Source organism: Balaenoptera acutorostrata, chromosome 15 (assembly GCF_949987535.1).
Source record: "Balaenoptera acutorostrata chromosome 15, mBalAcu1.1, whole genome shotgun sequence".
NCBI lineage: Eukaryota > Metazoa > Chordata > Mammalia > Artiodactyla > Balaenopteridae > Balaenoptera > Balaenoptera acutorostrata.
This window is the reverse complement of record NC_080078.1, coordinates 61,206,794-61,264,296: the sequence shown is the minus strand read 5'-3', so window position 1 is coordinate 61,264,296 and position 57,503 is coordinate 61,206,794. Positions and strand designations below refer to the sequence as shown.

At 47.8% G+C, this 57,503-nt stretch overlaps 1 protein-coding gene across 8 annotated transcripts; it reads left to right on the top strand.

Annotated features, from left to right (window-relative positions):
- Positions 1-15,284: 15,284 nt before the first annotated feature.
- Positions 15,285-56,845, top strand: SNPH (syntaphilin). Of its 8 annotated transcripts, none has more exons than XM_057529431.1 (6): positions 15,285-15,414; positions 15,660-15,766; positions 43,834-44,092; positions 44,779-44,886; positions 49,226-49,375; positions 52,521-56,845. In XM_057529431.1, the coding sequence occupies exons 3-6, from the start codon at positions 43,911-43,913 to the stop codon at positions 53,704-53,706; spliced, it is 1,626 nt and encodes a 541-aa protein (XP_057385414.1). In that variant the 5' UTR covers positions 15,285-15,414; positions 15,660-15,766; positions 43,834-43,910; the 3' UTR covers positions 53,707-56,845. The 8 variants fall into 8 exon arrangements, with proteins under 8 accessions (XP_057385414.1, XP_057385420.1, XP_007193413.2 ...); XM_007193351.2 differs by having other exon boundaries at positions 15,291-15,414; positions 43,996-44,092; XM_057529432.1 differs by having other exon boundaries at positions 15,291-15,414; positions 43,996-44,092; positions 44,680-44,886.
- Positions 56,846-57,503: the final 658 nt, after the last annotated feature.

The window sequence follows — 57,503 nt, the reverse complement described above, 5'->3', positions numbered from 1 at the left end:
TAATGATTATTATGACCATTATTTATGTATCAGCAAAACTGCTTCTTAACATTAAAAAAATTAACGGATACTTATTCAGCATGTTGTCTGCAGCTACAATTCAAGTAAAGGTCACTAAAATAAATGTTCTTTATGTGGTGTTTACTGAGCATTTTTGACATTAAAACCATTCTTTTTCTTTTTTCTTAGTTGAAGTTTAAGTTAAGAAATTTTCATGTAATGGTCTGTGAGCTCCGTAGTGTGCTGTAAAATGAAGCCTGTGGGACTGTCTAAAATACTATTGTATCTGGAATTATGCTACAGACTAAATTCTAAATGGCCCCTTTGAATGTATTAACTATAAGTTTTAAATGTCAAAATTGCCTTTTTAAAAATTTCCCTTAATTTTTAATCAGCACACAGAAAAAATTGACTTTCTAATTTTGGTGCACAGTTCTATGAATTTTACATGTATAGATTCCTGTAACCACCACCAGAACTAGGATACCAAAAAACTACGTTGCACTATCCCTTAGTAGTCACACCCTTCCCCCATTCTAACTCCTGGCAAGTACTCTTCTACATGACTGTAGTTTTATCTTTTTAAGAATGTCATACAAATGGAATTACATAGTATGTAACCTTTTTGAGACTGGCTTCTTTCACTGGGTGTGTCTTTGAGCTTAGTACAAATTGTAGCAAGCGTCAGTGGTTCAATCCTATGTATTGCTGAGTAGTGTTCTGTTGTCTGGATATACCACCGTTTATTTATCCATTTACCCCCTGAAGGACATTTAAGTTGTTTCCAGCTTTTGACAATTATAAATAGAGATGCTACATGTACCTGTGTATAGTTTTTGTGTGAATATAAGTTCCTAATTCTCTAAGGTAAATATCTAGGCCTGGGTCATATGGTAAGTGCATGTTTTTTGTTTTTTGTTTTTATAATAGGAGTAGAGTTGCTTTACAATATTGTGTTAGTTTATACTGTACAGCAAAGTGAATTAGCTATACGTATACATATGTCCCCTCTTTTTTGGATTTCCTTCTCATTTAGGTCACCACAGAGCACTGAGTAGAGTTCTCTGTGCTATACAGTAGGTTCTCATTAGCTACCTATTTTACACATAGTATCAGTAGTGTATATATGTCAATCCCAATCTCCCAATTCATCCCACCTCCTCCTTCCCCCTTGGTATCCATACGTTTGTTCTCTACATCCATGTCTCTATTTCTGCTTTGTAAATAAGGTCTATACCATTTTTTTCAGATTCCACATATATGTGTTAATATATGATACTTGTTTTTCTCTTTCTGACTTTCTTCACTCTGTATGACAATCTCTAGATACATCCATGTCTCTACAAATGACCCAATTTCGTTCCTTTTTATGGCTGAGTAATATTCCATCTTCTTTATCCATTCCTCTGTTGATGGACATTTAGGTTGCTTCCATGTCCTGCCTATTGTAAATAGTGCTGCAATGAACATTGGGGCACATGTGTCTTTGAATTATGGTTTTCTCTGGGTATATGCCCAGTAGAGGGATTGCTGGGTCATATGGTATTTCTATTTTTACTTTTTTAAGGAACCTCCATACTGTTCTCCATAGTGGCTGTATCAATTTACATTTCCACCAACAGTGCATGTGGGTTCCCTTTTCTTCACACCCTCTCCAGCATTTATTGTTTGTAGATTTTTTTGTTTGTTTGTTTGTTTGTTTTTTTAACATCTTTATTGGAATATAATTGCTTTACAATGGTGTGTTAGTTTCTGCTTTATAACAAAGTGAATCAGCTATACATATACATATATACCCATATACCCTCCCTCTTGCATCTCCCTTCCACCCTCCCTATCCCACCCCTCTAGGTGGTCACAAAGCACCGAGCTGATCTCCCTGTGCTATACTGCTGCTTCCCACTAGCTATCTATTTTACATTTGGTAGTATATATAAGTCCATGCCACTCTCTCACTTCGTCCCAGCTTACCCTTCCCCCTCCGCATGTCCTCAAGTCCATTCTCTACGTCTGCATCTTTATTCCTGTCCTGCCACTAGGATCTTCATAAACAATTTTTTTTTTTAGATTCCATATATATGTGTTAGCAAACAGTATTTGTTTTTCTCTTTCTGACTTACTTCACTCTATATGACAGACTCTAGGTCCATCCACCTCACTACAAATAACTCAATTTCGTTTCTTTTTATGGCTAAGTAGTATTCCATTGCATATATATTCCCCAACTTCTTTATCCATTCATCTGTCGATGGACACTTAGGTTGCTTCCATGTCCTGGCTATTGTAAATAGAGCTGCAGTGAACATTGTGGTACATGACTCTTTTTGAATTGTGGTTTTCTCAGGGTATATGCCCAGTAGTGGGATTGCTGGGTCGTATGGTAGTTCTATTTTTAGTTTTTTAAGGAACCTCCATACTGTTCTCCATAGTGGCTGTATCAATTTACATTCCCACCAACAGTGCAAGAAGGTTCCCTTTTCTCCACACCCTCTCCAGCATTTATTGTTTGTAGATTTTTTGATGGTGGCCATTCTGACTGGTGTGAGGTGATACCTCATTGTAGTTTTTTTTTTTTAATTTTGGAATTTTATGAATTTTTTTATACAGCAAGTTCTTATTAGTTACCCATTTTACACATATTACTGTATACATGTCAATCCCAATCTCCCAATTCATCACACCACCACTACCCTCCCGCCCCACCACTTTCCCCCCTTGGTGTCCATACATTTGTTCTCTATATCTGTGTCTCTCTTTCTGCCCTGCAAACTGGTTCATCTGTACCATTTTTCTAGGTTCCACATATATGCGTTAATATACGATATTTGTTTTTCTCTTTCTGCCTTACTTCACTCTGTATGACAGTCTCTAGGTCCATCCACGTTTCCACAAAGGCCCAATTACGTTCCTTTTTATGGCTGAGTAATATTCCATTGTATACATGTACCACTTCTTTTTATCCATTCGTCTGTCGATGTGCATTTAGGTTGCTTCCATGACCTGGTTTTGTAAATAGTGCTGCAATGAACATTGGGGTGCATGTGTCTTTTGAAATTATGGTTTTCTCTGGGTATATGCCCAGTATTGGGATTACTGGGTCATATGGTAATTCTACTTTTAGTTTTTTAAGGAACCTCCATATTATTCTCCATAGTGGCTGTTTCAATTTACATTCCCACCAACAGTGCAAGAAGGTTCCCTTTTCTCCACACCCTCTCCAGCATTTGTTTTTTGTAGATTTTCTGATGATGCCCATTCTAACTGGGGTGAGGTAATACCTCATTGTAGTTTTGATTTGCAGTTCTCTGATAATTAGTGATGTTGAGCAGCTTTTCGTGTTCTTCTTGACCATCTGTATGTCTTCTTTGGAGAAATGTCCATTTAGGTCTTCTGCCCATTTTTGGATTGGGTTTTTTTTTTAAAATATTCAGCTGCACGAACTGTTTATATATGTTGGAAATTAATCCTTTGTCCATTGATTCGTTTGCAAATATTTTCTCCCATTCTGAGAGTTGTCTTTTCATCTTCTTTGTAGTTTCCTTTGCTTTGCAAAAGCTTTGAAGTTTCATTAGGTCCCATTTGTTTATTTTTCTTTTTATTTCCATTACTATAGGAGGTGGATCAAAAAGATCTAAAGATCTTGCTGTGATTTATGTCAAAAGAGTGTTCTTCCTATGTTTTCCTCTAAGAGTTATAGTGTCTGGTCTTACATTTAGGTCTTTAATCCATTTTAAGTTTATTTTTGTGTATGGTGTTAGGAAGTGTTCTAATTTCATTCTTTTACATTTAGCTGTCCAGTTTTCCCAGCACCACTTATTGAAGAGACTGTATTTTCTCCATTGTATATTCCTGCCTCCTTTGTCATAGATTAGTTGACCATAGGTGCATGGGTTTATCTCTGGGCTTTCTATCCTGTTCCATTGATCTATATTTCTGTTTTGGTACCAGTACCATATTGAGTTGATTACTGTAGCTTTGTAGTATAGTCTGAAGTCAGGGAGTCTGATTCCTCCAGCTCCATTTTTTTCCCTCAAGATTGCTTTGGCTATTCGGGGTCTTTTGTGTCTCCATACAAATTTTAAGATTTTTTGTTCCAGTTCTGTAAAAAATGCCATTGGTAATTTGGTAGGGATTGCATTGAATCTGTAGATTGCTTTGGGTAGTATAGTCATTTTCACAATATTGATTCTTCCAATCCAAGAACATGGTATATCCCTCCATCTGTTTGTATCATCTTTAATTCCTATCATCAGTGTCTTATAGTTTTCTGCATACAGGTCTTTTGTTTCCTTAGGTAAGTTTATTCCTAGCTAGTTTATTCTTTTTCTTGCAGTGGTAAATGGGAGTGTTTCCTTAATTTCTCTGTCAGATTTCTCATCATTAGTGTATAGGAATGCAAGAGATTTCTGTGCATTAATTTTGTATCCTGCACCTTTATCAAATTCATTCATTAGCTCTAGTAGTTTTCTGGTGGCATCTTTAGGATTCTCTTTGTATAGTATCATGTCATCCGTAAACAGTGACAGTTTTACTTCTTCGTTTCCAATTTGTATTCCTTTTATTTCTTTTTCTTCTCTGATTGCTGTGGCTAGGACTTCCAAAACTATGTTGAATAATAGTGCCAAGAGAGGACATCCTTGTTTTGTTCCTGATCTTAGAGGAAATGCTTTCAGTTTTTCACCATTGAGAATGATGTTTGCTGTGGGTTTGTCATATATGGCCTTTATTATGTTGAGGTAGGTTCCCTCTATGCCCACTTTCTGGAGAGTTTTTATCATAAATGGGTGTTGAATTTTGTCAAAAGCTTTTTCTGCATCTATTGAGATGATCATATGGTTTTTATTCTTCAATTTGTTAATATGGTGTATCACATTGATTGATTTGCGTGTATTGAAGAATCCTTGCATCTCTGGGATAAATCCCACTTGATCATGGTGTATGATCCTCTTAATGTGTTGTTGGATTCAGTGTGCTAGTATTTTGCTGAGGATTTTTGCATCTATATTCATCAGTGATATTGGTCTGTAATTTTCTTTTTTTGTAGTATCTTTTTCTGGTTTTGGTATCAGGTGATGTTGGCCTCATAGAATGAGTTTGGGAGTGTTCCTTCCTCTGCAATTTTTTGGAAGAGTTTGAGAAGGATGGGTGTTAGCTCCTCTCTAAATGTTTGATAGATTTCACCTGTGAAGCCATTTGGTGATGGACTTCTGTTTGTTGGAAGATTTTTAATCACAGTTTCAACTTCATTACTTGTTATTGGCCTGTTCACATTTTCTATTTCTTCCTGGTTCAGTCTTGGAAGGTTATAACTTTCTAAGAATTTGTCTGTTTCTTCCAAGTTGTCCAATTTATTGGCATAGAGTTGCTTGTAGTAGTCTCTTAGGATGCTTTGTATTTCTGTGGTGTCTGTTGTAACTTCTCCTTTTTCATTTCTAATTTTATTGATTTGAGTCCTCTCCCTCTTTTTCTTGATGAGTCTGGCTAATGGTTGATCAATTTTGTTTAGCTTCTCAAAGAACCAGCTTTGAGTTTTATTGATCTTTGCTATTGTTTTCTTTGTTTCTATTTCATTTATTTCTGCTCTGATCTTTATGATTTCTTTCCATCTACTAATTTTGGGTTTTGTTTGTTCTTCTTTCTCTTGTTCCTTTAGGCGTAAGGTTAGATTGTTTATTTGAGATGTTTCCTGTTTCTTCAGGTAGGCTTGTATTGCTATAAACTTCCCTCTTAGAACTGCTTTTGCTGCATCCTATAGGTTTTGGATCATTGTGTTTTTGTTGTAATTTGTCTCTAGGTATTTTGTGATTTCTTCAGTGATCTCTTGGTTATTTAGTAACGTATTGTTTAGCCTCCATGTGTTTGTGGTTTTTACAGTTTTTTCCCTGTAATTGATTTCTAGTCTCAGAGTGCTGTGGTCAGAAATGATGCTTGATATGATTTCAATTTTCTTAAATTTACAGAGGCTTGATTTGTGACCCAAGGCATGATCTATCCTGGAGAATGTTCCGTGTACACTTGAGAAGAAAGTGTAATCTGCTGTTTTTGGATGGAATGTCCTATAAGTATCAATTAAATCTATCTGGTCTATTGTGTCCTTTAAAGTTTGTGTTTCCTTATATGTTTTCTGTTTGGATGATCTGTCCATTGATGTAAGTGAGGTGTTAAAGTCCCCCACTATTATTGTGTTACTGTTGATTTCCTCTTTTATAGCTGTTAGCAGTTGCCTTATGTATTGAGGTGCTCCTATGTTGGGTGCATATATATTTATAATTGTTATATCTTCTTCTTGGATTGATCCCTTGATCAATATGTAGTGTCCTTCCTTGTCTCTTGTAACGTTCTTTATTTTAAAGTCTATTTTGTCTGATATGAGTATTGTTACTCCAGCTTCCTTTTGATTTCCATTTGCATGGAATATCTTTTTCCATCCCCTCACTTTCAGTGTGTTTGTTTCCCTAGGTCTGAAGTGGGTCTCTTGTAGACAGCATATATATGGGTCTTGTTTTTGTATCCATTCAGGGAGCCTGTGTCTTTTGTTTGGAGCATTTAATTTATTCACATTTAAGGTAATTATCGATATGTATGTTCCTATTACCATTTTCTTAATTGTTATGGGTTTGTTTTTGTGGGTCCTTTTCTTCTCTTGTGTTTCCCACTTAGAGAAGTTCCTTTAGCATTTTTTGTAGAGCTGGTTTGGTGGTGCTGAATTCTCTTAGGTTTGCTTGTCTGTAAAGCTTTTGATTTCTCCATAGAATCTGAATGAGATCCTTGCCGGCTAGAGTAATCTCGGTTGTACGTTCTTCTCTTTCATCACTTTAAGTATATCATGCCACTCCCTTCTGGCTTGTAGAGTTTCTGCTGAGAAATCAGCTGTTAACCTTATGGGAGTTCCCTTGTATGTTATTTGTCATTTTTCCCTTGCTGCTTTCAATAAGTTTTCTTTGCCTTTAAGTTTTGTCAATTTGATTACTATATGTCTCAGCGTGTTTCTCCTTGGGTTTATCCTGCCTGGGACTCTCTGAGCTTCCTGGACTTGGGTGGCTATTTCTTTTCCCATGTTAGGGAAATTTTCGACTATAATCTCTTCAAATATTTTCTCAGGTCCTTTCTCTCTCTCTTCTCCTTCTGGGACCCCTATAAGGCGAATGTTGTTGTGTTTAATGTTGTCTCAGAGGTCCCTTAGGCTGTCTTCATTTCTTTTCATTCTTTTTTCTTTATTCTGTTCCGCAGCAGTGAATTCCACCATTCTGCCTTCCAGGTTACTTATCCGTTCTTCTGCCTCAGTTATTCTGCTGTTGCTTACTTCTAGTCTGTTTTTCATTACAGTTATTGTAGCGTTCATCTCTGTCTGTTTGTTCTTCAGTTCTACTAAGTGTTTGTTCTTTAGTTCTTCTAGGTCTTTGTTAAACATTTCTTGCATCGTCTCGATCTTTGCCTCCATTGTTTTTCCGAATTCCTGGATCATCTTCACTATCATTATTCTGAATTATTTTTCTGGAGGGTTGCCTATCTCCACTTCATTTAGTTGTTTTTCTGGGGTTTTATCTTGTTCCTTCATCTGGTACATAGCCCTCTGCCTTTTCATCTTGTCTATCTTTCTGTGAATGTGGTTTTTGTTCCACAGGCTGCAGGATTGTAGTTCTTCTTGCTTCTGCTGTCTGCCCTCTGGTGGATGAGGCTATCTAAGAGGCTTGTGCAAGTTTCCTGATGGGATGGACTGGTTGTGGGTAGAGCTGGGTGTTGCCCTGGTGGGCGGAGCTCAGTAAAACTTTAATCCGATTGAGTGCTGATGGGTGGGGCTGGGTTCCCTCCCTGTTGGTTGTTTGGCCTGAGGCGACCCAACACTGAAGCCTACCTGGGCTCTTTGGTGGGGCTAATGGCGGACTCTGGGAGGGCTCACACCAAGGAGTACTTCCCAGAAGTTCTGCTGCCAGTGTCCTTGTCCTAATGGTGAACCACAGCCACCCCCTGCCTCTGCAGGAGACCTTCCAACACTAGCAGGTAGGTCTGGTTCGGTCTCCTATGAGGTTACTGCTCCTTGCCCTGGGTCCCAGTGCACACACTGCTTTGTGTGTGTCTCCCAAGAGTGGAGTCTCTGTTTCCCCCAGTCCTGTCAAAGTCTTGCAAGCAAATCCCACTAGCCTTCACAATCTGATCCCCTAGGAATTCTTCCTCCCGTTGCTGGACGCCCAGGTTGGGAAGCCTGACGTGGGGCTCAGAACTTTCACTCCAGTGGGTGGACTTCTGTGGTATACAGTTTTTGAGTCACCCACCCAGCAGTTTTGGGAATTGATTTTATGGTGATTGCGCCCCTCCTACCATCTCACTGTGGCTCCTCCTTTGTCTTTGGATGCGGGGATCTTTTTTGGTGATTTCCAGTGTCTTCCTGTCAATGATTGTTCAGCAGTTAGTTGTGATTCCAGTGCTCTCACAAGAGGGAGTCTGGTTTTCTATTTTTTTTAAATGAGTGGATGTTGAAATTTGTTAAATGCTTTTTCTGAATTGATTAGATCCTGAGGTTTTTCTCTATACTATTAAATATTACACCAAACAAGTTTTTTTTTTTTTTTTTTTTTTTGGCTGTGTTTGCTCTTCGTTGTTGTGCGTGGGCTTTCTCTAGTTGTGGCAAGTGGGGGCTACTCTTCATTGCAGTGCACAGACTTCTCATTGTCGTGGCTTCTCGTGTTGCAGAGCCCAGGCTCTAGGCCCACGGGCTTCAGTAGTTGTGGCATGCAGGCTCAGTAGTTGTGGCTCGTGGGCCCTAGAGCGCAGGCTGTGTAGTTGTGGTGCATGGGCTTTGTTGCTCCACAGCATGTGGGATCTTCCTGGGCCAGCACTCGAACCAATGACCCCTGCATTGGCAGGCAGATTCTTAACCACTGCACCACCAGGGAAGCCCACCAACCAAGTTTTGAATTTTTAACCAGCTTTACATTTCCAGAATAAACTCTACTTGGTCATGGTATATTATTTCTTCTATTTATCATTGGATTCAATTTGCTAATATAGTTTAACAGCTTTATTGAGATATAATTCACATACAATAAAAGTTTTAAAGTGTTAAAAAACCCTTTTTATAAAGCGTTAAATTCATGGTTTTTCATATATTCACAGTATTATGCAACCAATACCATTATCTCATTTTAGAACATTTTAATCATTCAAAAAGCAACCCCATACTCATAAGCAATGACTCTTCACTCCCTCCTTCCCCACAACTCCTGGCAACAAGTAATCCACTTTCTGTCACTCGTATAATATATGGCTTTTTGTTTCTGGCTTTTTTTCACTTAGCATAATGTTTATTTATGTTGTAAAATGTATCTGTACCTCATTCCTTTTAATGGCCACATTAATATTCCATTATATGGATATGCATTTTGTTTATCCATTCATCTGTTGGTAGACATATGAGCTGTTTCCATTTTTTTGACTATAATGAATAATGTTGCTGTGAACAATAGTTTATAATTTTTTGTGTATACATGTTTTCATCTTTCCTGGATATATATGTAGGGGTGGAATTGCTAGGTCATATGATAATTCTATGTTTAACTTTTTAAGGAATTGTCAAGCTGTTTTCCAAAGTACCTGTGCCAGTTTAAATTTCCACCAACAATATATGAGAGTTCCAATTTCTCTATATCTTTACCAACACTTGCTATTGCCCCTTTTTTTATTATAGCTATCCTAGTGAGTATAAAGTAATATCTCGTGGTTTTGATTTGCATTTTCCTAATAACTAATGATGTTGATCATCTTTTCAGATAGATTTGCTAGTATTTTGTTTAGGATTTTTGCATCTGTGTTCATGAGGGATATCGGTCCGTATTTGTCTTTTCTTGTACTGCCTTTTTCTGATCTTGGTATCAGGGAAGTACTGACCTCATAAAAATAACTTGGAAAGTGTTTCCTCCTATTTTATTTTTCTGTGAAAAGACTGTGTAGAGCTGGTACTATTTCTTCTTTAAGTGTTTGGTAGAATTCACCCATGAAACCATCTGATCTGGAGATTTATATTTTGGAATGTTTTAAACTATGAATTCAACTTTTAAAATAGTTGTAAGGCTATGCAGTTATCTATTTCATTTTGGGTGAGTTTTAGTAGTTTGTGGTTTTCAAGGAATTGTTCCATCTCATCTAAGTTGGTGATTATGTGTGTAGAGTTGTTTAGAGTGTTCCCTAATTATCCTTTTAATGTCTGCAGGGTCCATAGTAATAACCCCTCTTTCATTCCATGTATTGTTAACTTGTATCTTCTCTCTTTTTTTCTTTTAAATCATATTAGAGGCTTATTAATTGTATTGGTCTTTTCAAAGAATCAGCTTTTGGTTTCATTGATTTTCTCCTTTGCTTTTCTTTTTCAATTCCATTGATTTCTGGTGTGATATTTATTATTTCCTTCCTGCAGCTTGCTTTGAGTTTATTTTGCTCTTATTTTTTAGTTTTATTAAGGTGGAAGCTTAATTGAGTTGAGACCTTCTTTAAACAGTTAATGCTATATATTTCCCTCCAAGCACCGCTTTAGCTGCATTGCACAAATTTTGACATGTTGTATTTTCATTTTTGTTCAGTTCAAAATATTTTCCAATTTCCCTTGAGACTTCCACTTTGACCTGTGGATTATTTAGAAGTATGTTGTTTAATTTTCAAGGGAGAGTTTCCTGTTACCTTTCTGCAATTATTTCTACTCTAATTCATTATGGTCAGAGAACATACTTTAAATGATTTTGATTCTTTTAAATTTATTAAGGTTTGTTTTATGACCTAGTGTAGGGTCTGTCTTGATGGATGGCACTTGAATATATTCTGCAGTTGTTAGGTGGAATGTTCTATAAATGTCAATTGAACCTAGTTGGTTGTTAGTGCTATTCAGTTCTTCTATATCATGGCTTATTTTCTGTCTACTAGTTCTATTGATTACAGAGAAAGGAGTGTTCAAGTCTGCAACTATAATTGTGAATCTATTTCTTCCTTCAGTTCTGACAAGTTTTGCTTCATGTATTTTGAAGCTCTTCTACAATTATTTACAATTATTATGTCTTCCTTGTGAAGTGACCCTTTTATTTTTATATAATGATTCTCTTTATCTCTGGTAACTTTCTTTGCTTTGAAGTCTACTTTTTCTCATATTAAGCCATTCCAGCTCTCCTTTAATTCGTATTATGGTATATCTTTCCCTATCTTTTACTTTTAGCTTACCTATATCATTATATTTAAAGTGAGTTTCTTGTAGAAAGCATCTAATTAAGTCATTTTTTTATCCATCCTGAAAATCTCTGTTTAATTGATGTGTTTATACATTTAATGTAAATATTGACATGTTTGGATTTAGATCTACCATTTTATTGTTTGTTTCCTCTATTTTTCATTCCTCTGTTTCCTCCTTTCTTGCATTCTTTTGGAATATTTGAACTTTTTTTTAGAATTCCATTTTAATTTATCTGTTTTTTTTACTATACCTTTTGTTATAGATATTTTTAAATGGTTTCTTTAAGGATTACAAAATAAATACTTAACTTTTCACAGTCTACTTAGAATCAGTATTTTACCACTTCAAGTGGAGTGTAGAAACCTTGTACCATATAACTTCCTTTATACTTCCTGCTTTATATTGTAATCAAAATTGTCTTATATATTACATCTACCTACATTGAAACCCCATCAGACAGTGTTATGATTTTTGCTTTCAACTGTCAAACACATTTTAAAGAATTCAAGAGGAGGACAGTCTATTAAATTTACCCAAATATTTACCATTTTTATTGTCCTTCTTTCCTTCCTGATGTTCTAAGTTTCCTTGTAATATAATTTCCCTTCTGTCTGAAGAATTTTCTTTAACAGTTCTTTCAGAGCAGGTCTGCTGACAATGAATTTTCTTAACTTACCTTTATCTGAGAATGTCTTTATTTTACTTTTATTCCTGATGGATATTTTTGCTGGGTATAGAATCCTGGTTGACTGCTCTTTTCTGTCAGCAATTTAAAATTCTTGTTCCATTTTTCTCCTGCCCTTCATGGTTTCAGTTGAGAAATTCACAGTTATTCAAATCTTTATTCCTATGTAATTAACACATCATTTTTCTCTGATTGCTTGCAAGATTTTTTTCTTTATTTTTAGTCTTCAATAGTAACTGGAATCATTATTTTTCTATTATTATCATTATTATGATTTGGTTTATCCTCTTTGGGGTTCACCAGAAAGCTGGAGCTTGTAGCTTTATTTACTCTGCTCTGTTTTGCTGCCTTCTCCCCACAATTGCACCTGCATCTGGAGCCAAATGGTGGGAGGACAGAGAGAGACAAAAGAAAATAAATAAATAAAAATAAAAATAGGGACTTCCCTGGTGGTGCAGTGGTTAAGAATCTGCCCGCCAATGCAGGGAACACGGGTTCGAGCCCTGGTCCGGGAAGATCCCACATGCCGCGGAGCAACTAAGCCCGTGAGCCACAACTAATGAAGCCCGCGTGCCTGGAGCCCATGCACCACAACAAGAGAAACCACTGCAATGAGAGGCCCAAGCACCACAACGAAGAGTAGCCCCGCTCACCGCAACTAGAGAAAGCCCGCGCCCAGCAACAAAGACCCAATGCAGCCAAAAATAAATAAATAAATTTATTTAAAAAAATAAATAAATAAAAAATAAAAATAAAAACAAAAAACCAGCAGAGGCTCACACTCTCTTAGAACCACAGATACTTGATTGGAGAAGTTTTTCCTCCCTCAGAGTTTTAGGGGTCTGTGGGTCCCTGATGTCACAGCCACCACTGCAGGATTCCCTGGGAGCTGGGGCATGAGATAATGGAGAAAAGATTAAAAAATAAAAGAAAAATTATTTCCCCCTCTCACCCTGAGCATTAGGGGTCTCCTTTCCTAACCCTAAAGTCAGAACTAGGGAGATTCATGGGCATTCTCTCTGTGTTGATTCCCCAAGTCCAGGTTTGGGGCTGCCTTCAGACCAGGCTGGGGGATACCAGAGGACGAAAAACTGGTAAATTCACTAGTCAGTGGTATGTCAGATTCTACCCTTCTTCCCCAATTTCCTGCTAGTATTTTCGGAGTCCTCAAGTAGCTGCTACATACATTTTGTTCAGGTTTATTGCGGCATTCAGTGGGAGGAATGTGCTTACCCAGAATTGGAACCAAAATTGCTTTTGAAACTAAACAAATTTAAGTATTTCCCAATGTGTGCAAAACAAAAACTACTAATTTCTTTAGAATAATTTGTTTTATGCTTAAAATCCTCACTTGTTACAATTTATGTTGTAATTAAACATTGGTTCTCTTCTTCTCAATCACATGCTTTATGTTGCTGAGGAGAGATTCTTTACTAGCTAACACCATCCCAGATGGGAGTAATGTGGGTAGAGGTCCTCTCTCTTTTTGTGGGGTAAAGTTCCTTGTGGATATTTCTGGGAAATGTAGTCTTCTAAGTACCAAGGGAAAAAACCTGAGGAGAAACAAAAAATATTTTTAAAATAAGGATCTTAGAAATTATCTCCTGATAAACAAACAAAAATTACATGGCTTCCTTTGGTTTTGCTTTAAGTGTAAATAAGTCACATATAATTTAGGTGGGCCTTAGGGCAGATAAAACATTTCATCAATTAACTTACTAATTTAGCATTAGTTTTTTGTTTGTTTGTTTGTTTTTAGACAGAAGGCCTTATTTCACATGGCTTTTTCAACTACAATTTCCTATTTCTGCCACAATTGCTGTCATGTTTTTCCACAAAGCATAATGTAATGATGGCCATCTGATAGGAGAATTCAGTTTAATTGAATGAGGGAAAAATATTACCAATGCAAAAAAAACTTATAGGCATTTGTTGCAAAATTATATGTATTGTTATAGAGTGATGGATTAATCACAAATCAGATCTACAAAAAAGATTTAACTTTGAAAAGTAACAGTTAATTTAAAATAATAATTTTTTTCATGTACATAGTAAATATTAACTATTTCTCACCAGGGCAGTATTGCAGAGTCATGATATGAAGTCGGTGAAGTCACTTTACAAATACTTCTCTTGGAAAATACAGTTTAGGGTGGAGGGTACCAAGTACAGCCTTGCCAAAAGTAGACAGAGACTTTAGGACTTAAAAGTCTTAAGAGACTAGGATAGCATCTGGCCTTGTGTTCTTATAGAAGACTAGGGCCTGGCACAATGCATGCTTGCTCTCTCATTCACTTAGTCAATATTTATTGAGCACCTGATATGTGTCAGGCACCATTGTAAGCACTGGGGATATGGCAGGAGACAAAACAAAGTCCCTTCCTTCATGGAGTGTACATTCTAGTGGGGGTAATAATGAAAGACTACAAATAGTAAAAATACAATCTGGTGGTGAAATACAGCAAAACTAGGGCAGAGGAAGTGAGGGAGGAGGGAATCACTATTTTATTTTGGGTGGTCAAGGAAGGCCTCCCTGGGACAGTGACATTTGAGCAGAGATCTGGAAGAAGTGACAGATGGTTTGAGCAGAGGAATGACAGATCAGATAGTTAGGTCTGGTTCAGAAGGAGGGAGCCCCTTCCCATTAAGCCCCACTTCCCACACATGGAGCAGATAAGAAACCAGGTCCAGAGAGTGAGTTAACTTATCTGAAGTTGCAGGGCTAGAAGTGGAAACGCTAGGCAGAGAGTCCAGTTTTCTTCACTTTTCCCACTTGTTTTTCCTCTTCTTCCCCTGTGATAGTGGGTGGAAGACAGACACAGAGGGGAAAGGTGTATAATAAACACTTACTTTAGGTTGTGAGTGCATATCTTTCCATCTTTCCAATGATTCACCATCTTAATACCTCAAGGAAAAACATTTTTGTTTTCACATATTTAAGATTCTTGCTATCATTTTTCTAAGTAGTGTGAGCGCTGTTTGCATTAAATACTCAGAGGTACTTGATTTGAGGAGTGAAAAATGTTCTCAGAGGAATTCGGATCAAATTACTATTTAAGCCAAGCGTGTGACAGGGAGTAAGACTGCTATCATCATCCGATGTTACAGATGAGAAAGATGAGGCCCATAGAGGTGAAGGGGCTTGCCCAGGGTCACACGACCCGTCAGTGGGCCAACGTGCTCTCCGCCAGGCCCCGCCGCCCAGCTCTAAGTGCAGGCCGGTGTGGAGGTGGGAGAGGCCCCTACTCCATGCGTGCTGGCGTCTCCTCCCGCGCCCTCTGGAGCAAGACACTAACTATCTCTTTAAGAAGGAAAGTGAAGCGGGCCGCTTACGCAGCTGCCGGCAAGCCGCCGACTGGCTGGTCCCCTCCATCCACCTCACCCTCCCTTCCCCTCCCTCCCTCCCTCCCGGCAGCCCCAGCCCCGGCGAGCACCCAGCTAGCCGCCTCCAGCAGGGGCTCCGGAGAGCAGTTCGGCGGCCTGGGCAGGGCAGCCGAAGCCATGGAAGCCTCCGCAGGTGATGACAGGAACCTCCCGGCCCACCGCCCAGCAGTGCCGCCGCAGCCCGGAGTGCCAAGTGCGGGGTGGGGGGAGGGGAGGCGCGGGCCCCGCAGGGGAGCGGCCGGAGCGCCAGGCGGACAGCCAGCCCTCCAGGCTTTCCGGCCGCGGCGGCCCAGCTGTCAGCGGCCGGGGACTCGGCGGCCCGCTGTCCCCGCCCGCGCTCACCCGCCCCTGTCTTGTCTGTTTTCCCCACCGCCGCAGGTTGCTGATCTGGGCCAGGCAGCTGCAGCAGCGACTGCAGAGGCGCTGCGCCAAGCCGGGCCGGAGTGGTGAGAGCCGGCGGGGCTGCGGAGGGCGAGTGGACTCAGGTGAGGAGGCCTCGGCGGAGCAGGGATGGGGGCCTGTGCTGCACCGCGGCGGCCGGCGGGCGGGGGCTGCTCTCTGCGGCAGAATCCCTCAGAGGGCACCAGCCGAGGAAGGGTTAACTGTGACTCATTCTTACCATCCCTTCATTCCCCTACATCCTTCGAAGCGCCCCACCACCACCACCTAGAAATTCACTAATTAGAGGATGCTGGTGGCAGCAGAGAAGATGCCCAAAGTGGGCTATTTGGAGGATTTTAGGGATCACCCCTTTCCTATTTGTTTTCCTCTTACGGCATTTGGCAAACGTTTAAGCCTCTTTCTTTCTTGAAGGAGGAGCAAGAGTACCTGGGGGTGGGGGAAGCATGGAACCCCACACCCAGCCCAAGGTCAAGTGCCAATGACTGCTTCCTTCCCATATTCTCCCCTGAGAAGAACCAGGGCCCTGCAGTAGATCTGGAAAAAAATGTCCATGACCCCTAGAGTAGGAGATCTAAGCCTCAGTCTCCATGGATTCTCCACGGGATGTGATGGTTTCTTCTGCTCCTCACCAGGGAGCTGGGCTGTTGGGAACACCTACTAGCCTGGGAAGCGCCCATATTCCCTTACTCAGCCCTGCAGATTGAGGAGAGGCCTGGAGACACACTGCCTGTTTCCTCTGCCTTCTCTGCCCATCTGGAGGTGGGATGGGCTGGAGTTGCTTCCCAGAAAAAGGTGATCTCTGCAGGCAGGGTCGGGTAGGGAAAGTGCCAGAGACTGGGGTTCTAGTCCTTTTGCTTGCTCGTAGGCCACAAGTAGCCATCTTAAAATTCTGTAGGTGTGGGTGTCTGTCTGTTAATCTGTTAAATTCAGGAGTTGGATTAGATGGTCTGTACAATTTTAATATGCCATTCAAGCAGCTCTTACATGTCAGGGGGACATCCCTATTAAAGCAACCCAGAATTTAAACTTGGGTCTATGAAATAAACTGAGGGGTTTCCTCAGTTGATCTTTTTCAACTCGAGACTTCTCAAGTGAAACATTGACTGTGTGGGCTTCGTGGAACTGGAGGTATCAGACAGTCCTATATTGTCATCTCTGCGCCATCACTGGGATGACCTTTGTCAAGTTACCTCCCTTCCCCAAGCTTCAGTTTCCTCATCTGTAAATCTGGGAAGAAGGGTACGTATCTCAGAGGGTTGATATAAGGATTGAATGAGACATATATGAAAGCACTTAAAATAGTGCCTGTGCCTGGCACATAATAGGTTCTCGGGGACACAGGAGTTGGGAGATAGACTGGAGGAAGAGAGGAGGGGTGGCTGCTCGTAGTCAGGTTCTCTCCCACCTCCCCCACCCCACCGGTCTCTTTTACATCCCTGCGGATGGTTCCCTGCCAGGGGATAATGAATGCTGGAGTGTGTTGGGCTGCCAGGCTGAGGGGCCTAGGAAGCAATCAGGAGGTACAAACATTTCCACTGCAAGGGCGCTGACATCATTCCAGCAATGATGGTCCCAAGGAGGCATATATAGCCCAGCACTGGGTTTGGAAAATCTTGGCATCCGAGGGCAGAGTCCCTAAGGGAACAGAAACATCAGAATCTTGTGTGCTGGCAGGGAGGCAGGGACCGTGGCTTTCTGGTTTCACATGAATCCCACTGCTGCTCCCTTGCCCTCCCAGGAATCTCTCATTAGAATCTCCATGAGACAAGGAGGTCAAGTTTTTGGTGTCTGTATTTTCTATTCTCTATCTTCCCTCCTGCTGTCCTGTTCAGCCTTTCATTCATCTTTTCTTGCTCCAGCTTATTTCAAAGATACATTCTGCCGCTTGACAGCATGATAAAGAAGCCTCCCCACAGGGTGGGGCAGGGCATTTTACTGCTGCACCATTTGGGCCAAAAGGAGTTGTTATGTCCCCACCCGCCCTAAATCCCCATTAGATTGTGAGCTTCTCCTGGCAGAGGCATGGACTTTTTCCTCTCTGTGTCTCCAATCTCAAGGCCATGGCTAGGCATAAAGTGGGTCCTCAGGAAGTGCTGAATCAAATAAGTTGGAGGAAATTATGTCCCTAAGCCAACCAGGTTAGGGAGAAACTGTGAGAATGTGTTGACAGTGTAGGGAAAAGCATTTTAAAGTATAGGGTACTGTGCCAGTTGTTGATTGTCATTATTTATTGCTCGTACTGTTATTATTGCTATTGCCAGGGGCCAACAGTTGTTTTACCTTCTCCTCAAGTCAGGCTTGAAGGGATTAGATGTGCCTGGGGGGTGTGATTCTGTTGACAAACAGATGGTTCTGGCTGGTGAAAGATAAGCATGAAGGGAAGAGGATGGGAAAAGAGTGATTCCAGCCACTTCCTGTGTTTCGGGGAGGGGGCAGATAAGGAGAATCAAACGGGCCAAAATGGACATGTAGCAAAAAATCAGGAGACCCAGGTCCCAGGTCTTGTTCCACCACCACCTCAATGTGTGACCTTGGGCCAATCACACCTCCACTCAAGACCTCTGGGTCTCCAGCTATAAAACGAGAAGACTGGACCGCATAATCCCTAAGGCCCCTTCTGGTTCTGACATTTTGTCAAGTGGATTTTGTTAAATAAAAATGAGACAACTATTATTACTCTCAGTATCATTTATGGAATAGCAGACCATTACATATTTCAGGTGATCCTCATAACAGATTATACCACTTTGAAAGATGAGGAGACTGAGGCTTAGAGAGAGTGACTTGCCTAAGACTGCACAGCTCGAAGTGGCAGACTTGTTATCTGACACCCGGTCTATCTGACTTGAAAGGGTGAGCTCTTGCAAAGGTTTCACAGCCTCCCCTTGTCATCACTGTGAATTGTATGTACACTTGCACACGTGCATAGGGCTTTGGAGGAGGGAAAGCTGTGAAGGATTCGTGACAAAAGATCAGGCATTTCCCCAAAGGGATTGTTGCAGGGGACTTGCTGGGTTGAAGAGTATGTAAGTCAGTGCTGGAAAGTCTTCCTTGCACTGTGAGCTCTGCCTTGCTGATGGGTGGTGGGTGCCCCTTTACCAAGGAGAACAGCCAGGAGTGAATGACAATCATGACAGGCACACTTTTTGAGCTCCTCCTATGTCCTGTGCTCTGTTTTACACAGGTTCACGTACTCCTCAGACAATCCTATAATGTAAGCACTACAATTTTACCCATTTTACAAGTGAGGAAGCCAGGGCAGTGAGGCAAAGGATCTCGCCCAGAGTTACACAGCTAATGTGTGGTAGAACTCGAGACAGTTTAGCTGGAAATGCACTGTACTGAGAGTTGAAAAGGCTGCTTTTAGTCTGAGCCCTCTTACTGACCGAGTGATTTTGGATTGGCCAGTTTCCTTCTGCATGTCACAAATGGGCTGGATGCATCTCTGGCTCTAAAGGGCCTAAATGCTGCCTTATCCCAGAACAGGAGTGGAGGGGACTCCTTGTCTAGCTAAACATGTATCAGCCTTTGTTTATTATTTATTTATCAGGCCCTAGACCAAGTGCACAGGATAAAGGAAGGAGTAAGAGGCGATCCCTAGTTTCAAGAAGCTCACGGCTAACAGAGGGAGACAAATATCTAAATGTGTAGGTATGATGAACCATCTAGGAGCTGTGATAATACTGATGTGGGTGTAATGGGACAGGGAGGGGGGATGGCCTTTCCTACTCAGTGGGTCAGGAAGGTGAGGGTGATGCCATTTTCTGTGTTGAATTTGTGTGTAATAATAATAATAAATGTTCTACCCAACTTAGGACATTTCCAAACAGTTCTTGGCTCTTGACCCCAGCAACCCAAAAAGTGGCCACAGAGTCTGAGGGACCATCCAAACTCACTCTGTGGCACAGTTCCAAAGGAACCATCCATTTGTCTCAGGTGGGCCTGAACCTTCCCTGTCATCAGAGGCCTCTAGAGGCAGGACTCTGAGGCTCCTCTTGGAAAGCCTGTCTAGTGCCTATAACAATCCAATAGGCTTGGGAACTTCTTCCTCATGTCATTCTTTCACCTGTCTGGAGCACCTGACCCCTGGAGAGCTGAAGGCATTTACCCAAGATTACTCAGCAAGGCTGGGATCAGAACTCTGGCCTAGTGGAATTGCATTTCTGAGCCATATGTGGATCTTTCTACATCTGGGTCAACAGGGACCTAACGGGCTGTTTCTTCATTTGATGGGCAGCTTGCACTGAGTGGGAGGTTTGATGCAGGTGATATGAAGCTTGAGCTGAAGGCCCTTGTAGAGGATGAGGCCTGTGCTCCCAGGCTGCTTTTTACTGCTTAGTGGAGAGATATTTATGAAGTGTTTGTCACATGCTAGCACCTCCGAATTGAGGTGCTGAGCCAACCAAAAGGGAGCATCTGGGAAGCAGCCTGGTGCAGTGGAAAGAGCCAGCACCGAGGGGCTGGGAGACTCTTCTCAGCTCTGCCAGGACTCCCTGGGTGGCCTGGGACGAGACTCTTTGCTTTTCCACACTGCAAAATGATAGTCAGAGGTGGTGAGCTCTAAGGGCTCTTCAAGTGCTGACTGGCTAATAATTCAGTAACTCTTCCCTCTGTTCCAGAACCACTTTAGGGGGTACAAGAGTGGATAGGATACAGATAACTGTAACTTGAGGAAGAATGAGATAAATATAACAAGAGGAATGAGCAAATGCTCTGTGAGTTTGCTGGAGGGAGAGGGCTTGGGAAAAGCTCAGTTCAAAAGCCACCTCTTCAAAGATAGGATGAGACATAGATAGAGGTGGGGGTTTTTTGAACCAGGAGGAGTAGCAGAAACATGCTGTCATTCTGCAACAAGAAGGCCGTATAGCAGAGCAATGGTCCTCAGACTTAGATTTCAAAGATCAGTACATTTGGGAATGTATCCTAGGTTGGCCAACTTTTTATTCTGCCAGGTAAAGACACATGACACTAGTTCTGTTTACTATTACTATCATATAGTCAGAGAAAGAACATTTTAATACCTTTAGCCCCAAAGTAAGAAGGCTATATAAAATCAGAAAAAAGTATTCCTTCAAACTGAATGCATTTTGCTTTATTAAAAACTCACTGCATTGTCCATACTTTTGCTGCAGACCAGTGTCCTTGTGTTTGGCTCTGAAGTCAGGCTGCTTGGGTTCGAATCCTGGCCAAGTTACTTTTTCTCTCAGAGCCTCTGCTTCCTCATCTGTAAAATGGGGACATGATGTTATCTACCTCATAAGGTCATTAGGAGGTCTGCATGCCATGATAAAACATGAAAAGCAAGGGACCTCAAACCCTGTTGTCTATGTTGGGCTCTTTGGGGGTGATAGTAAATTAGAGAGTGTTGCTTGAAAGAGGTGGCCGCTAGCCCGCTCTCGCCACTGCTGCCGTGCAAGAATGTGGGCCTCATGTTGTCACATCTTCTCATTTGTAAGAAATCTGGATGTTTGTGACACCTCTTGATTTTTTTAATGTGGCCAACTAGGAAACACTTTAAAACGCACCCATTAACGTGTGTCTGTGTCAGGCCATCAGTCTCTGTCCCCTGATGTACAGTGTTAGATGCCAGGTGCGTAGTGCTCATAGTTGTCCCCTGAGGATGAGGGCGGAGAAGGGAAACGAGGCTGGAAGTGCAGGCCTGGGCCAGGGATGCCCTGTCTGCAAGGCAAGGGAACATATTACTTTGGCCACTTGTGATCTTCTGCTTCTGGGCCCCCAGCTTCAAAGGCCCAATTAGTGCCCCTTCCCTTCTGGCAACACTGTCAGAATGGAGTCTCTAGAGACTGAGGCCTCCAGGCACCTCTGAGCCCCCTTGAAGCTGTCACTGGTCGGCCTCCCTACCACAGGGTCTCTGGAAGCTTGGTGGGCAGCCTCAGAAGAGCGAACTTGGCTGATGGCGTGTGAAGCCGGCCCAGAAGCCACCCTCGAGAGGGAGGCGGGAGGAGAGGCTCTGGCAGCTCCTCAGCGGGAGAGGTGCTTCCTGTTCTCTGGAAGCCATGCTGGTTCTGCCACCTCTGCCTGGGTTGTGGTGAGGTCTGGACAGCAAGTGGTCTCTCTGTAGAGAGCTCTGCCACACAGCCCCCACCGAGGAAAAGCTGGGATCTGAGTGTGGAGGAAGCCGGGAGCCTTCTCAGAGAAGGACCTCAGAGGAGTTCCTAATTAGCAGGAGGAGCCCCGCCGACATGCTTTCAGGACATTCTGGGATTCAGACTAAAGCCACTGAGGACAGTTTACATTTTTGTGGCTCTAGTTAATCAAATATTCATCAAGCACCTACTGTGGTCAGGCTTTATCCGGGCCGCTGTGGGAGAATGCAAAGAAGTATTTCCATCCATTCATTCAGCCAGTGTGTACAGAGTGTCTGCTCTGTAAGCAGGCCCCAAGATGTGGTCCCTCCCCTTAGGGAGCTTTTCAGGCTGATAAATATATATGGATGGTACATGGAGCCTGGCTCATAGGAATATTAATAACAGCTGCTGTTTAATTGTGTGCCTTCTGAGTAAAAGATACCAGCCATATAGTACCTGCTTTAAAGAGTGGGTACTGGGATTGAATGGAATCCTCATCTGAAGCACTCAGCACTGTGCCCGCCACACACTGGTCCTCAATAAAAGGGTAGCTGCATTATAGTTAACTTGGAAAATTGGGCAGATCCAGAAGAAAGACCAAGACACAGATGGGTCAGAGAAAACAGGACGCAAAACAATTCAGGCCCACTTAGCATATGTTATCCTCATTTTATAGATGAAGACACTGAGGCTCAGGGAGAGGAAGCAGTTTGTTCAGAGTTACACAGCTGCTGTGTAGCAGAGCCTGCACTTAAATGCTGGTCAGTTTGGCATCGAAGCTATGTTCCTTCTTCTAAGCCATATTGCCTCTAAAGCAGTGGGTAATGAACAAAGCAATAAAACTACCACATTCGACAGGTGAGGCAGTGCCACCTGGTGAGGTTAGGCGTTTTTATAATTGAGGAAGCTGGGACTAGTGGAAAGAAGGAACTGGCCAGAGTTATATAACCAGGAAGTGGTAGGGTTGGGACCCCAATCTAGGCATACTGGACATGTCTTCCCACACTGCTGGGGCAGAATAGTAGCCATTGAGGGTAAAGATAGTTGTCTCCAGATACTCAAAGTTCAGTCACAGGAAAGAGCCCAGGCTTCCATATGCCCTGAGGGACAGAGCCCAGACCAGCACTTACAAGTGCCAGCCAGGGAGGAAAATTTTGGCTCAGTTCTAGGAAGAACATTCTAAATTGAAAAACCATCTAGCAATGAAACAATATGTTTTGAGAGCGAGCTCCTCATCTCGGGGCAGCTCACATAGGTCTGGATGTTCTAGAAGGAATTCTTGCAATGTAATGGGGTTTGGAATGCCTGTGCTTGACAGTCTTACAGTCTAGAGGATCTGGAATTCTAGTATAGGACTGGTCACAGGTGATGCAAGCGGTGGGTACCACTGGCGACCCCAGAAGAAAGGGTAACTGTAGGCTGGAGCTGTCTGAGAAAGCTTCCTGAGGGAGGAACTAGAGCGGGATCTAAAGGGCTGCGAAAAGGGAGAGGAGTAGGACAGGGTAAGGTGAGCAAGTGCTAGGGCGGTGAGCCCGCCAGTCTAGCTGGGCTGTAGGGTTAGTGCTTCTCAGCAAAGGGCATTCCCCTGTTCTCTGGGGCGTTTTAAATGGTGGAAATGGCACAGTGAGTCCTGGGTCTTTCCTCATTAGGAGGCTGGTTTGGCACCACACCCCCCTCTTACCTCCCAGCCATCCCTCCCTCCTCTCTTCATTGTACCACTCACCTCCTCCCACCCTCCCTTTCAGAGGTGGCAGACTTTGGACATTGAGCTCCCTGGGAGAAAGGTGTGCCAAACGTGGCCTCTGCAGTGAGGCGAAGCCCGCAGCGTCTGACAAAGGCCACCTTCCTCGCATTTGGGCCACAGAGCTGAAGCCGACCTGGGCCTCCTAGCGGCTGCTTGCTGCTCAGGGTGAGCCCTGGCTTCAGAGTCAGGACTGGCTCATCTCCAGTTCTGCTACTTGTTAGCCTGGGACCTCAGACAAATTGTCTTACCCCCGGACCATGTTCTCATCTACCAAAGAGGGATCGATCATTCCTGCCTGAAAGGAGAGCGATGATCTGCTGAAAGGGCCTGGCATACAGCAGATGTCCCCACAAATGCCCCTCTTGTGCACGGCCTCAGTCGCTTCTCTGCCCACTGGGTCCCAGCCCTTGTCCAGGTGAATGATAAGAGGGGCACCACCTACCAGGTGCAGGGATGTGTGACTTAGTGCATCCTCCTACCGCTCTGGGAGGAAGGTATTATTATAGAAGAGGAAATTGAGTCACAGAGAATTTAAGCAACTTGTCTGTTATATGCGGCCTAGCTACCAAATATCTGATTCCAGAGCCCACCTTCTCTCCACCCCTTTTTCTCCCTTTGCTTTTTCATCCTCTTTCTCTCTCTATTTCTGTTCTCTTAGGCCTGTGAGTATCCATTTGTCCCTCCTCAGCCTTTAGCTGGGCTCTTACAAGTAAGATTACCAGCCCTGGGCCTGATTGGAGTGAGCCGGCCTAAGAGCTAGAGAAAGGCATTTTGTTACTTCAGAAATGTCCCTAAGGGACCCTTGGTCACATTCTATCCCAGGTCAGCAGTATTCCCTCCATGGGCCTTTCCTTTCTACCTAAATTACTTTTACTCACCCCAGTTCCCTCTGCCTGAAATTTTCTTCCCACCACTACTGCTATCTCTCCATGTTCCCATTTGTCTCAAGGCCCAGCTCACATGCCATCTTTCAGGGGTCCCTCTTCATCAGCTCCTTCCCAGAGCCCAGGCTCCTAGTCACCAGACCAAGGTCTGTGCTCTCAGAGGACGGAGAGCACCTGACCCTGCATGCCCTCCCATTCCCTGCCCTGCAGAGAGCAGCCCATGCTGGGCAGTACCCAGGGCCCAGCCTGGAGCTGTAGGACACCTTGAGCCAACTCTCTGTTTTGTGGCTTCCTTCTGGAAGGAAGGAGGGTGGGGTCCATGCCTGGGAGAGGATGGGCTTCAGAGTTTGTTAGGACTGGCAGGAGATCGCCATTGTAAGGAATCCCAGAGGTTAGCCTTAAGATGAGGGAGACCAGGATCCAAGCCTAGACAGCGTCAGACCCCTCGCCCTACTCTCTGAGTGGTCGAGAGCAGAGAGCATGGACTTTGCAGTTGGACATGCTTGGACTGCCATTTTGGTCTCGACCATGGACTTACTTTGTGACCATGGGCAAGTCACTTGATTTCTCTGACCTTTTGTTTCCTCAGTAGTAAAAATGGCATCATAATCATAATCCCAGCCTCATAGGAGCAAAGCTGGGTAGAGAATTAAACTAGATTAGAAATCCCATATGTGTAAAGCCCCCAGCACAGGGTTTAGCACACAGTAGGTGCTTAATAAATGCCAGTACCCTTCCATCCACAGTTAGAAGGAAAGAACTTTATAACTTCTCTAGTTCTCCAAAGATCCGATACATCTTCAGTTGGTAGTGAGCTCCCCTCTCACTGGAGGTATTCAAACTGGGTCTGGGTGACTGCAGAACAGGAATGTTATTCAGAGAAGTGGAGCTTCAATCAGATGGATATTGGGCTTTGAAACCTTCAGATTCTTTCCTGCCCTGAATTTCTGCAATTCTGTGAAGACTTTGACTCAGATCTCATTAGTCAGTTATTAGAAATCAGTTGGGGTTCAGCTTGGATGTCTGCTTAGCACAGATACAAGACAGAATCCTGATGGAGTTACGAGCTTTCTCCCAAGAGGTGGCAAGGCTAGAAACAAAATTGGGTCCAAGAAGAAGAGTTCTCATAGATCCTGTGAAGGGAACCTGGCTGGTATATTTGGGGCATGAAGCTAAATGTTTAGGCTGAATTTTGGGAAGGCTACGCCATGACCAATAGCATGAACTGCCCAGGGCAAGGCCTGTGTTTGATTTATCTCTGAATCCCCAGTGCCCAGCGCAAGCCAGGCACACAGGAAGTACTCTGGACGAATAATGAGCAAATGGCAAGTAGCCTTGGTGTTTCTCACAGATGGAATCCTGAGTTGAGAGACTCTTAGGACTCCCCTGGAGGCCAAGTGGCAGTTTCATACTCAGTGCATGTACGTCTGTGTGTCTGTGTCCAGGTCCGTGCATGTGCCAGGCTTCCCAGAAAGACTCCTCCTGCTTGCTGCTGCCCTGCCTTCTTCTCTTTCCCCTGCCCCTTCCCCTCCTTCCAGCTTTATTGACGTATAGACAACATACATCAAGCTGCACATACTTAAAGTGTACAGTTTGGTAAGTTTTGACATAGTATGTAACCCATGAAACCATCACCACAATTAAGATAATGAACACATCCATCAACCCCCAAAGTTTCCTCTTGCACCTTTGTAATTCCTTTCTCTCATGCCTCCCTCTCCCCTCCCTTGTCCAGGCAACCACTAATCTGCTTTCTGTCACTATCAATTACTTTGCATTTTCTAGAATTTGGTATAAATAGAATCATACAGAATATACTTTTTGGAAGGTGGTGGGGGTCTGGCTTCTTTCACCCGGCATGATTATTTAGAGATTCAAGTTGTTGTGTACATCAGTAGTTTTTTCCTTTTTATTTCTGAGTACACATAGTACACCATTGTATGTAAGGGTAAACCATGATTTGTTTTGCCCTTCATCTGTTGATGGACATTTGGTTTTTTTCTAGTTTTTTGTTATTACAAATAAAGCTGCTGTGAACAATTGTGTATAAGTCTTTGTATGGATATACCTTCCTGTTCTCTAGGGTAAATACCTAGGAGTTAAGTGGAGTGGCTAGATCATTTGGTAAATGTGTATTTAACTTTTTAAAAAATTGCCCAAGTGTTTCCAGAGTGGTTGTACCATTTTACATTCCCAGCAGCAGCGTATGAGAGTTCTGGTATCTCCACATCCTCAACAGCACTTGGTATGATCAGTCTATTTAATTTTAATCATTCTAATAGGTGTATAGTGGTATCTCCTCATGGCTTTAATTTGCATTTTCCTAATGACTAACGATGTTGAGCATCTTTTTGTGTGCTTATTTGCCATCCATATATCTTTGGTGAATTATTTGTTCAAGTATTTTGCCAACTTTTAAATATTTAACTATTTGGCTGTTGGTCTTAATATTATTGAGTTGTAAGAGTTATTTATACATATTCGATACAAGTTCCTTGTCAAATATATATTTTGCAGCTATTTTCTCCCAATCTGTGTCTTGCCCCAGAGAGCCCTGTGGGAGTTTCAGACTCAGTGTGCATGTGTACGTGTGTGTGTGTGTGTGTGTGAGAGAGAGAGAGAGAGACTCAGAAAGAGACTGGCTTCCTGAGAGATTGCAGCCTCTGAATTCAGTCCTTCTCTACTATCATGTAGAATCACAGGACAGCACCTAGAGGTACTTAAAATTCACACATCTCCACAGCTTTCTTTTGCAGACAGGGGGCCTGAGTCCCTGAGACCATGGGGTGTAGCGTCAGAGCCCACACAGACCTCTGATCTCTAGAGGAAGAGGGCCCATGCTGGGTGCTTTGATGCCTTTGATTCCGGTGACACTTGGTGAGGCAGGTCACCTTTCTCCCTCACCTTGTCTGTACAGTGGGCACGGCACTGCCTTTCTGTGGGTGAGAGGCAGGTGCAGAGCTCTGTAGCTGATCATCTCAACTCCAAGGACAAGGAGCGTGTCAGCACCATCTATTGTCACAAAAGGCACTTGGGAGACAGAGGAGGAGGAGCCATATATTCATTAAGGAGTGTTTGTTGAGCTCCACGCTGGGCCAGGCTTGAGATGCACTGTCTGGAAGAGTGCAGGGTAACCTTCTCTGCTCTGCTCTGGGTGTGTGGAGCCTGGCTGAGGGCATCATTACCTCTTCTGCCAGTGCCCTCTCACAGCTCGCCAGCAGTGCACATCGCTGCTTAAGCCAAACGCCCCTGTGTCTATGTGTCTGTGTGTATGTGTATGTAGACTTAGAAACCCTCAAAAAATGGAAGATAGTGATCCACAGCAGATGTGTGTAAACAGCCTGTGTCCTCCTGGTATAACAAAAGAGCACGTGCAATGGGGCCACCATGGCGAGAGCTGTGAACTCTGTCTCCTGTGGAGCCCCACGTGGGCATCCATGCTTGAACTGAGCTTGGAAGATAAGCAGGTAGAAGAAGCTTGGAAGGGCTTTCTAGGCAGAGGGCACTGCATAGGCGAAAGCATGGTGAATCCGTGAGGTGAATCAGTGAGGATATTTGGGAAGATGTGATGGCAGAGGCCAGGTGGTCACACAGCTCCATGAGGTGGGGGCATTATCTCCATTTACAGATGGGGACACTGAGGTACCAACTCAAAAGAAGGGTGCCCTCAGGCCTGTGAGTCAGTGGCAGAGCTGAGCGTACGGGCTCCCAGTTCTGTGCTCTCTCTCCTGTGCTGGGCTGTGTCCCAGGGGAGATGGACGGTGGCCTCGAGGCCATTCTCCTGGTACTAGGTTGACTGTGCATGGGGTTCTCAGGTCCCAGATCACCTGGTTGGCTGCCTGACTTCCTTCAGCTCGTGTTTGCTAGCCCTTGACTCTGAACCTGGCCCTGCTCCTGGCGCGTGGGAGACTGAGCCACTGAAGGCGTGATGCCCACTTCTCTTTTGGCCCTCGCAGGCTAAATGACAACTAGCCGGACTCTCAAGCCCGGGTGCTGCTGTCACAGTGCACAGGCCAGAACTGCCACCGCCACTCTGGATACTTGTATGTTTTAAGCTGGGTATATTGCCAACCCTGAACAAAAATAGGGTTCTGTTATTAAGGGAGAAGGGGAGATGAACACTGGGTGGGCTTCACCCCCACGTACCCAGAGGCCTGGGCATCATCACGGTTCTTCCCTCTCCCTGGTTTCCCACGGCCCATCTCTTTCGGTCCCTGTCTACTCCCTAAATTTCTCTCGAAGCCATCTTTACTTCTCTCACTTTCTTTCCTCTTCTCCCGCCTTGGCTTTCCTGGTGCCCCTCCTCATCTCTTCCAGCCCATTCCCAGCAGAGCTGGTACAGGGTTATCTTCTATAGTCTAAACCTGACCTCGTCCTTCCTCTGCTCAGAACTCTTCCTGTAGGCTCAAAAGGGGCTCCCCCAGTGCCTGGTCTCCCCTCTGCTCCCCCTTTGTCCCTACGCTGTCTGGTCTCGTGTACCCAGCCCCTTGTATCTCCCCTTCTCCTGCATGTTTCTGTAATGTTGACCCCCACTCCCTGCACTGAATCTGGAATGCTCCTCCGCAGACAGCTGTGCATCCATCCGCAGAAGCCTGCTCCTGAGTTCTGCAGAGAGACTCCCTCCGTCCTCTGCCCAGCCCCTCCCTGACACACGCTTTGATTACGATTGGGGAGAACCCAGCGCACATAGACACCTGGTAAACATTGATTGAAATGTCCCTGCCACAGCTGCCACACAGATAAGAAGTACTCTGATTAGGAGAGAGGAGGAACTTGAGGGGACCTGCTTCCAATCTTGGAGCTAGGCCACTTTTGAGCTACGTCTCTCCAGGAGGCCTCAGTTTCCCTCTTTGCCATGTGAGGTGAAGACACTTGTCACAAGGCCACAGAGACACAGAAAGACCATCTTTGGTAATTCCTGTTTTGAGCTCGAACTCCTTGCCTTTCAGGAGGCAAGGCTAAGTGCCTGTGGTTTTGTCAAGGGGAAACACAGCTGCTGTGCATATGTTATGGGGGGAGAATCAGCTAGCAACTCAGCCCTTTAGAAAAGCAGTTTGACAGCATATTCATACTTTTTGACCCTATACATCTACTACTGGGGATCTTTCCTAAGGAAATAATTCTAAATACAGAAAAATAATTATGCATGAAGATGTCTGTTGTAGCATTCTTTTTGACAGTAAAAATGTCTATATGTTCAACAGAGGGGGATGTTAAGGTAACAGTGATGGACCCATGAAATGGACTATTATACAGCCCATAAAATACTTTTTATAAAGAATATGCCATATCGTGGGCAATTCATAAACCATGTTAAATTTTTTTAAAAGATATAAAGGTGCCTCTCTACCATGTTTATAACTATGTAAAAATAACAAAACCCGCCTCCAAAATAGTTTTTCTTCTATGCTTAGAAAAAAACTAGGAGGAGCAGCAGTCAAATTAATCAGTGGTTTATCTCTGAGTAGCAAAAATGGAGGCTTTTTAAAAAAAAAAAATGTGTGCTACTTTTATAGCTATAATAACAACATTCATAAATAGAACTATATTTAACATTTAAAAATTACCCAGTTGGAGCTAATTCCGTGACCTTCTTGGGGTGAATTATTCACTTGTCTCTGGGCCTTGGTTTATAAAATAAGGGAAAGAAATTACTGCTCATTGGGCAGTGTGTGCCAGGGCTCTTCACAAGCATTATCTGATTAAATCTTCGCAGTTGAAACCCTATGTTGCAGATGAGGAAGCTAAAGCCCATGGTCAGTCCTCTGCTGAGACCTAGGTTTTCCAGCTGGATTCTGCTCTAGGAAAAGCCCCTGCTCTGCACACCTTCCCCGGGGGCCCCTGCGATTATGAAGATCTTTGCCTGCTCAGGGGAAAAGGCAGGGCAGAGGGACACCTGAGAGCCCTGTGTCAACAGAGCCGGGCAGCAGTTTATCTTACAGGGTGGGGGAGGCCGGTGTTTGCCCGCAGGTGGGAAGGAGAGCTTTTTGCTGACTGCAGCCAGAGCGGCTGGTCTCTGCTTTACCTTTTGGCACCAGCAGCCTTTTCCTGAACAGGATTTGCCCCTCAGCCCAAGTCCCCCGTTCTGTGTTCCCAGCCTCCCTGTGTGTCCAGCACCCTGGGTTCAGAGCTGCAAGGGTTCAAATCTCAGCTCCACCAGTTTACCTGGGGCCTTGGGCAAGTGCCACCCCTTCCCCCCACCCCCCCGACCTCAGATCCTCTATTTATAAAATGGGATTGGACTAGACTGGAGATTCCAAACTCCAATGCCAGGCAGCTAACAAACGAAACAGCCCAGGTAAAGAGCACAAGTGCAGGTAAGAACTGGCAAAAAGGGGCCACTCCTCAGCCTCAGCCCATCACTGCCATGCAGGAATGCAGGCACAGAGCTGCAGGATCTTTGGGGTTAAGACAAGCTAAAAATCTGGGTTTCTTTAAGTATGAAATCTCTCAAGTTATAAATGTTGACTGAAATTAAAATACACGTACATGCAGGCCAAAGGAGAGTGGTCTTTAGGCACGATACAGCCTATGGGCTGCCAGTTTGGGACCCCTGGAGTTGCCTGTCTCTGAGCACCTTCTGGCTTTGACCTTCTGGTCCCTGGCCTCCTGGCCTCCAGGTGCTCCTCGAGGCAGCGCTGGGCAGAGTGAGGCCCAGGCCTGCGAGAGCAGGGAGGCCAGTCTGCTAAGGAGGGGGAGGCCCTCAGTTTGGCTCTCCTGGGCCCCATACATGCCCTGTACAGATACAAGGGCTTCAAAGGCTCTGTCCTGCTGCCTGTCCCAAGCCCTATCCCTATCCCTATCACTGCGCTTGGCAGCTTGACCTGCACAGCCCCACTTAACCATCGTGACAATGATTAACCTCACGTACACATAAGGAAACTGGCCCTGATTATGACAGGCCTGCAGGCACACAGCTCCCCACTGAGCTGGGGTTTGAATCCAGGAGTGTTTGGCTCTACCCCCTGAGCGCCTGCATTTAGTCCTCACGGCCCCCGGAGGGCTCGGCTGGTGCTGGTGCGGATGGCAGTGTCGAGTACACGGAGCTGAGCACACAGCCGAGTGTGGTTGTATGTGTACTTGTGCGTGAATGCAACCGGACCCGTTGTGTGCAAATCTGGGTGCTGGGCACCTGTGCTTAATACAGTCAGTTCTTGTTATTTGCAATAGTGATGTTCTATAAACCAGTTGTGAACCCTGAATTAGTACAAAACCATTGCTTCTGAGGGAAAATACAGAATTCGGTTCCTGGGAGCCTCTGGTCACAACATTTTCATCAACTGATCAGTACATAACCTTGTTTTATTTATTTGTGTTTCTGTTTAAAGACACCTTTAATACACATTGTTGATACATTCACCTTGAATTCGTGCCAACAACACTATAACTCACACCTGGACGAACCTTATCTGACGCTTATTTTCTCCGTAAGGCATGTCACAGCCTTCCTGAGCCTAGGAACACTGGACAGCGCTTCAGCACTATGCTTGCGGGCCATTTTAAATAGCAAAATTACCGCCCCCCCAACACCAGCAAAGCACAAAATATGTTAAAAAACATAGCTCTAAATAGACCACAAAAAGGACACTTGTTTATAGTATAAGAAATGAACCAAGCTAAGTGAAGTGTGTGCATTTTTGATAACTGTGTACTTCTGGAAACTGTACAGTTTAAAATACTATTTTTTAAAATCAATTTTATTTAAAAAAAAAAGAAAGAAGAAAAGAAATGAAACGAGAGGTTGCCTTGTTCCACTCAGCTGGGAACATGGGCATCAGGCAACTGAAATTTTTCACCGCTCTGTGCATTCCACCCATGACTATGAAGGAACTGGGTATTGCTTTGGGGCTTATGAATAAATGTTAGCAAGTAGATGATTCACAACTACAGAATCTGCAAACCATGAGGATCCACTGTAATGTTGTATCTTTCACTTTTCTCTGAGGGCTGCTGTCAGGATTTGGGGTTGTTGACACAACGAATTGGATTTTCTGAGTGCGGAGATGTAATTTAGAGGGGCAGCTGGAATCGTTTGAGTTCCACTCTCAGTATTACCACCTACTTTCCACGTGCCCTCATGCAAGTTCGCTGGTCTCTGGAGCCTGAGCTTCTTTGGTGGTAAAATGGAGAGCACATCCCCTAACGTGAGGGTGAATTGAGAGGATAAATGTGGAACACCCAGGACAGTGCCTGGCAAGAGGCTGATTAAATGACAGCTTTCAAACTGTGCTTTCATGCTTTCCCTTAAGATGCAGTTTTTAAGAGTTTTGTACTCAAGACCCTGCTAGATACTAAGGATTCGGAAATGGATAAATCCCTGGCTTAACAAATCTAGCCCGAGAGACCAGCCCACCTAAATAGGACGCCATGTGTGAGAAGGACTATAATAATATAACCTAAGTACTGCAAAGCTTTTTTTGCCCCTTTTTTGACTTGCTAAGAAGCCCGCACTTACTTGGGTAGTGATATCAACCCAAGTGAGTGCAGAACCACTTATTCATCCAGCAAATATTTGTTGAGGGCCTGTGGGGTGCCAGGCACTGGTCTAAGCGCTGGGAACTAAATTAAGAACTAAATGGGCAAATATTCTTACCTTCCTAGAGCTTATATTCTAGAGACAATAAACAAAGTACATAAATATATTAGCTGTTGCTAAGGACTGTGGAGAAAATAAAGCATGGGGAGAAAGAAAGAGACCCCTGAAATACAAACTATTATAATATTTCAGATGAAGATTTTGGAGTGGAATAAAGATGTAACATATATGAACAACATTAAGCATAAGACTATTTAGGTGAATAAATAAATACTGTTTATATGGAGTGCTTTCCCTATGCCAGGTCCTTGCTAGGCATTTAGCATGTATAACTGCTAATCGTGACTGTACTCATGCACAATATCTGTAATTAGCTCCATTTTACAGATAAGGAGACTGAGGCTTAGAGAAGTAAAGTGGTATTCCCACTGTCATAAAGATAGTGGGTGGTGCAGTTTGGAATTCAAATCCTGGCATATTTGAGCCCAAAGCCATCGTTTCTTTCTGTTAAATTAGCCTCCCAGCAAAGGGGAAAAACTCATTCTGAGACAAAGGGATTTTAATATAGACATAGATTTTTACAGAGTCTCCCTTTGAAAACATTTTAAAATGCTCATTTTAACTAAATTAAGGGGTGGAGCAGCTTCTCCAGAGTAGGAGGTCTTTTGGGGAGAGAGGTTTATAATTACCCACCCTCTTTCAGCAAGTGTGAGCCATGTTGGGCGCTGTCAAAGGCCCTGGATCTTAATGAAGGCAAAAGAATTCAGCTTGATGGGGGAAGTGCCACTGGAAATCAGTTGGACAGGAATCAGCTGCTGAGGATGGCAGGGAAGCTGGCAGCTGGAGAAAGAAAGCAGGTCTGGGAGGAGAGGTGAAGGATGCTGATTTGGGATCAGCATGGCTCCTGGGCTAAACAGGAGCAGTTGGGTGAGCTGGGCCTGTATCTCCACACAAAGCCCCCAGGAGCCTCAAGAAGATAGGTGAGACTTGGCTTCCAACAGGAGCAGCATGCCCACAGTGGCTGGTGGGATTGGAATCAGCTGGCCCACCTTCAGTCTCATGTCCCCTGTTCCTACAGCTCACATTGTGGCCTTTGGCGAGTCGTCCGTTTCTGCTTAGAAAATGTGGTGGTTGGACTAGATTGTCATGAAATGCCAGGAGAGAGAGCGAGAGCGAGAGAGAATGCAAGAGACAGCACGAGTTTATGTGGTTCCCTGCTTTGGATTCCCAGGAAGATAGAGCTCTCTGATCTCAGATTGGGTGGGGGCTATCTCCATGCAAAGGAGCTGTGGTCCCAGGCAGATCAGATGACATCTGCACATCCTTTTAACCCTTTGGTCCTTGTGTTCCATGGGTCCTTCAACCTCATGTCAGCAGAGCACAGCACATACAGGGTAACTTGGCTGAGCTCTGAGGCCACCATCTTTCCTTTATCTTGGGATCCTCCTTGCAGATTCACAATACGCAGTCCTCTATCCCTACAGCAAATCACATGCAATAATGTTTCTTTTAGCATTCAGTTTAGGGAGAGCTTTATGTCTCCTAAAGAACTAGTCTGCTTCCCGCTCTCCCCTAACTATAAGAACAAGAAGACTGGGCATAATTTCTCTCTTTGCTTTGATGGCCAGGAAGCTCAGAGTGGAATCTGAACCTCGTTATTGCTGCCACGTTTGCGTGTGTGGTCAGGCTGTGGTATTCCCTGCTTCCCCAGGCCTCGGTTTCAATGTATATTTTACTGTGTCATTTGTGAGCTGCCTTAAAATTGGTGAGACTTCTGTTTTACCCTTGGCTTTCCTTCCATGACTTCTTTACTCAAAAAGCCGCCTTTTGTTCTTATTTTATCAGACTTCTGCCTGGATTCAAACAGGGGTGTGGGGGGTGGGGCTGCAGTGCAGAAGCTTTGTCACTAGAGTCAGGAGTTGAGCGCCCAGCCCAGGCTTTGTGCTCCACTGGCTGAGCAACTTTAGACATAGGGCATGCTCCCTCTGGCTTTCAGTTTCTCTCTGTAAAACGATGGGCTGTGACAAAGTCTACCCAAGATTCCTTCCATTCTAGAATTCTGTGAGTGTGTTAGCTCCTGTAGGTACTTGGGGTAAATGCAGGGGAGGGGTGGACGCTGACTCAAGGATCCTAAGAACCACAGCAGAGATCTGAAGAAAAGAGAGAGTCCATAGGGTCAGAGGCCCCATCCTATGATGCTTTAAAGCTGGAACCTCAGGAGGAGGCGGTGGCAGGAGAGGAGCCAGGCTGCGGCTTGACAGCTCTATCAGCCGGGAAGCCCAGGGAAGCATATGCTGTGGCCAAGGTCGTTGAAGGACCTCCACCTGCCAGGAGCCACTTGCCAAGCAGCTGCCAAGCTGGGGCTGGCACCAGGGCCCCTCTGTCCCCCACACCTCCCCATGGCTGTCTGCAGGGGGGCAGCCTCGGCACAGCTGTGGAGGGATGGAAACCTGTGTTGCCCCTGCTGCCCCTCCCCATGTAGGAGACTTGCCAGGCGTTGGCCTGGAGAACCACCACCCCAGGGCAGTCGGCCTGGCAGAGGGTGCCAGTAATTTCAGAGTCACCAGCTGGGCTTGCTCTGACTTGCCCTAAAGCAAGGAATAATACCTCTGAAAACGGAGAAAATATCCCCGATAAGAGGTAGTGGTAGCAGTAGTGATGGCAAGAAATGTTCTGTCCTCTATTTGTCTAGAACTTCCCCCGTTGCTCCATTCATTGCCTTGGTTGGATAAGGCAGGCTCAGGAGGGTGCTTCCCACTGAATGCATGAGGCAGCTGAGACTCAGGTCGAGGGTGCAAGGTCACCGACAGGGACCACGTGATGTGGCTTGAGGAGCTGAGGGTCTGTCAGTGCTGGGGTCACGCAGCACCTGGGCTAGTGAGCAGGATGCAGCAGCCGTTGGAAGACTTGAACACAGTGGTCCTCGTGGTGAGGGCTTCTCCTTTGCCCACGTGGCTGATTCTTGGAGGGACATGGAGAGACTTACACTGTTTAGGGAGAAGACACATGAAGAATTTCTTTTTAAACAATCTTCCTTGCTCTGCTAACCTCCTGTTTCTGTGATGTCCACTTTCTTTTTTTCAGGAATATATTATTTTGTTTATTATCTTTTTATTGAAGTATAGTTGATTTACAATATTGTGTTAGTTTCAGGTGTACAGCTTAGTGATTCAGTATTTTTTTCAGATTATATTCCTTTAGGTTATTACAAGATAATGGGTATAATTCCCTGTGCTTTATAGTATATCCTTGTTGCTTATCAATTTTATATATAGTAGTTCGTAGCTGTTAATCCCATACCTCTAATTTGTCCCTCCCCTTTCCCTCTCCCCTTTGGTAACCACATGTTTGTTTTCTATATCTGTGAGTCTATTTCTGTTTTGTATATAGATTCATTTATATTATTTTTTAGATTCCACATATCAGTGGTATCATATATTTGTCCTCTGTCTGACTTATGTCACTAAGCATAATATTCTCTAGGTCTATCCACATTGTTGCAAATGGCAATATTTCATTCTTTTTTATGGCTGAATAATATTCATTGTGTGTGTGTGTGTGTGTGTGTGTGTGTGTGTGTGTATGTATATATACCACTCCTTCTTAATCCAATCATCTGTTTATGGGACTTGGGTTGTTTCCATGTCTTGGCTATTGTAAATAGTGCTGCTGTTGAACATTGGGGTGCATGTACTTTTCCAAGTTAGTGTTTTTTCTGGATATATACCTAGGAGTGGAATTGCTAGATCATATGGTAGTTCTATTTTCGGTATATTAAGGAACCTCCACACTGTTTTCCTCAGAGGCTGCACCGTTTTACATTCCCATCAACAGTATACAAGGGTTCCCTTTTCTCCACATGCGATGTCCTGCTTTTATGGAAGCATGAGGAGCCCAGGATGCGGGGATGTAACCCCCGCATCTCCGCCCTGGTATTTTAGAATCTCCTGGGAAAGTAGATTTTTGCTTTTTCATACAGCATAGCAGTATGTGTCCCAGTTCTCTTGTACTATGAGACAGTCATGATGCAGTAGAAATGCAGGCACTCACGACCTAGACGTCCAGGTGTGACCTTGAGTGATCTCGAAAGCTCCGCAGCTTCAGGTTTCCCATGTGTCCTGTGGATCAGTCTCCACCTGGCCTCCCTCCACAGGGAATTTGTGAGGATCAGATGAGGATGGGGATATGCCAGACCTTCAAAGGGGCAGTCTAGTCGCCTGTCTCCTCCAGGCTGACCCAGAGTCAGGAGGACCAGGGCAGTACCTGCTGCCTGAAGTCAGGTAGAGGCAGGAGGGCTGCTTCTAGCTCCTGTCCTGTCACTACTTGCTGAGCCATCCTGGGCCATTCCCTTCCCCTTCCTGGACCATGCCTGTCCTTTTACAATGGTTCATTTAAAATATAGATTATATAGATTATTTTTGTTTTTTATTGATATATAGCCACATACTATAAAATCCACCCTTTTAAAATGTACAATACAAAGGGTTTTAGTATATTCACAAAGTTGTGTATCTGTCACCACTATCTAATTCTAAAACATTTTCATCAATCCAATTAACAGTCATTCCCTATTCCTCCCTCCCCCAGCCCTTGGCAACCGCTAATCTGCTTTCTGTCTCTATGGATTTGCCTATTCTGGCCACTTCATATAAATGGAATCACAATATGTGGCCTTTTGTGTCTGGCTTCTTTCATTTAGCGTAATATTGTCAAGGTTCATCCATGTTGTAGCGTGTATTGGTACTTTATTCCTTTTTATGTCTAAATGATATTCCATCATATGTATAGGCCACATTTTGTTTGTCCATTCATCCGTTGATGGACATTTGGGTCATTTCCTCCTTTGGGCTGCTGTGAACAGTGCTGCTATGGACATTCCTGTATAAGTTTTTGTTTGAACACCTATTTCCTATTCTTTGGGGTGTATACCCACTAGTGGAATTGCTAGATCATTTGGTAATTCAATGTTTTACTTTTTGAGGAACTGCCAGACTGTTTTCCACAGTGGCTGTACCATTTTACATTCCCACCAGCAATACACAAGGGTTTCAATTTCTCTGCATCCTCGCCTGTACTTGTTAGTGTCTGTCTTTTTGATTATAGCCATCCTAGTGGATGTGAAATAGTATCTCATTGTGGAAAATATATATTACATAGATTTTTAACCTGCAAAACCCTTTTAAAAGTGTAGTCTTACGTCAGACCTTCCATACGTAGAACAGGTACAAGAGGAGTCTCTCGAGGTGAAATGGGGAAGGAGGCCTGAGCCCACCCCCTCATAGTCCCAGAGGCAAGTTCTCTAGGTGGTTTGAAGACCACTGGCTCTTGGTGCCCTCCAGGCTCTGGAATCTGAGTCGAACCACCAGAGACTACCTGCATAGCAGACGTCTCAGCCCTCACGGCCATCCTGGTTGCCTTGGGAGCCCTCGCAGCATTTGGCCAAGCTGTGGGTCTGCCCTGCGCTGTACTGGGGTTGCCACAGTGAGAAGGAGTCCAGTGGCCCCAGCTATGGTTCCAGCTCTGAGGACAGCTTGTGTAGGAAACAGGAAGCCAACTGGAGAAATGCCACCACTGCCTCCCTTCCCGAGTCTAGGAAGAAAGGCCCTGGTTTTGCTGATAGTGCAGAGAAGCATAGTGGCTGATGAGGTCGTGAAGCCATTGGAAGGTTTACCAAACTCCTCAGCCATGAGTAGCCCTCATAGCACTAATCCTCTGAGGTCCAGAGAGGGCGGCCGGAACACTCCCAGGCCCGTCTTCCATCTCCCGCTTCCCTCTGCATTAGCATTCTAGGAGCACCAGGCGCTCTGCTGTTTGACTGCCGCAGACCGGCTGCAGAAAGCTAGAAGTTCCTGGCGGTGAGGGGTAAGGAACTGAAAAGCACCAGTATGGGGTCAGAAGGGCCAAGACAACTGATGGTTGCAAGGCAAGTTTATTCAAAGCATGAATGTATATATAGGTTTAGTACGGAACGAATATTAGACAATAAATCAGTAAACCTTGTATTTCCACATAATTCTGTCGCCACTATCTATGCGCCACTATCTATGCGTCAGCATGCCTTATGGGCCATTCTCTGGAGATACAGACTTCCCCTTCAGGGCAGCACGTCCTTCTTCTGGGGAACAACCAGGGGCTCTTAGATCCAGAGCAGGCACCTGGAACGAAACTGGCCGCAAGCCATTTTCCTTTTTTACGCTCAATACCGCAGCGTCAGGAGTGCATACCAAGAAAGAGACAAGCAGTTCTCCGGAAAGCAGAAAGCTGAATAAGCTTACAGCTTGGGGGCCACCACATTTGACGGGTGGAATGTTCTGCATTCTAGTGTTGCCTTGGCAGAGAGAAGATTCCTCCCAAGTTCTGTTCTATTGGTTGCATTGCTCTGCTTTCCACAATTGTGAGAGGCTTGAGTCATCAGACACAGATTGTTCTGTTCCTTTGGATTTTAGGAGAGCTTTCTTCTCTTATTGATGGCTAATTCTTTGGGAAAAAAAAAAGATAATTTATAGTGCATACAGGGACTTTCACTTAGCCAGAATATTAGATTAACCTAAGTGCCTGGTTTCTCCCCTATGACTTGCTGATTGAGCAAAATGCCATAGTGTTTCTTTGAAGAATGTAGCTTCCTAGTTTTACAGATGTAGAAACTGAAATCCAGGAGTCCTAGTAATTGAAAGGGAAGAAAGCATCAATTAGAACTCTATTTCATTTACAGCCCTAGAATCAGAGAATGTTGGATCCAGAAGTGTCTTTGAGACCATCTAATCCGACCCCTTGGTCTATCAAATGTGCCTGTTTAACTCATTGCGTTTCTAACGGTTGCGTGTTGATTGTGTTTATTTTTATGAAATTCCGCAGAGGGGGGTCTTCCCTGAGTTTCAACCTAAGGCATGGCACGCTAAGTGGTCAAGAGAGTAAGTGACGGGTGAAGTCCCAGGAGGAAAGTCCTGTAGGGCAGAGCCTTACAGAAAGTGTGATGTGTGCATGAGGGCAGGGCAGGGCAGGGCAGGGCAGGGCAGGGCAGGGCAGGGCAGGTGCTGTTGGCTGGGCAAACAGCCTTTGCAAAGATGTGGGAGCAACGAACAGGGCTTTCCTCTGGGGTCAGCAAGCAGCTGAGAGCAGGTTGGAAAAGGTATAGACAAGAGGGCCTTGAATGCCAGGATCAAGAGTTTTGCCCTAATTTTTACTTAATTGGGGGCCTCTGATGAATTTTGAGAAGGCTCCAGGCCCTTTTCTCCACTGCTCCTGCTGCTGCCCTGACCCAGGCCCTTCTAATTTTCTGATAACCTCCGAACTGGTCTCTCTGCCTCTATTCTTGCCCCTTTCCAGTCCACAAAGGCCCCCTACGCAGGGGCTTTCTAAAACGCAAGTCTGATTGTGTCCGTCCCCCTTTTAAGGCCCTTCCATGGCTCCCTGTTGCTCATAGGACAAGATCCTGGCTTTTGTGGCTCTGTGTGTCCTGGCCCCACCTTCCTCTACAGCCTCAGGCCCGCTGTGCCTCTGCCTCCACTAGGCTCCCTAGTTTCCTGAGCAGCCATGCTGATGAATTACTCACAGCCTTTGCCCACACTTCTCCATCCCTCCCATTCACTTTCTCTGCCTGGTGACCTCTTATTCACCCTTTAAGACCCAGTGTAAATATCCTTTTGGAGACGCTTTCCCTGACCCTCCCGAAGCCACTATTATGCCTTGAATGTTTCTGTCTTGAAGCTCACATTGCATTGCAATTATCTATTGCCAAAATCCTGGCAGTTCCCATTTTCGAGTGTTTATTGTGTGGTGGGCACTGGGCTAAGCCCTGTGCGTGCATGATCCTGTGTTATTCTCACAGTAACCACATGAGGTGCGTTCTGTTACAGCCCCACTTACAGATGAGGAAGCTAAGGCTCAGAGAAGTGGTGTGACTCGCCCACCGCATGCAGCTGGAGGGTGACAGAGCTGGGATTTGAGCCCAGATATCTTTGACTGTTTCTGACTCCTTCCATCTCCTGTTCCCTGGATCCTGCTCTATCTCCTGAACCCCCGCTGTTGGGCGTGTGAGGCACTAATCAAAGGGGTAGACGCAGCAGGGTGGCCATGGTGTGGGCAGGATGGGGAAATGGGGCTGGGCTTAACCTGGGGTGGAGGTGATAAGCAACTGTCAGCCCAGCTCCCCACAGCTAGGGGTTCCTTTCCACCTTCCATTCCAAGCGGCTACCTGGGGACAGGCCTGCGGGACTCCAGGCCGAGCAGGTGGCATGGAGACAAACGCCATAGCAATCTGCCTCCTCTCTGGGGCCCAGAGGGGAGGGAGGACCTGAGAGAGCCCAGGGTGCTCACTGACACTTCTGGGCTAGATCCTGGGGAGGCAACTCCCTTTGGGCCTGGGTGTCTTCTGCCCTCCCAGAGGGACCCCAGCCTGCAAGGTCCCGTCCCAGCAGGGGAAATGCCACTTCCACCTCTGTCCCAGATGAATGGCTGGCTTTGGCCTCCCAGGAGACTGTCGTCTCCATCCAGGTACAAATGCCATCCCCTTCCCACCCCCATCCCCCTGGCCAGAGAGGAAGGAAGAGGGAGCAAGAGAGGAGGGAGGCGTGGGGTTGCCAAGCAAGGTAGGAGCAGGGACAGCGACAACAAAACCCTCATTGTACCGAGGCCACACGCAGCTCCAAGGCAAAGCAGGCATCGTGCCTGCCTCCCAGGACCTGGGCCTGGAGCTCCACGCGGACCTTCTGAGCTCCTTAGCAATGCTCACCAGAGCTGGCTTGGAAGAGCAAGGCCCTGCCTCAGCTCTGAGTCCTGCCTCTGCTGAGAAGTCCTCCTGAAAGCACAGCATCCTCCCAAAAGCCAGAAGTGGTGATGGGAGGATGGCCGGTGAAGCCAGGCTGACTGGGGCTAGAAGCCAGGGTCTGTTGGACGGGCAGCTGTGTGACCTTGGACCCAAATGTGATAAAAATTCCTGCCTTGAAGGATTTTTATTTGAAGTAATGGGCCAAGGCACATAAAAGCACTCAGCATGGTCACCTGGCCGCAGAAGTGTTCAATCAGTGACAGGTGATCCTTGAAGCCCTCGTCCACCCACGAGCGAGGACTGTCAGCCCCTCCCAAGCTGCTCCTAGTTGAGGCCCTCCTGTGCCCAGGAGGTGGTGAGCCATTGGTGGCCTTCCTGGCAAGTGTGGAGGAGCACTGTCCCCTCAGCCCCTGTCTCACTGTTCCTCCTCCGGAGGCCGGCCCTGCAGGTCCAGGAGGCCCTGCCTGGGCGGTTGGGGCATGATGGGTGGGATGCATCGCCAAGCTGGGGCGAGCAGCTCAGGTGACAGGTGGGGTGTCGGCGGCTCCTGTGCCTGGCACCTGACACCTCTGGGCAGACAATGCTGGCAATGTCCGAGCCCTCCAGGGAACACGCCACGTCTGTGTCACAGCCAGGAAACAGGCCACCTGAGTAGCGCCGTTGTCCACTCAGGACGCAGCCCCGCCGCTGGCCGGGATGACCGGGATCCCCAGAGGCCCTGACGTGGGAAGGGGGGGTGCCCTGGGCAGGGGCTCTGGGGTTTGAGACCCAGCCCCTCAGCATCTGGTGTTGGCCTGGTTCAGGTGTTGGCCCTGCCACACTGGGGCTGGGACTTGGGCAGTCCATTCCCTCTTGGGTTCCTCATCTGCAAAGGGACTAATCACAGCACTTCCTCATAGGGTTGTTGGGAGGAGTCGATGGCATAATGTACGTAATGTGGTTGGCACGGGGTCTGGTGTGGAGCAGGGCTTGGTGACCGCTTTTCTCCCAGCATGGGGGAAGGTCCAGCGCACGGTGTCCTTGGCTGAGTCTCCTGTAACCCAGGCTACTGTCCTTAGTTCCTGCTCTGAGCATGGAAGGAGGGGACTAGGGTCTCTGGAGCTGGCACAGAACTAGCGTGTTGGCTGCAAAGAGCCCAGGCCTCTCCACCTCGGACTCCAGGAGCTCTGGGCTAATGCCCAGTGCAGGCCTCCTTCCACAGCAGCCAATACCAGCCCAGCATGGGGCCTCTCCCCTCCTTAAACTTCTGTAGGGCTGGCTGCCCTTGGAGCCCAAACCTCTACCCAGGAAAGGGGCCTTGGGATTCCTGGGCAGGAGGCCAGGTCTGAGTCTCTCTACTGATTTGTCAAGAGGGCCAAGGATGGATCTCTGCAGGCATGGTCACTTCCTACTGGGTCCAGCCTACAGAGACACCCCCTGGGAGCAGGGAGGAGTCTTCATCTCCCATCTGTCTCCTTCCTCATTTGCTTTGAGCCTGTGCCCTGAGTTCCTGGTGCACCCCAAAATGAGCATTTGCATGGATGGGTGCGGGCATGCCTGTGGGCAGTGGGGGCGGGGGGGCGGGGCAGGCGAGGGCCTCATGTCCTGCATTGTGGGCAGCCCCCCTGAGCATGTTCACTGAGCCATGTGTGGCATGCCTTGGAATGGAGGGGATGTGGTACCTTTTCATAGTCGCGTGTATCCATATGTCTTTCTACACGTGTGTGGTGTGTTGGTCTGTCTTGTCTCCCCTGTAGACGGGAAGCCCTGAGCCACGCGCCAGCAGGCACTCTGGGAAGGTGACATCGAGACTAGCCCAGCCTAATCTGGGGTTCCTGGTCCTGCTCCAGGAGTCCTCCAGTCTGCAGCCCCCGCCGAGGGAGGATTGACCAGCGCGGGGGTGGGGGTCCGAGAGTCAGGGGTCCGGGGACCTGGCTTATAGCGTAGAGGACTCAGTGCTGGGCCGAGCCGATTAGGAGGCCCTGCCCCAGTGTCAGTGACCTTGGGCGAGGCCTTTGTTCTCTCTGGGGCACATTCACTCATCTGGAGGACACGGGGTTGGACTGATGATTTCTGCCCGCCCTGAGGCTCTGATGATCATGATTTTAAGTCGGGTGGTGGGGTGAGAGCCTGCTAAATTTGTTGGTGCAGGCAGCTGTGGCCAGAGCCTGGCCTGCGAGCCCCCCGCTCGGTCCTGGGTGTCCTGCTGAAGGGTGAGAGGAGAAGCCATGCCGGGCAGCGGCCCCAGCGAGAGGATGACGTGGCCGGGCCCGGCCACCCCCGCGGCCCCCCCAACCCACCCTCTCTCCTCAGCCCCGGGGACACCGCTCATCCCGCCCCTCACCCGGACCCACAGCCTCATGGCCATGTCCCTGCCAGGCAGTAGACGGGCCTCTGCTGGATCCCGCAGGTGAGTCTCCCCAGTGCCCAGAGCCTTGGCCTCTGAAGGTGGGGGCAGGGAGGGTCTCTGTCTCCAGTCCACCACCGGCTTGTTTTTGAGCCAGTCATTGCCCCAGTTTTCCCATCTTTAAAATGGGCTTGCTGACACTGGCCTCAGGAACTATTTATGGACTCAAATGACACAGTGGGTATAAAAGTTCTCTGAAGACTTAAACCATTGAATCCCTACCGTCACCAGTATTGTTGTTCGATCTTCACAGTTACTGCAGGGACGACATGCAGCCTTCCACCCAGGCTCGCCTGGCACCCCCGTGTGCCCTTCCTCCTGTCCCTCCTCCTGCCTGCCCCATTCCTCTCCACCTGTGTTTCAGTCTATGCAGGGACCTTTCCCTCTGGGCTTGGGGGACCCTGGAAGTTGAGGACCCTTGGTAGGGGTAGCTGGGACCCCACCCTTGGCCCGCAGCCCTGCTCAGCCTTCTGGGGAGTCCCGAGGACCGGCCTCCTTCTGGTTTTCCACCTTGATTTGCACTGTCTGTTCTGTCACCCCTGTCTGTGCATCCCCCCGCCACGCTTCTCTCCCCGGCGGTGACCCTGAAGTGGGGGCCCTTTGGGCCGCAGCGGCCTGGCGGTGTTCGCCCAGTGTCCGCAGCTGCCCACCAGCCAGAACGAGCACCTGCCTCTTCTTCCTGCCTCCAGGCGCACCTCTCCCCCCGTGAGCGTGCGGGATGCCCACGGCACCTCTTCCCTCAGCAGCAGCAGTAACTCGGGCTCCTGCAAGGGAAGTGACAGCAGCCCCACGCCCAGGTAACCAGCCACTCCCTCCCACCCGGCCTGGCCAAGCTGGCTGGGGCCCTGAGTGCCCTGGGGGTCGAGGGAGGTGGGCGTTCTAACCATCCCCAACTCTAGCACACTTCCCGGCTGTGTGACCTTGAGCAGGTCACTTCTCTCTGAGCCTCAGTTCCCATCTGTAAGATGGGTATGATCATACCCAGCTGCACGTAACCAAAGTCAGTAGCTGAGACAACCTGGGGATGATGCTTTCAGAACAAGGGGCCAGAGGCGGGAAGCTCCCCGAAGTGTCAGGGACCCCATCTCCACCATCCTTGCTGTACAGCTGTCTCCTACACCTCCAGGCCTCAGGTCAGCATCCAGGAAGGAAGAAGGTAGAAAGGCCAAAGCCCCTGAACCCCCAGAGACTCGTGTTTTTGAGACAGGACACATTCCCCAGGAAATTCTGTCTATACTGTGCTGGCTGGTGCCAGGTATGACTGGCTACAGGGAGAGTTAGAGGTTCCCAGTGTAGGGCCACCCAGGCAAACTGGGAGTTCTGTTGGAGAAAAGGCAAGAATGGATATTGGGAGGCAACTCATGGCGTCCGCCAGCCTGCTCTTCTAGGTGGTACACTGTGAGGGTGGCAGAGTGGAGTTGGTTTAGAAAGTGAAGTGTGTTACAAGTGCAGCATGTGCTTTGGGCTCTCAGCAAAGAGGAAAGGCAGGATCGGGCTGGGGAGGCGGGTAAGGAGAGCAGTGGGTCCTCAGAGACCAGGACGTGCAGGCTGTGATGGCGGCGCCCATCCTGCTTCCCTGCGTTGAAATACAAGGAGTGCGAGCGGGGAGCATGGGCTTAGGATGTGATTCAGTCTGAGTCTCCACTCCCTCATCTGTAAAGTGGAGCTTACAACCCGGAGGCTTCAGGGAGTTGATATCTGCACCCACCACACACTGCTGCAGGCCCGTGACGCGTAACCGCTCTCATTAGGACTTTGGTTCAACTTGAGAATCGTAGGCAAGAGAAGGCCAGGAGACTCTGGCCTGCAGCTCCCATGGCCAGAGCTCCTCCTAGGAAGGCTTGTCTTGAGTGAGTGTCATTTGTGTGACCAGATCACACCGAGGCAGCAGTTCTGAGTTTTCCACCATGACACGCATGATGGGTGACACACATATGCTGGACCCATGCCCTAGCATCCTGTCTGTAACTGCACCCAGAATGGGGGTGGTGGTGGTGTGTGAGTGAGATTGATGATGCATTAATTTACCTTTTGAAAAGTGTATAATTGGCAACTTTAATACTTTTTTATTGGTAGCAGATTTTTGCCACACATGTCATAACTGCAACCCATGGGGGCAGTCCCAACCCTGAGGCTGAGAGCTGCTTCCATGCAAGGGTCTCCTTGCCACCATCAGAGCTGCTGGTGAGCAGTGCCTCGGCTCTGGCCTCACTATAAGTAGCCAGGTGTTCCAAGGCATGAATAGCTGAGGGACATGAATTGTAGTATACTTCCTCTTCTCAGGTACGTATAGTATATATGTAAATATATACTATATTAAAGAATATTTTTTCCCACAAAGAGCTAGTGACTAAAAATATATGAGTGTTAAATGCTATATTGAGAAGGAAAACTCGTGAAAGCAAATGGAAAAAAGTTAAAATAGTTACTTCCTTTATAATCCCCAGCTCTTACTAGTTTAAGTAATCCTGGTTCCTCCACCCCGGCACAGGGAAAAGGCCTCTTTTTCTCACCACAGCTCTGGGTCCCTCTCGCCAAAGCCTTTGCAGGGCACCAGGATGTCTACTGGCCTAACACGTGGGGCTCAGGGCACTTGCTGGCTTCCTCTCTTTTGGAAGGAGATTTCTTAGAGCCCATCAGAGGGGACCCCAAGGTCCCACCTGACACCGCGCCTCTGCCCCTTGCCACACAGAAAACAGGCCAGTGTGTGACGTGACTTGAGTTAAACTTAGAGGCCAGGAGCTGAGTGAGTAGAAGAGAATCGTTTCTCTTTTCCTCCACTTCTGTCCACACTTTCTCTTCAACAGTTTACGATTTACAAATACTTTTTCCTCAGTTAACGTTAGACAGCTTCCCCAAAACTTTTAAAACTGCCTCCAACTTGGCTCCTTCGGCAAATGGGCCCCACCAGGGCCTGTCTTTTCTACACCCATAAAACGTGATTGCCTCTTGCTAGACCTGGGACTCTCCGTCCCCTAAAGGAACAGAGTTGGATGGCAGCAAGGCCTCTGCCAAATTGTGTGAGAACACGCCCAGGTGTTTAAGCCAAAATCCAAGGAGGTTTCTTCCCAAACAGAACAGCCGGCAGGAAGCTGTGAGTTGAGGTGGCCCGGCCGTGGTCTGCTGGTGGCATTGGGGTGTTCCCCTTCCCTGAGTGAAAGCCTCGGCCCTCCCTCCTCCACCGGGTGGGAACTCCTCCTCCTCGGCCCTGGTGGGACCACACACACACACGCACACACACACGCACACACGTCTGCACCACCCTGTGCTAGGGTGTTTGTGGCTGCCGGGAGCGGTACACGTCCAGCCTGCTGCCACTGCAGGGTACAGCTGTGAACAGGGTGATGCCCAGAGACAGCCAGTGTTCACATGTGTGCTCACGTGTGCCCCCAGAGCGTGCACATGCAGATGGAAAGGGTCTGCCTGCATTTGTGTGAACGTGTTCATGAGCTGGCGTCCTAGAGCAGTTGACCCTGGACCAACAAGGGGGTTGGGGTACTGACCCCTCGTGCAGTTGAAAATCTGCATATAACTTTTTACTCCCGCAAAACGTAACTGCTAATATCCTACTGTTGACCAGAAGCCTTCCTGATTACGTAATTAGTTGATTGACGTGTATTTGGTGTGTTATATGTATTATAAACTATACAGTAAGCCCCCTACATACAAACGAGTTCTGTTCCAAGAGAGCATTCATAAGTCCAATTTGTTCGTAAGTCCCACAAAGTTAGCCTAGGTACCCAACTAACACAATTGGCTATATAGTACTGTATTGTAATAGGTTTGTAATACTTTTCACACAAATAATACATAAAAAACAAACACAAAAAATAAAGAAAACATTTTTAACCTTACAGTACAGTACCTTGAAAAGTACACCAGCCAGGTGAACTAACTTATGTGATTGGACATGGGAACGCACGTTCATCTTTGAAAGTTTGCAACTTGAAGGTTCATATGTAGGGGACTTACTGTATTCTTACAATAAAGTAAACTAGAGAAAAGAAAATGTTAAGAAAATTATAAGGAAGAGAAAATACATTTACAGCAATATACTGTATTTATTGATACTGTAAGTTTACATTGTTTTTAAAGTGAATCATCTGTCAGTACATCAATATTGTCTTATATGATACAAAACACTGTAGCTGTTACATGTATTACTAAGACTAGACATCAAAAATGAAAAGATCATGTGAAAAAGAAATTCGTATTTATTTACAGGTATAGTGTGCATGCATTGATAACAGAGAAGCTAGCAATGGTTGCCTAGCTTATCTAATGAATGAATCATTATAAAATTTTTATGGCCTACAGTATTACAGTCATATTCAAAATATGGTATTAGAAACATTGTTACATTTTTCTGAAAACCACTTACCTGTGATGATAGGCTGATAGGCAGTTTCTCCAATTAGGAGAGAAAGGCGTACTGTAGGGTAATGTGATTCTTTGAAAGCAAAGTTGTAGAACACTAAGAAAACGAACGCATTATTAATTTTATATCAACTATCACCCACCTTATGCCAGTGGAAGGACAGGCTGCCACTTCAGTGCCAGTCTTGCACACAGTGTTCTACACGATGAATGCTGAGGCGGTGGTGATGACGACAACACAGAAACGGCTCACACGGTTGCGGCCGCACAGTTACTAGATTTTCACACGAAGTCACTCACACACATACACAGCAGATAAACCCTTGCCCACCGTGCAGGCCCCAGGGTAATTACACGGAGGCGGAGACCTCTCCCACCCTCAGCCTTGGTCTCTGGGTTGGGAGGGTGGACACCTGAGCTCTGGGCTGCGGCGCCGGGACTGGGTTGGCGGAGGTGGCGTCACCCCGGGCGGCGCCAGGCTGGTGCACGCGCTCCGTGACGTGTCCCCCAGCCCGATCTAGAGGAGCGCTGAGCTCCCCACCCTGACGCTGCGCTCGTCACTGGAAAGAGTCTTAATAAAACCCACCTCCCAAAGGGGCTGGCTGTTCTCGTGCCCACAGGGGCCCCGTGGGGGAGGCCTGGCCTGCAGCGCTCCAGTGGCCAGGGGACCAGGATGGGTAGGCGGAGCCCCTGGCTCCTGGAGGCGTAGCGCCTCGCCAGGCCCCTTCCTCCCTCCCTGCTGACAAGCGTCCCCGGCAGGCGCGCCATGAAGTACACGCTGTGCAGTGACAACCATGGCATCAAGCCCCCCACCCCGGAGCAGTACCTGACCCCCCTGCAGCAGAAGGAGGTGTGCATCCGGCACCTGAAGGCCCGGCTGAAGGACACGCAGGACCGGCTCCAGGACCGGTAAGCAGGTGGCCAGGGCCCTGCAGTATCTCTGGGAGGAAGGCGTGGCTGGGGGCTCCTCTGTCAGCAAAAGCTCACCTGTCCCTGCCCTCCCCTCAGCTGCTCCTTGAAGCATCAGGTAGCTGCTTGGGGCCAGGCTGGGAGCAGTTTCCCCTGTGGGGGTCTGTCGGCCCCCCCACCCAAGGCAGTGCTCTCCCAGCTGTAGCCTGGCAGCCCCTTTTGGCCACTTCTCATGCCCTGGCTCCTTTCTACCAGGGGAGGGGCAGCACAGGGCACTCTTCCTGCCTGACCTGTCTCTGTGGGGGAGAAACAACCCCTTAGCCCTCCTTTGCTTCCTCCCAGGGGGTCACCAGGGGCTCGTGACCCACCAGTTTAGGTCTCAGAAGCCTTCCTCCTCATCCATTTATAGATGATGTAAGATCGTGAGAAACCTTCCTCTAAGCTCCCAGCCAGCCCAGGGGTCTCCCAGGAGCCCCCGTGGGCCCGTCTGAGCTCATTCCCCAGACCTGATCCTCCCGGCCTCCCCATTTCCAGGCTGGCGGCTTCAGCTTTATGATCGAAGCTTCAGGGCTGCCCTCTGATCTCGTCATCACCTACCCATCTTCTCCAGACTGTGTCAATTCGGATACGCAGCCGACTGTGAGCTGGACAGGGTGCCGTGCGGGGCGCTGGAGGGCAGGCGGGGAGGCCACCGCTACCACGCCTTCCTTCATCTTTTCTTTCTTTCTTTCTTTTTAATATAACTGCTTTATTGAGATATAATTCACATACCGTACAATTCACCTATCTAAAGTAAACAATTCAGTGATTTTTAGTATATTCACAGAATGGTGCAACCATCAACAGTATCTAATTCTAGAACAGTTCCATCACTCCAGAAAGAAACCCTGTTCCCAGTAGCAATCACGCGCCATCTCTCCCCAGCCACCCTGTCCCTGGCAACCACTAATCTTTCTGCCTCTGTGGATTTGTCTATTATAGTCCATGTAAATTGGAGCATACAGTGAGCATGACTGTGTCTTTCTTGACCAGAGCTCTGCCAGGTAGCTGATCCAGTTTGTATCTGTTGTGCTTTTGAACTTGGGGAGGGTAGAGGTGGCATTCTGTGGACCTCCTTGTCTGTAGTGCTAGGATTTCTGTTTATATTTCCCACTGTCTTCTCACTGATGCCCTGGGTCTGCTTGGCCATTTACACTGATGTCCTCAGGAAGCAGACAGTCCATCTCCCTGCATCCTTTCTAGGGCCGCCCTGTGGCTCAGAGCAGACAGTCTGCCCTGTGTGGTTTGGGCAGGATGCCCTGTAGTGGACATGCCTGCACCTCAGCTCGCCGGCCTCTCTGCCTGATACTCTTGCAGTACCTGTGGCCGTTCTTTACTTGCTGTATTGTCACCCTCCTCACAGGCTCTGAACATTCAGTCTGATACCTCTCATTCCTGCAGTAGCCTACTTCCTCCTCAAAGAAGGAGCTCTGCTTTTACACTCTGTGCTTTCATATATTGTGTCCCCACTTCTAAGATACCCTTCCTCTCATCTTGCTTCCTTGGAAAACTCATCCTATAAGACCCAGTTCAAATGTAACATCCTGCAGCCCCCTGAGACCTAAACAGGGCTGGGAAGCCATAGCTCTGGAGTCCTGCTGGATCCCAGGAGGAGTGGGGCCCAGCTGAGCTGAGCATGCCCAGTCCCTCCTTTCAAACTCACTCTTCCTCCCAGGGCTCAGAGTCAGTGAGGAGGCTTATCCTAGACTGAGCCCCCCACCCTGAGGCAGGAGGAATGAGCATTATCCCCACACCTGTGGGGACGTCCGTTATCGTGGCTCTTGAGCAGCTCCAGGTCCCTGCTGCCATCCCACCTCCATCACCAAGCTGTATCCTGTTGGGCAGCCCTTCCCCTCCTTCCCCTTCCAGTGGATGCCATTGCTGACCTTGTGGCCACTGCAGCCCCGCAGGCCCAGTCCCTTCAGTGTTTTGTGGAGTGAGATTCCTGGGCCCATTTCCTGAATTTCTAATTTGACTTTGAAAAGTGCATGGTGCTTGATCTGGGTTGGTCACTCTGCTGGACTCATAAAATCCAAAGTGATGGTCGTGCCATTTTGGATTTTATGTACGTGAATGTAGGGTTTGGGCTGAGTGGCTGCGTGTGGGCCGGATCACTAAGACGTTTGCTGAAGGAGGAACACCCAGGGTGGGAGTTCAGTCCCATGAATGAGTCTCCTCCTTTCTCACTGCTTTTGGTCCATCCTGTTCAGTCTCACCCTGGCTTTACCTCTGGACTTGATGACATCATTTTCTACTTCACCTCCCTCCCCTGCACCCCCCGGATTCATCTATGCCTCAGGGATTTTAAAAGCCTGAGAGTTTCTGGACCAGAGTCTTCTGACCGTCTAGTTTGCCTGCTCTTGCCTCTTCTTTCGGGAATAGCTCTGTGCCTTTTTTGTCAATCTTCTGGGTCTTCCCTCTCTACAGTAGATACAGAGAGGAAACATCTAACATGGATAGAAGACAGCCACTCTGTTCTCATCATTCTCCTCTGATTCATCCACCACTTCTCATCCCTCCACTTGAGGGAAGATGTAAAATTATCAGCTACATTCAAGGCAGTAATTTCTCTCATAGAAACAAAGTGGCTCATCGCCCTCTCCCCGGGGTCTCTGGCCAAATAGCCCTCCATTGAAAATTTCCACCACCGGCTTTTGTAGGAGACCACATCCCTTTCTGCAGAGTAGAGATTTTAGGTTTAGTTTTTGTTGTTTTATGTTAAGATTTTTAAATGGATGTATTAAGTTTTTATAGCGGTAGCATCTTTAAACTGAGCATCTTTATCGTCTACTCTCTTCTCTGGGTAGTGGATGTAAATGTGGACAGTCATCTGCATTTTGGCTCTAGAGGGTGGGAATGAGGTGGTGGCTCATTCTTGTCCCTGAAGAGGAGGCCTCTCGTGTCCTGACCCCTGGCCCCTCTCCCGTCCCCACTGCTTCCCCGATGGAATAAAGAGGGTGAGGAAGGAGCTCTGAGTCGTTCCTTTGTTTTCAGCCCTGAGGGGCAGCAGCACAGGCCCTGTGTCCTTGGGGACACCCCCTCCTTGTCTGTCCTTGGTGGCGGTGACAGGCCAGGCGGTGAGCATGTGTGTCTCATCTGCTCACAGGGACACGGAGATCGATGATCTGAAGATGCAGCTGTCGCGCATGCAGGAGGACTGGATCGAGGAGGAGTGCCACCGCGTGGAGGCCCAGCTGGCCCTGAAGGAGGCCCGCAAGGAGATCAAGCAGCTCAAGCAGGTCATCGACACCGTCAAGAACAGCCTGATTGACAAGGACAAGGGGCTGCAGAAGTACTTCGTGGACATCAACATCCAGAACAAGAAGCTGGAGACGCTGCTGCACAGCATGGAGGTGGCCCAGAACGGCTTCGCCAAGGAGGACGGCGCCGCTGAGTCGGCCGGCGGGTCCCCCGCCCGCTCCCTTACCCGTAGCTCCACCTACACAAAGCTGAGCGACCCCGCTGTCTGCGGCGACCGCCTGCCCGGTGACCACCCCGGCGCCTCTGTGGAGGACGGGGCTGACAGTGGCTTCGTGGCGACCGACGACACTCTGAGCCGGACGGACGCACTGGAGGCCAGCAGCCTGCTGTCTTCAGGGGTGGACTGCGGCCCCGAGGAGGGCTCCTCGCTGCACGGCTCCTTCAGCCTGGGCCCCCGCTTCCCCGCCAGCAACACCTACGAGAAGCTGCTGTGCGGCACGGAGGCTGGCGTGCAGGCCAGCTGCATGCAGGAGCGCGCCATCCAGACGGACTTCGTGCAGTACCAGCCGGACCTGGACACCATCCTGGAGAAAGTGACCAAGGCCCAGGTCTGCGGGACAGTCCCCAAGCCAGGGGACAGGTGCCCGGAGTCGGATCCCCACCCCCTGGGGCCCAGAGACCCCAACTCTGCAGTGGTGGTGATGGTGGGTGACGAGCTCGAGGCCCCGGAGCCCATCACCCGGGGGCCCACCCCACACCACCCTGGTGCCAACCCAAACCCCAGCCCGTCGGTGAGCGTGGCGTGCCCCGTGGAGGAGGAGGAGGAGGTGGCCGCAGCCGAGAAGGAGCCCAAGAGCTACTGGAGCCGCCACTACATCGTGGATCTGCTGGCGGTGGTGGTGCCGGCCGTGCCCACGGTGGCCTGGCTCTGCCGCTCCCAGCGGCGCCAGGGCCAGCCCATTTACAACATCAGCTCCCTGCTGCGGGGCTGCTGCACCGTGGCCTTGCACTCCATCCGCAGGATCAGCTGCCGCTCGCTGAGCCAGCAGGGCCCAAGCGCCAGCACGGCAGGCGGCAGCTCCCAGCTCTGAGCGGGCCCCATCCCGGCCCGGGCTCCGGCGGCCTGATTACCGATTGTAGGGGTGCCGTCCTCCCTCTCGCACGTTCCCGTGGGGCATCATCTTATTTATTTAGTTTTGGGTTTGGAGGTGGTGTTTTCAGAATGGTAACAGTGTCAGGGGCTGGGAGTGGGGGTTGGGGGAAGGTATCCCAAAACTTCAACAGGAGAGAAGGGAAGAGAGGCCAAGGGCAGGGAGGCACAGGGATGGGACACACTGCGGAGAAAGAAGGTGGTGAGGCCCCCAACCTGGCCCCCCTGCCCACCTGGCCTCTCACACAGGGCAGCCCCTGCTCAGGAAGTCTCTGGTGTGCTGATCTGGGGAGGCCGGGCTTGACTTGTCTGCCAAGCCTCCCCGTCCCCCACCCCCATGTCCTGTCCAGTTCCCTGCTCACCCCAAGCCTTCTCTCCCAAGCCACCCCTTGCCCTCAGCCCGGGCTTCTGGGCCGGTATTATCTCCTCAGATGGAGGTAGCTGCGACCCAAAGTACAGGCACCTGACCGGGACTCCGAGCAGGTCTGGAACCGCTTGGCCTGGGCTGAGCTCCACCCCCTTCAGGCTGCTCCCCGCTTTGGGATTCGGGAGCACAGTCAAGGCCATGGGCCGGAGGAAAGATGGTGATGGGCAGAGGGCAGTGTGGGTTCTGTGTCTGTCTGTTCATCCCAGAGCTTCCCCACATCTGTTTTCCTCCTGGCGCTTCTGAGTGTGTCAGATAATTTTGTAAGAGCCGGACAGGCGAGTGCCGGGGTGTGAACGCTAGCCTGAGCCCAGCTCCCGTCTGGAGACGCTGCCAGCAGGAAAGGAGGAGGCGGGGGCTGGCAGCTTAAGGGGGCACCTCCAGCCTTCTGAGACAGGGCCCTGCAGCCTGGGAGGCAGGGCTGGACTCAGCCACGGCCAGCTGACTGCTCCAGGTCTGACTGCCCTGGAGCTTGCCCTCGTTTTTCCGGGGACCTTAGGACCAACTTCTGCTTTGCACTGTGTTCACTTTGGGGCTTGGTTCTCACGCATCCCAGGGTCTCCTGTGAGGTGGCTCCTTGCTTTCTCGGATGAGGATTCCTAAATCTTACACCTTTCTGCCTCTGAGGGGAATTCCAGCAGGATGACTGGCAAGATGAGGTTTTGAAGCCATGATGTCCGTCCAGGCCTAAGCAAGGTGCCCTGGGATGCTTCCCAGGTAGGGGGTGGAGTGGGGCTCCCAGCCCAAGCCCAGTCAGCCTGGGAAGGTTCACTGGCCCCCCTCCTTCCCCGGGACCACATCTAGGTACCCTGCAAAGCTGCTGACACTTTATTAGCATTATTATTTTACAGAGTAAACCCATTCCTCTTCCTCTGCAGGGCTTATACCTATCTCGTCATCCCACCCGCTCTTCAGAGTTAGGCCCTACATTGGGGGTGGGGCGGTGTTGGTGGGACCCTGTGTCTCACTCACCCCTCCAGCCTAGGGGCCACTCTGGTTCTGCCAAGGTTGCTGGCCAACCCCCGCTGCTCCGACAGCTGTTGCCTGACTCGTGGGCTCTGCCCTTCCTCTCTGTGCCCCCTGCTTGAGGGGGGATGCCTGCATGCACTGGGGGTGGGCAGCCGGCCCAGCCATCGGGGGGAGAGCCCCTCTGCCACGCGCTTTGTGCCTCCAAAGCTCCCCTTCCTCGCTCTGGGCCTCAGACCTGCCATCCTTTGTGGAGCACCCCTCCACCCCAGTCGAACCAAACCCAAACTCTGGGGGCCGGGCTGGGCTGCCCCACAGGACCTGGGGGTCGTGACGTGGAGGGGCAGTGGACAAACCCAATCCAAAGCCAAGCCAGGACTGGCTGCGGACCCCGCCTCCCGTGCCGCGTACTCTCGGAGCTGCGTGGTGTCTCCTTAGAAATAGTCAAAAGCTTTGCCGAGAAAATAAATGTATGACTATTATATTTGACAACATAAAATCTATATATTTTTCACCACTGGAATCTAGTCGAGCTGCGTAGCCCCTCTGCTCCGGTCTGCGTCTTGCTGTCTGTGGCCTTCCTACTGTGTCTTGTGTTTTGATGGACGTGGTCAGGGCCGGGGCTGTGGTCCGTTCTGTCCCTGCTGCTGGAGGAGCCCCTCGTGAAGAGCGGGGACCGAGGACCGTGGACCAGGTGAGCGGAGCTGGCGCCGCCCTCTGCTCCTGCTGTGGCTCGAGACCTGCCTGTCTGGTCAGAGGGGCTCCAGCCCACAGTGTTGGGGGGGGGCCTCTCTTTTGGGGGGTCTGGTGGGACCTTGACGGGCTTTGCCTCTTGTCGGTGGAGGAGGCAGCTCTCTGACCCAGGCCTGGGACAGACGCTGGGACCATGTCGGCCAGGCCCCGGCTCGTGCGTGTGTACGTGTGTGTGCTCGGTATCCTGCATCTATGCAAAAGGGGCAGCGCTGCCTGGGCAGCTGCCAGCGGTGGAGACAGAGGCGCAGTGGCCCACGGGCTCAGGCTCCAAGCCTGACTGCAGGACACAGGATGTGGGGCCAGGACGCAAGGCCGGGGCCCGGGGGCCTCCCGCTGAGTGCTCATCCTCCAAGGCTCCCCTTTTCCTTCCTGCTTAATACCACCTCCTGCTGGGCTGTGACCTTTCCCTCCCGCCCTCCGCTTCTGCACAGAAATCTTTGGGGTCTCCCCTCTCCCCAGCCTCTGGCCAGAGCTGATTAGATCCTAAGGGACCGTGTTCTCAGGAACCACCTTCTGGAACTGCTGGTCCCTTGGAGTCCCACTGCCAGAAGTGGCTTCTCCTAAGTTACAGGGTCCAGGCCAGAGCTGCTTTGCTGCTCCTGTGGTCCAGGCTCAAATCAGAAATCAGAGTCCGGGGCCGGGACTCTGCTCAGAGAGCTGGCCTCAAATGGAGTTTAGCCCAAATATCTCCCAAGGGGATAACTTAGCTTTTCACTGAATACCCTTCCCAGTCGCCACTAGCACAGGGGTATCTGGCAGCACCTTGGGGGGTGGGGTGGGGGCAGATGACAAGGTTCTGGGGTAAAGGCCTACAGAGGGGCCTCTGCCCAGGGAACTCATGACCCCCTCTGACCTAGGAATCAGGGCACACACGTCACAGTGCACTGCTACATTCAGCCATGCCCTTGACAGAGAATTCGGGGGATACAGGAAGGGGGGAGGTGGGGAGGGGTCTTCACTTTTGTCTTCTTTGTCCTTTTGATCAGACAGAGTTGTACCTACAGCAGACAGCTCTGAATTAAAGCATGAAAACACAACAAGACCCTTGGCCTGTTTTCTTTATATTGTGACTTTTGGGGGTGGGGGCGAGGGGGATGAAGGGGGCTCACACTTGTCCCCACCTGCATGGGAGTCATAACACGCATCCTGGAAAAAGCTGAGCGGACAGAGATCTTTCCTGAGGTTGAGGGAACCAGAGAGCTGTGTGCTGGCTCAGCTCTGCCGTGCTTCTGACTCCCCTCCAGGGGGTCACTTGGCGCACCCCACGCCCCCCGTCAGACCCGCGGGGCCCTGTAAGTGCACGTGTTCCATCCTCTCCAGCACCCTTGAAGTGGTTCTCACACCCGTTCTGCAGATGCGGAAGCCAGCTGCAGTCACTGAGCAGGGGGTGCGCGAAAGCCAGGGCCCCCTTCCAGAGCCCCACACCGTCCCCCTCTGGTCATCCATGCCCCAGACCGGCGGCACGTGATGGTGGCAAAGCACAGTCACTGCTCTCAGAGGCGATACGTAGCAAAGGCCTTGGTCTCATCACTGCTTAAAAGAAAACCAGCTCTGGCATGTCATGAGACAGAAGATTCTGGAATTTCAGTTACTTT

Bases quoted from the DNA above. Each gene is read 5' to 3' on its own strand.
- SNPH (XM_057529431.1), top strand. From the start codon at position 43,911: ATGCCGGGCAGCGGCCCCAGCGAGAGGATGACGTGGCCGGGCCCGGCC. The intron at 44,093-44,778 runs GTGAGTCTCCCC...TCCTGCCTCCAG, and splicing joins GCCTCTGCTGGATCCCGCAG to GCGCACCTCTCCCCCCGTGA. The intron at 49,376-52,520 runs GTAAGCAGGTGG...ATCTGCTCACAG, and splicing joins CAGGACCGGCTCCAGGACCG to GGACACGGAGATCGATGATC.